At 49.7% G+C, this 70455-nt stretch overlaps 4 long non-coding RNA genes across 4 annotated transcripts; all 4 read left to right on the forward strand.

The window, feature by feature from the left end:
* The first annotated feature begins 1586 nt into the window (after nt 1-1586).
* Nucleotides 1587-23681, forward strand: LOC140410181 (uncharacterized). The gene is made up of 4 exons (XR_011940531.1): nt 1587-1767; nt 7221-9898; nt 15035-15109; nt 23590-23681. It is a non-coding gene; the product is annotated as an uncharacterized lncRNA (long non-coding RNA).
* A 2967-nt stretch (nt 23682-26648) lies between these two features.
* LOC140410182 (uncharacterized) lies at nt 26649-30100 on the forward strand. Its single transcript, XR_011940532.1, has 2 exons — nt 26649-26837; nt 29964-30100. It is a non-coding gene; the product is annotated as an uncharacterized lncRNA (long non-coding RNA).
* Nucleotides 30101-31399: 1299 nt separating this feature from the next.
* On the forward strand, nt 31400-38076 carry LOC140411582 (uncharacterized). Its single transcript, XR_011940875.1, has 2 exons — nt 31400-32072; nt 37940-38076. It is a non-coding gene; the product is annotated as an uncharacterized lncRNA (long non-coding RNA).
* Nucleotides 38077-47312: 9236 nt separating this feature from the next.
* On the forward strand, nt 47313-56329 carry LOC140410183 (uncharacterized). The gene is made up of 2 exons (XR_011940533.1): nt 47313-47464; nt 56193-56329. It is a non-coding gene; the product is annotated as an uncharacterized lncRNA (long non-coding RNA).
* Nucleotides 56330-70455: the final 14126 nt, after the last annotated feature.

Consider the following 70455-nt stretch of genomic DNA (forward strand, 5'->3'; position numbering starts at 1 on the left):
CTTTACACTGTATCTAACCCCGTGCTGTACCTGTCCTGGGAGTGTTTGATGGGGACAGTGTAGAGGGAGCTTTACTCTGTATCTAACCCCGTGCTGTACCTGTCCTGTGTGTGTTTGATGGGGACAGTGTAGAGGGAGCTTTACTCTGTATCTAACCCCGTGCTGTACCTGTCCTGGGAGTGTTTGATGGGGACAGCGTCGAGGAAGCTTTACTCTGTATACATCATCGTAATGTAGCTGCCCTTGGAGTGTTTGATGGGGACGGTTTAGAGGGATGTGTAATATGTATGTAACCCCATGATGGACTTTTGCTAACAGTGTTTGATGGAGATTCTGAATCTTGAATTGATGTATTCTGTTAGTCTCCCCATCTTATCTGTCTCTGCATCTCTCTATCTCTCTCTGAGAATCTGTCTAAACAAATCCATGATCAGCAGTCAGCCATTTTAAGTTACTTAACGGTGGCCATTTTATGTGAGCACAACACTGAGACAATTCGGACAGTTGTCCAAGTTAGTGTCAAACAAAAACTGAAGGAAAGAGTTGTATTTAAACATGATATGTTGGGCAATGTGGATGTACAAATGGAGCTTGTACACCAGTCACTGAAAGAGGAGAGGGGGGTGCAGCAAGCAGTTAAGAAGGCCAATGACACGTTGGCCTTCATTGCAAGAGGGATTTGAATTCAGAAGTGGAGATGTCTTCCTGCAGTTACACGAGGCCTTGGTGAAACCACACCTGGAGTATTGCGTATAGTTTCGGTCTCCCTAACTGAGAAAGGATATAGTTGTCAAAGAGAGAGTGCAGCGGAGGGTCAATCGTCTGATAGGGAGGTTGCCGGACTGTCCTAGGAGGAGAGATTGGTTCAATAGGGCCTGAATGAGCCCTGTTTCTCCAACCTAACCCTGGAGATCAAATCCCACATTCCTGGTGATTTCTCCACTCTCAAAGATGGAAAGATATTGACTAAGTTTATAGCAGAAATTGACTGATTTCTAAATCGCATTGACATAAAGGGATATGGGGATAGTGTTGGGGAAAAGACATTGAAGTGAAGATATTTCACAGCTGGATTCACAGAATACAGACAGCAAAGTACCTTAAATTTTGGAAGTGCCACAAATGTTGTCAAACATTTGGGAAATGATTGGAAACAGTTTGGACTGAGATCTCCTCAGTGACCTGTGTGCAGACCCCACCCCCGACTTTCTGTCAGCAATGTCCCCCTCGGTGTGGTTCCTGTGTCTGCTAAGGAAGACACTTGTCCTGTCGATGGTTATGTTAATTCAGCAGTCAACAACAGATTCTGTCCTGTCCTTATTTCTGTCTTTGGTTTAACATTTGTTTCCCTCTGAATTTCTGACGTGTTTGGAATGACTATTCGTCTGTCGCCTTTGGAAGGCTTTCCATAGAATGAGTAAAAACCAGCAAGAAATCACAGAATGTGAGTTAAACACAACTTCATTTCTGCCTCCATTTTAAGAGAAGATTCCTGGCCAGACAAACAAAGCTCATTGCAAAGTTTCACTTCATATTTTACCTGTTGTTCACAGACAGATTTCTTCAATGAGCTGCTCTATAAATATAGATTCAATTTGACTTTTTCTCACTGAGATGTTAAGCTTATTCCTGAATCAATACAGGGTCATCGGCAACAACATCATTTTATTAGACAAGGAGGTTCAATGGGATTTTTCACTGAAATCCACTGATGTCAATTCCTGAGATTGGAATTTATAATGAAACAATTTGGATTCAATGAAAACGGTCAGTTTAATAACCCCAATGTCCTGACTGCCTCACGTCCTGGCACCCTCACACCATCACATCCTCATGTCCCCTAACCCTCACATCCTGACCCACTCACGTCCCCGAAACCTCACATCCTGACCCGCTGTGTACCTCTTTCTGTGTGTGTCCCTCGCTCTGTGTGGCCCCCTCTCTCTGTCCATCTCTGTATCCCTCTCTCCCTCTGTGTCCCTGTCTCTCTCTGTGTCCTTCTATCTCACTCTATCCCTCTCTTTTACTGAGTACCTCTTTCTCTCTGTGTCACTCTCTCTGTGTCCCTCTCCCTCTATGTATGGCCCTCTCCATGTCTCTCTCGCTGTGTACCTCTCTCTCTCTGTCCCACTCTCTCTCGCTGTGTCCCTCTCTGACCCCTCTCTCTCGCTGTGTCCCCCTCTCTCTCGCTGTGTCCCCCTCTCTCTCGCTGTGTCCCCCTCTCTCTCGCTGCGTCCCCCTCTCTCTCGCTGCGCGTGCCTCGCTCTCGCTGCGTCCCTCTCCATCGCTGCGCCACTCGCTCTGCGTCCCCAGTGTCTGAGTGAGTGTGTAAGTGCGAGTGAGTGTGTATAACAGTGAATGAGTGTGTCAGAGTCAGTGTGGATGTGAGTGTGTCATACAGTGAGTGAGTGTAAGAGTGAGAATTGGTGAGAACTAGTGTGTGTGAGAGTGAGTCAGTATGAGTCTGTGTGTGTAAGTGTGTGAAGAGTGTGTTTGAATAAGAGTGACTGAGTGTATAAGAGTGAGCGTGTGAGTGAATGTGAATGTGCGAGTCTGTGGGCGTGGTTGTGAGCGGGTTGGTGTGTGAGTGATTAGTGTGTGAGTGGGTATGTGAGTGTGAGTGATTGCAAGTGTGGGTGTGTGTGTGTAAGACTGAGCGAGTTAATGTGTAAAAGTGAGTGAGTATGTGTGTGTAAGTGTGTGCGTATGTAAGAATGTGTGTGTAATAGTGTGTGAGTGAGGATGTGAGTGAGTGTGAGTATGTAAGATTGTGTGTGTGTGAGACAGTGTGTAAGAATGATAGTGTTTGTGTAAGTGTGAGTATGTAAGTGTGAGTGTAAGAGGATTGTGCAAGCGTGAGTGTGAGTGAGGAATTGTGTGTAAGTGAGTGTGAACAACTGAGTGTGTCTGTGTCTGAGTGAGAGTGATTGAGCGTGTAGGAGTGAGTGAATGTGTGAGTGTGAGTGTATGAGTGAGGATGTGAGTGTCTGAGCATGTATGAGTGAGTGAGTGTGAGTGAGTGAATGAGTAATTGTGTGTAAGTTAGTGTGAATGAGTGAGTCAGTCTGTGTGTGAGCGAGAGTGAGTGCGTGTGTAAGAGTGAGTGAGTGTGAGTGAATAATTGTGTGTGAGTGAGTCTGATCCTGAGTGAGTGTGTGTGAGTGAGTGAGCGTGTGAGTGCATGTGTGAGGATGTGTGTGCCTGAGTATGTATGACTGAGTGAGTGTGAGTGAGAGAGTGTGTCAGAGTCGGGGTGTAAGAGTGAGTGTGTGATTGGGTGAGTTAGTGTGTGTGTAAAAGTGAGTGTGGATGTAAGAGTTAGTGTGAGTGATTGTGTAAGTGTAAGTGTATAAGTGAGTGAGAGTGTAAGTGTGAATTAGTTAGCGTGTATGAGTATGTGAGTGAGTGTGTAATGGTGAGTGTATAAGAGTGAGCGAGTCTGTGTGTGTATGTCAGAGTGAGTGATTGTGTAAGTCAGTTTGAGTGTGTGAGAGAGAGTTGGCGTGTAAGAATGAGTGAGTGGATTATTGAGAGTGAAAGAGTGTATCTGTATGTAATAGTGAGCATGTGATTGACTGTGTTGGGGTGAGTGTGAGTGATTATGGAAGAGTGAGTGTGAGTTAGCATGTGGGAGTGACAGTGTGTCAGAGTGACAGTGTGTCAGAGTGACAGTGTGTGTGTGAGAGTGAGTGTGAGTGTGTTTAAGACTGAGAGATAGTGTGTGTGATTGTGTGTGAGTGGGTGGGTGTGAGTGGGTGGGTGGGTGTGAGTGGGTGGGTGGGTGTGAGTGGGTGGGTGGGTGTGAGTGGGTGGGTGGGTGTGAGTGGGTGGGTGGGTGTGAGTGGGTGGGTGGGTGTGAGTGGGTGGGTGGGTGTGGGTGGGTGGGTGTGAGTGGGTGGGTGGGTGTGAGTGGGTGGGTGGGTGTGAGTGGGTGGGTGGGTGTGAGTGGGTGGGTGGGTGTGAGTGGGTGGGTGGGTGTGAGTGGGTGGGTGGGTGTGAGTGGGTGGGTGGGTGTGAGTGGGTGAGTGGGTGGGTGTGTGTGAGTGGGTGTGAGTGGGTGAGTGGGTGGGTGTGTGTGAGTGGGTGGGTGTGTGTGAGTGGGTGGGTGTGTGTGAGTGGGTGGGTGTGTGTGAGCGGGTGGGTGTGTGTGAGCGGGTGGGTGTGTGTGAGCGGGTGGGTGTGTGTGAGCGGGTGGGTGGGTGTGAGCGGGTGGGTGGGTGTGAGCGGGTGGGTGGGTGTGAGCGGGTGGGTGGGTGTGAGCGGGTGGGTGGGTGTGAGCGGGTGGGTGGGTGTGAGCGGGTGGGTGGGTGTGAGCGGGTGGGTGGGTGTGAGCGGGTGGGTGGGTGTGAGCGGGTGGGTGGGTGTGAGCGGGTGGGTGGGTGTGGGCGGGTGGGTGGGTGTGGGCGGGTGGGTGGGTGTGGGCGGGTGGGTGGGTGTGGGCGGGTGGGTGGGTGTGGGCGGGTGGGTGGGTGTGGGCGGGTGGGTGTGAGTGGGCGGGTGGGTGTGAGTGGGCGGGTGGGTGTGAGTGGGCGGGTGGGTGTGAGTGGGCGGGTGGGTGTGAGTGGGCGGGTGGGTGTGAGTGGGCGGGTGGGTGTGAGTGGGCGGGTGGGTGTGAGTGGGCGGGTGGGTGTGAGTGGGCGGGTGTGTGTGAGTGGGCGGGTGTGTGTGAGTGGGCGGGTGTGTGTGAGTGGGCGGGTGTGTGAGTGGGCGGGTGTGTGTGAGTGGGCGGGTGTGTGTGAGTGGGCGGGTGTGTGTGAGTGGGCGGGTGTGTGTGAGTGGGCGGGTGTGTGTGAGTGGGCGGGTGTGTGTGAGTGGGCGGGTGTGTGTGAGTGGGCGGGTGTGTGTGAGTGGGCGGGTGTGTGTGAGTGGGCGGGTGTGTGTGAGTGGGCGGGTGTGTGTGAGTGGGCGGGTGTGTGTGAGTGGGCGGGTGTGTGTGAGTGGGCGGGTGTGTGTGAGTGGGCGGGTGTGTGTGAGTGGGCGGGTGTGTGTGAGTGGGCGGGTGTGTGTGAGTGGGCGGGTGTGTGTGAGTGGGTGGGTGTGTGTGAGTGGGTGGGTGTGTGTGAGTGGGTGGGTGTGTGTGGGCGTGGGTGGGTGGGCGTGGGTGGGTGGGCGTGAGTGGGTGGGCGTGAGTGGGTGGGCGTGAGTGGGTGGGCGTGAGTGGGTGGGCGTGAGTGGGTGGGCGTGAGTGGGTGGGCGTGAGTGGGTGGGCGTGAGTGGGTGGGCGTGAGTGGGTGGGCGTGAGTGGGTGGGCGTGAGTGGGTGTGCGTGAGTGGGTGTGCGTGAGTGGGTGTGCGTGAGTGGGTGTGCGTGAGTGGGTGTGCGTGAGTGGGTGTGCGAGAGTGGGTGTGCGAGAGTGGGTGTGCGAGAGTGGGTGTGCGAGAGTGGGTGTGCGAGAGTGGGTGTGCGTGAGTGGGTGTGCGTGAGTGGGTGTGCGTGAGTGGGTGTGCGAGAGTGGGTGTGCGAGAGTGGGTGTGCGAGAGTGGGTGTGCGAGAGTGGGTGTGCGAGAGTGGGTGTGCGAGAGTGGGTGTGCGAGAGTGGGTGTGCGAGAGTGGGTGTGCGAGAGTGGGTGTGCGAGAGGGGGTGTGCGAGAGGGGGTGTGCGAGAGGGGGTGTGCGAGAGGGGGTGTGCGAGAGGGGGTGTGCGAGAGGGGGTGTGCGAGAGGGGGTGTGCGGGAGGGGGTGTGCGGGAGGGGGTGTGCGGGAGGGGGTGTGCGGGAGGGGGTGTGCGGGAGGGGGTGTGCGGGAGGGGGTGTGCGGGAGGGGGTGTGCGGGAGGGGGTGTGCGGGAGGGGGTGTGCGGGAGGGGGTGTGCGGGAGTGGGTGTGCGGGAGTGGGTGTGCGGGAGTGGGTGTGCGGGAGTGGGTGTGAGGGAGTGGGTGTGCGGGAGTGGGTGTGCGGGAGTGGGTGTGCGGGAGTGGGTGTGCGGGAGTGGGTGTGCGGGAGTGGGTGTGCGGGAGTGGGTGTGAGTGAGTGGGTGTGAGAGACCGATTAAGTGTGGAATCAGCGTGCAATAATGAGTGAGTCTGTAGTAATGAGTGAGTTTCAGTGTGTAAGTGAGTGTGAGTGAGTGATTGTGTAATGGTGAGTGAGTGTGAGTCGGGGTGTGTAAGAGTGAGTTAATGAGTGAGAGTATGTTAGTGAGTGATTGTGCAAGAGTGTGTGAGTATGTGTGTGTGTGAGACTGATTGAGTGAGTGTGTGAGAGTGAGTGAGTGTGGAATCAGTGTGTAATAATAAGTGAGTCTATAGGAATGAGTGAGTTTCAGTGTGTAAGTGAGTGTGAGTGTGTAAGCGTGACTTAAATCCACTCGATTAGATTGCACACTGTATCGCACTGCAGTGTATCTGTTAACTGTGAGTGTGTGCAAGAGTGAGCGAGTCAGTGTGTGTGATTGTGTAAGTGAATTTGAGTGTGTGAGCGAGTTAGTGTGTAAGAATGAGTGAGTGTGCGAGTGTGTGCGTGTAATAGTGGGGGTGAGTGTGTGTGTAAGGGTGAATGATTAAGTGTGTGAGGGAGTGTGAGTGCGAGTTTGTAGCAGTGTGTGTGAGTGAATGTATAAGAGTGAGTGTGTGAGTGAGTGCGTAAGAGAGTGAGTGTGTGTGTGATTGAATGTGTGAAGGTGAGTGGGGGTGTGAGTGAGTGTTTAAGTGTGAGAGAGTGTGTGTGAGAGACTGAGTGAGTGTGTGAGAGTAAGTGAGTGTAATAATGAGTGAGGGTGTAGGAATAAGAGTGTGAGTGAGTGTGTAATGGTGAGCGAGTGTGAGTCAGGGTGTGTAAGAGTGAGTTAGTGAGTGTGTTAGTGAGTGATTGTGTACGACTGTGTGAGTGAGTGTAAGCGTGAGTTAAATCCACTCGATTAGATTGCACACTGTATCGCACTGCAGTGTATCTGTTAACTGTGAGTGTGTGCAAGAGTGAGCGAGTCTTGCACGACTAGAGAGCTCGATTAGATTCCAGTCTGTAACTCACTCCCGGGTATCTGTTATTCAATATATAAACCATTGTGAACCCCTCGATTAGATTCCAGTCTGTAACTCACTCCCAGGTACCTGTTATTCTTTATATAAACACCCCTGAATCCCTCAATTAGATTCCAGTCTGTAACTCACTCCCGGGTATCTGTTATTCTATATATAAACACCCCTGAATCCCTCAATTAGATCCTGCTCCTATTCCTTGTGGTCTGTTATTGCTAATTATCTCTCTGTTTATCTATTTCAGAGTATCCAGAAAAGTGGGATGGGAATGAATTCGGCATCGTTTTGGATTTGGATATTGGAGAAATCATCATTTGGGATAAGTTCTGTTACGTTGATAATTTCCTACCTTCTTTAAAAATAAAACCCTTCCTTTGGAAACATTGCCTCATTCCCTCTACTTGCTGTAAATATCCTGGCAGCTTCTGTTTTGGAAACTGTAGAGGAACATTTATTCCCTTTGTAACCCCATGCTGAACCTGTCCTGGGAGTGTTTGCTGGGGACAGTGTAGAGGGAGCTTTACTCTGTATCTAACACCGTGCTGTACCTGTCCTGGGAGTGTTTGATGGGGACAGTGTAGAGGGAGCTTTACTCTGTATCTGACCCTGTGCTGTACCTGCGCTGGGAGTGTTTGATGGGTCTTTAAGAGAAGATTCCTGGCCACAAAAACAAAGCTCATTGCAAAGTTTCACTTCATATTTTACATGTTGCTCACAGACAGATTTCTTCAATGAGCTGCTCTATAAATTTGGATTCAATTTGATTTATTCACACTGTGAGATGTCAAGCTTATTCCTCAATCAATACAGGGTCATCGGCAACAACATCATTTTATTAGACAAGGAGGTTCAATGGGATTTTTTCACTGAAATCATCTGATGTCATTTCATGAGATTAGAATTTATAATGAAACAATTTGGATTCAATGAAAACGGTTAGTTTGATAACCCCAACTGCTTTCTGTTAACTCGCCCGTCACTCTCCACTCTCACCTTGTTTTTAAGTTGGGGAATTCTGCTGGCAGCTTGTGCACAGGAAGAGCCCCAAAATGGTGGCACTTTCAAAATTAAGTTCAGAGTCTCTGAAGATGGATTTCTTTCTCTCTTTCTACTTGAACATGTACACACTGACAGCAGGCATATTGATTGCACAGCAAGATTCCCCAGTCAGAAATGTGATCATGGTGGAAAATTTCCCTACGTCCCCTGTGGAAAGGTTGAATTAACTCCCTCATTCCCACGTTTAAGTTTAAGACTTTTAACTCATGACCTTCAAACATTTTGCAGTCCGTGAGCTACTTTTTAATAAGTGTGGTCACTGTTGCTGTGTTTTTTGAAAATATTTTCATTCCGATGAGGACGGACATAACAACATACAAACAATCAGTCAGTCACAACACAAACAAAATACTATTCTCCTCATTTGACATTTATTCCTTTATTTCCAATAAACCTTTCCGCTCTTCCCTCCCCTTACCCACTGGCAACAAACAGATCTGTAAATAGAGACAAGAACAGCTTCCATCTCGTCCAGAAACCCCCATCTGAGCCACAAAGGGCTAACTTTAGTTTCTCAAGTTTAAGGAATTCCGCAATATCCCTCAACCATGTCGATATTTTTGGCGGATCTTCTGACTTCCCTTCCAATAAAATTAGCCTCCGGGCGATCAATGTGACAAAGGCCACCACATCGGCCCCGTCCCCACCTATTAGTCCCGGTACTTCCGACACCCCAGAAATTGCCTCGTGGTCCCAGTAATATTTCCACCTCCACAACTTTTGTTCGTGTTGAAATAGCGAGAGCCAGAAGCCCACAAATCGTGGACGTGACCAGAAGATGTGGACATGGTTAACTGGTCCTCCTTTACACTCTCACATTTATCTCCTTCCTCTGTGAGGAATCTGCTCATTCGTTCCTGTGTCATATGGGCCCCTGTGTACATCCTTGAATTGTATCAAGCCCATCCGAGCACATGAAGATGTCGCATTGACCCTGTGTATAATCTCACTCCATAGTCCCCATTCCAACTCCATATCCAACTCTTCCTTCCACTTTTGTTTCATCTCTTCAATCGCTGCTTTCTTTCTGTCCATCAGCCACCTGTAAATGTTAGTAATTCTCCCATCACCAACTCAGCTGGGAGGAGCAATTTCTCCAGCAGCTTGTTCTCCGGTAGGCAAACGAACGAGGACAACTCCTTTTTCACCAAGTTTCATCATTGAAGATAATTAAACTTCACCTCCCTCTGCATTTTATGTTTCTCCCTCAATTCTTCAAATCTACTTTCCAACAACAAGTCTGTAAGCTGTCTCAGCCCAGCTTTATGCCACTGTTTAAATATTGTATCCAGTCTTGCCGCTGGGGTGAATCGGTGGTTTCCATAAATAGGGGCTCGCACCGTCAAGTTTACCAAAGCAAAATGGCATCTCCGCTTGCTCCAGATGTTGAAGGAAGATGCCAGCACCGGGCTTTGTGTCAACCTCCCCGGGGGAAATGGGAGTGCAGCCGCAGCGGAAGTGTGCAAACTAGCCCCCTTACACGATTCTTCCACCACCTGTACCCATTCCGCTTCTTCCTCTCCCCACCATTGCCCAATCTTCTCCAAATTCACCGCCCAATAATAATACAAAAGATTGGGAAGCACCAACCCTCCCACCCACCCATTCTTTTTAAATATGAGCTGGTCTTTTTGAAGAGAAATCCAATTAATCACCTTCCAGTTACCGATGGAGAAGTCATCTGCCGCATTTTCTATCTGATTAGAGCAGGGTGTCTGTGTGAGGGTAAGTGTGTTACTGTGTGTGTGGACTTTTCTCTATCTGTCTATCTGCCAGTCGCCCTGGTCCAAGATTATATTTCACTCTCCATAGATGCTGCCTGACCTGCTCAGTATTTTCCCGCATTGGTACAAGAGCGCGGAGGTAAGGCTGAACTTATACAAGACACTAGTTAGACCTCAGCTGGAATATTGTGGACAGTTCTGGGTGCCACACTGTAGGAAGGATGTGAACACACTGGAGCGAGTGCAGAGGAGGTTCACAAGAATGGTTCAGGAATGAGATACTTCAGTGATGAGGTTAGATTGGAGAGGTTGGGTCTGTTCTCCACGGAGAGAAATGGCCAAGAGGAGATGAGATAGAGGTGTTCAAATTCTTGGGGGTGCCGGACAGAGTAGACAGGGAGAAACGGTTCCCACTATTAAGAAGATCAAGAACGAGATGGCAGAGAATTAAAGTGAATTGGAAAAGAAGCAAATATGATCTGAGAAAATGGAAACAGTATAGTGTAGAGAGAGCCCTGCTCGATATCTGACCCCGTGCTGTACCTGTCCTGGGAGTGTTTGATGGGGACAGTGTAGAGGGAGCTTTACTCTGTATCTAACCCCGTGCTGTACCTGTCCTGGGAGTGTTTGATGGGGACAGTGTAGAGGGTGCTTTACTCTGTATCTGACCCTGTGCTGTACTTGTCCTGGGAGTGTTTGATGGGGACAGTGTAGAGGGAGCTTTACTCTGTATCTAACCCCATGCTGTACCTGTCCTGGGAGTGTTTGATGGGGACAGTGTAGAGGGTGCTTTACTCAGTATGTAACCCCGTGCTGTACCTGCCCTGGGAGTGTTTGATGGGGACAGTGTAGAGAGAGCTTTACACTGTATCTAACCCCATGCTGTACCTGTCCTGGGAGTGTTTGATGGGGACAGTGCAGAGGGAGCTTTACTCTGTATCTAACCCCGTGCTGTACCTGTCCTGGGAGTGTTTGATGGGGACAGTGTAGAGGGAGCTTTACTCTGTATCGAAACCCATGCTGTACCTGTCCTGGGAGTGTTTGATGGGGACAGTGTAGAGGGTGCTTTACTCAGTATGTAACCCCGTGCTGTACCTGCCCTGGGAGTTTTTGATGGGGACAGTGTAGAGAGAGCTTTACACTGTATCTAACCCCGTGCTGTACCTGTCCTGGGAGTGTTTGATGGGGACAGTGTAGAGGGAGCTTTACTCTGTATCTAACCCCGTGCTGTACCTGTCCTGGGAGTGTTTGATGGGGACAGTGTAGAGGGAGCTTTACTCTGTATCGAAACCCATGCTGTACCTGTCCTGGGAGTGTTTGATGGGGACAGTGTAGAGGGAGCTTTACTCTGTATCTAACCCCATGCTGTACCTGTCCTGGGAGTGTTTGATGGGGACAGTGTAGAGGGTGCTTTACTCAGTATGTAACCCCGTGCTGTACCTGCCCTGGGAGTGTTTGATGGGGACAGTGTGGAGAGAGCTTTACACTGTATCTAACCCCATGCTGCACCTGTCCTGGGAGTGTTTGATGGGGGACAGTGTAGAGAGAGCTTTACTCTGTATCTGACCCTGTGCTGTACCTATCCTGGGAGTGTTTGATGGGGACAGTGTAGAGGGAGCGTTACTCTGTATCTAACCCCGTGCTGTACCTGTCCTGGGAGTGTTTGATGTGGACAGTGTAGAGGGTGCTTTACTCTGTATCTAACCCCGTGCTGAACCTGTCCTGGGAGTGTTTGATGGGGACAGTGTAGAGGGAGCTTTACTCTGTATCTAACCCCGTGCTGTACCTGTCCTGGGAGTGTTTGATGGGGACAGTGTAGAGGTTGCTTTACTCTGTATCTAACCCCGTGCTGTACCTGTCCTGGAAGTGTTTGATGGGGACAGTGTAGAGGGAGCTTTACTCTGTATCTAACCCCGTGCTGTTCCTGTCCTGGGAGTGTTTGCTGGGGACAGTGTAGAGGGTGCTTTACTCTGTATCTAACCCCGTGCTGTACCTGCCCTGGGAGTGTTTGATGGGGACAGTGGCGAGGGAGCTTTACTCTGTATCTAACTCTGTGCTGTACCTGTCCTGGGAGTGTTTGATGGGGACAGTGTAGAGGGTGCTTTACTCTGTATCTAACCCCGTGCTGTAGCTGCCCTGGGAGTGTTTGATGGGGACAGCATAGAGGAACCCTTACTCTGTATCTAACCCCGTGCTGTACCTGTCCTGGGAGTGTTTGATGGGGACAGCATAGAGGAACCCTTACTCTGTATCTGACCCCGTGCTGTACCTGTCCTGGGAGTGTTTGATGGGGACAGCGTGAGTGAGTGGTTGTGTCAGTGTATAAGTGAGTGAGTGTGTAAGTGTGAATGAGTTTGTGTGTGAGTATGTGAGTGAGTGACTGTGTCAAAAGTTACTGAATGTGTAATGGTGAGTTTGTGTAAGAGTGAGCAAGTCAGTGTGTGTGTGTATGTCAGTGTGAGTCATTGTGTCAGTCAGTTTGAGTTTGTGAGTGAGTGTGTGTGAGTGGTGGTGTGTAAGAATTAGTGAGTGGGTTATTGAGTGTGAAAGAGTGTGTAGGAGTGAGTGTGTGTTAGCATGTGGGTGTGATAGTGTGTCAGAGTGATAGTGAGTGTGTGAGAGTGAGTGTGTGTAAGACCGAGTGAGTGTGTGAGACTAAGTGAGTGTGTGTGAGTCAATGTGTAATAATGAGTGAGTCTGTAGGAATGAGCGAGTTTCAGTCTGTATGTGAGTGTGAGTGAGTGTAATCGTGAGCGAATGACAGTCAGGATGTGTAACAGTGAGTTAGTGAGAGTGTGTGTGAGTGAGTGTGTCAGACTGTGTGATTGAGTGTGTGCGCGTAAGAGTGAGTGACTGTATAAGTGTGAGTGTATGAGTGAGTGTGTAAGTGTGAACGAGTTAGTGTGTGTGAGTATGTGAGTGAGTGACTGTCAAGAGTGACTGAGTGTGTAATGGTGAGTGTGTGTAGGAGTGAGTGAATCAGTGTGTACGTATATCAATGTGAGTGATTGTGTAAATCAGTTTGAGTGTGTGAGTGAGTGTGAGCTAGTATGTAAGAATGAGTGAGTAGGTGATTGAGTGTGAAAGTGTGTGTCTGTGTGTAATTATGAGAGTGTGAAGAACTGTGTGAGTCAGTATGCAAGAGTGATGTGTGTTAGCATCTGGGAGTGATTGTGTCAGAGTGACAGGTGTGTAAGAATGAGTGTGTGACTGTGACAGTGAGTGTGTGACAGTGAGTGTGTGAGTGAGTGTGTGTGCGACTGAGTGAGTGTGTGAAAGTAAGTGAGGGTGTGTGGATCAGTGTATACTAATGAGTGAGTCTATAGGAATGAGAGTGAGCGTGAGTGAGTCAGTGTGTAATAGTGAGCGAGTGTGACACAGGTGTGTAAGAGTGAGTTAGTGAGTGAGTGTTAGTGCGTGATTGTGTAAGTGTGTGAGCGAGTGTGTAAGAGTGTGTGAGAGAGTGAGTGAAATCTACCCCCTCAATTAGATTGCACACTGTGTTGCACTCCAGTATATCTGTTAACAGTGAGTGTGTGTTAGGGTGACTGTGTGTAAGAGTGAGTGAGTCAGTGTGTGAGTATGTAAGTGTGAGTGATTGTGTAAGTGAGTTTGAGTGTGTGGGCGAGTTAGTGTGGAAGAATGAGTGAGTGTGCGAGTGTGTGTGTAATAGTGGGTGTGAGTGAGTGTGTATGAGTGAGTGAGTGTGTATCAGTGAGTGAGTGTGTAAGAGTGAGTGTGTGTGTGTGAAGGAATGTGTAAGAGTGAGTGAGGGAGTGTGAGTGAGTGTGCAAGTGAGTGCTTACGTATGAGAGAATGAGTGTGTGTAAGACTGAGTGAGTGGTGTGAATGTGTAAGTGAGAGTGTGAGAGTAAGTCAGTGTGTAATAATGAGTGAGTGTGTAGGAATAATTGAGTTTCAGTGTGTGAGCGAGTGTGTAATAGTGAGCAAGTGTGCGTCAGGGTGTGTAAGCGTGATTTAGTTATTAAGTGCGTGATAGTGTGTGTTAGTGAGCGATTGTGTCAGGGTGTGAGTGAGTGTGTAAGAGTGAGTTAAATCTAACCCCTCAATTTGGTTTCACTCTGTAACGCACTCCTGGGTATCTGTTATTCTCCATATAAACTATCCTGAACTCCTCGATTAGATTCCCGTCTGTAACGCACTTCTGGGTATCTGTTATTCTCCATTTAAACTATCCTGAACTCCTCGATTAGATTCCAGTCTGTAACGCACTTCTGGGTATCTGTTATTCTCCATTTAAACTATCCTGAACCCCTCGATTAGATTCCCGTCTGTAACTCACTCCCGGGTATCTGTTATTCTCTACATATGATGTGGAGATGCCGGCGTTGGACTGGGGTGAGCACAGTACGAAGTCTTACAACACCAGGTTAAAGTCCAACAGGTTTGTTTCGATGTCACTAGCTTTCGGAGCGCTGCTCCTTCCTCAGGTGGCAGGATTCAACTGAGGAAGGAGCAGCGCTCCGAAAGCAAGTGACATCGAAACAAACCTGTTGGACTTTAACCTGGTGTTGTAAGACTTTGTACTATTCTCTATATAAACTATCCTGAACCCCTCGATTAGATTCCAGTCTGTAACTCACTCCTGGGTATCTGTTATTCTATATATAAACTATCCTGAACCCCTCGATTAGATTCCAGTCTGTAACTCACTCCTGGGTATCTGTTGTTCTATATATAAACTATCCTGAACCCCTCGATTAGATTCCAGTCTGTAACTCACTCCTGGGTATCTGTTGTTCTATTATAAACTATCCTGAACCCCTCGATTAGATTCCTGTCTGTCACTCACTCCCGGGTATCTGTTATTCTATATATAAACTATCCCGAAGCCCTCGATTAGTTTCCAGTCTGTAACTCACTCCTGGGTATCTGTTATTCTGTATATCATCTATCCCGAAGCCCTCCATGAGATTGCAGTCAGTAATTCATTCCCAGATATAATCTATTCTGTGTATTAACCAACGATATGCCGGACTGAGATGTGGAGGAATTTTGTCACTCAGATGGTGGTGAATCCTGGGAATTCTCTATCCCAGAGGGATGTGGAGACTCAGTCATTGAGCCGGTTCTAGACTGCGATTGATTGATCAACAAGAGGCACGGGGATAGGGCAGGAAGACGGTGTTGAAATGGAAGAATCTCCATGATCATATTGATTGGTGGAGTGAGTTCGAAGGGCTGAATGGACCAGTCCTGCTCCTATTCCTTGTGGTCTGTCATTGCTAATTATTTCTATGTTTATCTATTTAAGATTATCCGTAAAAATGGGATGGAAATGAATTCGGCATCGTTTTGGATTTGGATATTGGAGTAATCATCATTTGGGGTCAGTTCTGTTATGTTGATAATTTGCGATCTCTTTTCAAAATAAAACCCTTCCTTTGAAAACATTGCTTCATTCCCTCTACTTGCTGTAAATATCCTGGCAGCGTCTGTTGTGGAAATTGGAGAGGAACATTTATTCCGTTTGTAACCCCGTGGTGCACCTGTCCTGGTAGTGTTTGATGGGACAGTGTAGAGGGAGCTTTACTCTGTATCTAACCCCGTGCTGTACCTGTCCTGGGAGTGTTTGATGGGGCAGTGTAGAGGGAGCTTTACTCTCTTTCTAACCCCGTGCTGTACCTGTCCTGCGAGTGTTTGATGGGGCAGTGTAGAGGGAGCTTTACTCTGTATCTAACACCATGCTGCACCTGTCCTGGAAGTGTTTGATGGGGTCAGTGCAGAGGGAGCTTTACTCTATATCTAACCCCGTGCTGTACCTGTCCTGGGAGTGTTTGATGGGGAGAGTGTAGAGGGAGCTTTACTCTGTATCTAACCCCGTGCTGTACCTGTACTGGGAGTGTTTGATGGGGACAGTGTAGAGGGAGCTTTACTCTGTATCTAACCCTGTGCTGTACCTGTACTGGGAGTGTTTGATGGGGACAGCATAGAGGAACCCCTACTCTGTATCTAACCCCGTGCTGTACCTGTCCTGGGAGTGTTTGATGGGGACAGTGTAGAGGGAGCTGTACTCTATATCTGACCCTGTGCTGTACCTGTCCTGGGAGTGTTTGATGGGGACAGTGTAGAGGGTGCTTTACTCTGTATCTAAGCTCGTGCTGTACCTGTCCTGGGAGTGTTTGATGTGGACAGTGTAGAGGGAGCTTTACTCTGTATCTAACCCCACGCTGTACCTGTCCTGGGAGTGTTTGATGGGGACAGTGTAGAGGGAGCTTACACTGTATCTAACCCCGTGCTGTACCTGTCCTGTGAGTGCTTGATGGGGACAGTGTAGAGGGAGCTTTACTCTGTGTCTAACCCTGTGCTGTACCTGTCCTGGGAGTGTTTGATGGGGACAGTGTAGAGGGAGCTTTACTCTGTATCTGACCCTGTGCTGTACCTGTCCTGGGAGTGTTTGATGTGAGCAGTGTAGAGGAAACCTTACTCTGTATCTAACCCCGTGCTGTACCTGTCCTGGGAGTGTTTGATGGGGACAGTGTAGAGGGAGCTGTACTCTGTATCTGACCCTGTGCTGTACCTGTCCTGGGAGTGTTTGATGGGGACAGTTTAGAGGCAGCTTTACTCTGTATCTGACCCCGTGCTGTACCTGCCCTGGGAGTGTTTGATGTGGGGACAGTGTAGAGGGAGCTTTACTCTGTATCTAACCCCGTGCTGTCCCTGTCCTGGGAGTGTTTGCTGGGGACAGTGTAGAGGGAGCTTTACTCTGTATCTAACCCCGTGCTGTACCTGTCCTGGGAGTGTTTGATGTGGACAGTGTAGAGGAAACCTTACTCTGTATCTAACTCCTTATTCATGGGTCACTAAACGCTAGCGTGCGGGTACATTAAGCAATCAGGAGGTCCAATGGTACGTTAACTTTCATCGCTCGGGGTTATTAGTACAGGGGTTAAGATGACTTGCTGCAATTTTTCAGAGCCTTGGTCACAACACACCTGGACCATTGTGTAGAGTTTTGTTCTCCATATATAAGGAAGGATATACTTGCTGTAGAAGGAGTGTAACGGAGATTCACCAGACGAATCCCTGGGATGGTGAAGTTGTCTGATGAGGAGAGATTGAGGAAAATGTACCCGTGTTCCCGAGAGTGCCGAAAAATGAGAGGTGATCTTGAAACATACACAATTCATACGGGGCACCACAAGATAGATGTAGGTTGGATGATCATTCTGACTGGTGAGATTAGAACCAGGGGGAGGGGGGCACAGTCTCAAACCATAAGACATAGATGCAGAATTAGGACACTCGGCCCATCGAGTCTGCTCCGCCATTCAATCATGGGTAATATTTTTCTAATTCCCATTCTCCTGCCTTCTCTCCATAAACCCTGATCCCCTTATTGATCAAGAACCTATCTATCTCTGTCTTAGAGATACTCAGTGATTTGGCCTCCACACCCTTCTGCGGCAAAGAGTTCTACAGATTCACCACCCTCAGGCTGAAGAAATTCCTCCTCATCTCTGTTTAAAAGGATCGTCCCTTTAGTCTGAGATGGTGTCCTCTGCTTCTAATTGTTCCTACAAGTGGAAACATCCTCTCCACGTCCACTCTATCCAGGCCTCGCAGTATCCTGTAAGTTTCAATAAGATCCCCCCTCATCCTTCTGACCGCCAACGAGTACAGACCCAGTGTCCTCAACCATTCCTCATACGACAGGTTCTTCATTCCAGGGACCATTCTTGTGAACCTCCTCTGGACCCTTTCCAAGGCCTGCACATCCTTCCTTAGATACCGGGCCCAAAACTGCTCACAATACTCCAAATGGGATCTGACCAGAGCCTTTTCCAGCCTCAGAAGTAGATCCCTGGTCTTGTCTTCTCGCCCTCTTGACATGAATGCTCAGAATCAGGGGTAGACCATTGCAGACTGAGATGAGGAGGAATTTCTTCATTAAGAGGGTGGAGAATCCAGAGGGTTGTGGAAGCTCAATCATTGAGCATGTTCCAGACACAAATCGAGTGTGTATAATGCAATAGGAATGTGTGTGTGAGTGTGCGTGCGTCTGTGCGTGCCAGGATCTGTTTGAATGGTGGAGCAGACTCGATGGGCCAAATCGCCTACACCTGCTCATATTTTCCTTTGAGACTTAAATGCGTATACACACACAGGTTCACAGATACACACACACATGCGCGTGCACACACTGACTGATACATACACGGGTCCAGATACATGCATACATACACACACATGCGTGCATAGACACATGCGTGTACACACACATTGCCGCACACACACACATATATATTAGCCATTTAAGACCATTTGATAGAATGCTACACATCCCAGTTTGCCAATGACACCAAACATTAGACAGCGTTGTAAGCAACATAGCTGGAAATATCAAATTGCAGGGAGATATTATCGTTTTGGCAGTAGACTGAACTGGTGGACGTGTTTCAGTGTTGGGAAAGGTTTAGATGATGTGCTTTAGACTTAAAAAGGATAGAACCGTGATCTTTTTAAATGATGAGAAGACAGAAACATTGGAAGTTTAAACTGTACAGATATTTCACAGCTAGATTCACACAATACAGACAGCAATGTATCGTAGATTTTGGAAGTGCCACAAATGTTGTCAAGTGCAGTGCGAGGCGTACCTCAATGTTTCAGTCTTACTGAGAAACTGTCAGCCCACAGGGACAACCTTTCTGTATAATAGGATTGAAGCACAAGTTCAAATAGTTTTGTTTCAAAGTTTAAAATAACCAGTCATTTTTCTGTGCAGCTTTCGGAATCTGTCAGTGGAATTTAGGTTATACAGGCAAGTGTTAACAAGAGTATTGGGAAATGATTAGAAGTTTTGATGGAGATATGCCTGCATTATGGAAATGTGTGAGATCTATTTAGGGTTGGGGAATGGATTGATCAAAGGATGTAGTTTTTTGTTATCTTTCTCAGACTGACAGCCTTGAAGATTCACAACTTCCATGTGCTGAGATAAAGGATTGATCAACCAAGGCCTATTATTCAAATACTTCAGACAAGTGACAAAACAACAATAACAGAGAATATACAAACAGAGACAAGCAGACACCTGGAATCGGAGCTTAAACTTCATGTTTAAATGTGAAGGGCTGAAATAAGCAAGAGTCCACCCTGGGATTCGGTGCAATTTGAGTTCTGCTTTTCCATAAAATAAAAATAACTATCTGCAATGAAAAATTCTTTGGACAGGACAGAGGGATTTTGACTCTGTATTTAAGCCCAGACAGTATTTGGGTTGTGAGTGTTTGATGGACAGTGCAGAGAAAGCTTTACTCTGAAACACTGGAATTTAGTTTAAGGGTGATTTAATCACATGCTTCAGAATAATAATTGATATTGTACATCTCGTGTGTGTCTCAGTGTCAGCTGTGAAACATGTACAGCACAATCTCATCCTGTTTCTGTGTGTCTCTCTGAAATTAGCTGGTCCATTTCCTAAATTACCACTGACTCGATTTCAAAAGGGCTCCATTGCCTGTGAAGCAGTTTGTGATACCCAAAGGTTATGAAAAGTGCTTTCGAAAAGTCTGTCCCCAAGCTGTTGTGAGGATGTTCAGAGTCAGTGTGTAACTTGGGTCACACACAGGCCAGATACACCTCTCCAAGTTAAAGGTGGAGAATGGATCTCGCTCCATTTGAAAGATGTAATGACGCAGCCTGTCTGAGTTTGTGTCTGTGTGTGAGTTTGTGTTTGTCTGTACACGTGTTTGTGTGTCTTGGGTGGGGTGGGAGGTTGTGTGTGTGACTCATTACGCGGCACGGTAGCACAGAGGGTAGCACTGTGGCTTCACAGCTCCAGGGTCCCGCGTTCGATTCCTGGCATGTTCTCCGTGTCTGCGTGGGTTTCCTCCGGGAGCTCCGGTTTCCTCCCACAAGTCTGAAAGACGAGCTGTTAGGTAATTTGGACATTCTGAATTCTCCCTCTGTATACCCGAACAGGCGCCGGAATGTGGCGACTCGGGGATTTTCACAGTAACTTCATTGCAGTGTTAATGTCAGCCTACGTGTGACAATAAAGATTATTATACATGGTAGTCCCACAGGCTCTTACCCTGGGTACATGGTAGTCAGCACTCCAAAACTGTTAATTGTAGTGTCCACAGCAGTGTGGTGTAATGTAGTATTAACTGGGACAAGAGCTTATAGTATAAACAGTGACGGGGTCAACTGCAGTGATCACTGGGAAAGGAGCTAATGTGTTCTCAATAGAGATGTGGATGAGAAAGGTTATATATTACAAGGTAATATTCACAATGACATTCTCTAATGCAGTAATATTTCTCACACCGTGGAGAGCAGGATTTACAGCTACTGATGCTGCTGGGAAATAAATTCATCCAGGGCTTTGTATCGGATTATTAAAATAGGTTATTGATTAAGGTGGTCTAGTCGCTAAGGCAGTTCAGCTGAATGGCCCATTCCTGTTCCTATGTACCTGCCTGGGAGTATTTGGTGAGGACAGATGTAGAGGGAGCTACATCTGGACAATTTTGGACACTAAGGGCAATTTTGCATGGCCAATCCACCTAACTTGCACATCTTTGGACTGTGGGAGGAAACCGGAGCACCCAGAGGAAACCCACGCACACACGGGGAGCATGTGCAGACTCCGCACAGACAGTGACCCAAGAAGGAATCGAACCTGGGACCCTGGAGCTGTGAAGCAATTGTGCGATCCACAATGCTACCATGCTGCCCCAGAGCTTTACTCTGTATCTCACCGCGTGCTGTACCTGTCTTGGGAGTGTTTGATGGGGACAGTCTAGAGGGAGCTTTACTCTGTATCTCACCCCGTGCAGTACCTGTCCGAGAAGTATTTGATGGGGACAGTGCAGAGGGAGCTTTACTCTTTATCTAACCTTATGCTGTACCTGTCCTGTTAATGTTTAATGGGGACAGTGTAGAGGGAGCTTTACTCTGTATCTAACCCCGTGTTGTACCTGTCCTGGAACTGTTTGATGGCGACGACGTGGAGGGAGCTTTACTCTGTATCTAACCCCGTGCTGTACCTGTGTGGGAGTGTTTGATGGGGACAGTGTAGAGGGAGCTTTACTCTGTATCTAACCCCGTGCTGTACCTATCTTGGGACTGTTTGATGGTGATAGTGTAGAGGGAGCTTTTTACTGTATTTCACCCAGTGCTGTACCTGTCCTGGAAGTGTTTGATGGGGACAGTGTAGAGGGTGCTTTACTCTGTATCTAACCCCGTGCTCTACCTGTCCTGGGTGTGTTTGCTGGGGACAATGTAGAGGGAGCTTTACCCCACGCTCTCTGTGCGTCCCACGCTCTCTGTGCGTCCCACGCTCTCTGTGCGTCCCACGCTCTCTGTGCGTCCCACGCTCTCTGTGCGTCCCACGCTCTCTGTGCGTCCCACGCTCTCTGTGCGTCCCACGCTCTCTGTGCGTCCCACGCTCTCTGTGCGTCCCACGCTCTCTGTGCGTCCCTCGCATTCTGTGCGTCCCTCGCATTCTGTGCGTCCCTCGCTCTCGGTGCGTCCCTCGCTCTCGGTGCGCCCCTCGCTCTCGGTGCGCCCCTCGCTCTCGGTGCGCCCCTCGCTCTCGGTGCGCCCCTCGCTCTCGGTGCGCCCCTCGCTCTCGGTGCGCCCCTCGCTCTCGGTGCGCCCCTCGCTCTCGGTGCGCCCCTCGCTCTCGGTGCGCCCCTCGCTCTCGGTGCGCCCCTCGCTCTCGGTGCGCCCCTCGCTCTCGGTGCGTCCCTCGCTCGTACACATGCACACGCACTCATTCACACTCTCACGCACTGCCTCACTTACACACACACACACACAAAATGACTTGCGCGCACGCATTCGTGTACACGTGCTCACTCGCACGCGCTCACACTGATGCTTACACACACACACTCACTGTTACACACTCACTCGCTCACTCACACAGATGCTTACACTCATTCTTATGCACACACATTTATTCTTACACACACACATTCGTACTCACTCACACTCACGTACACATTCCCACTTACACACTAACGCACTCTTTCTATTTGCGTCTCTCTCTCCCTGTCCCCCTCTCTCTCCCTGTCCCCCTCTCTCTCCCTGTCCCCCTCTCTCTCTCTCTCTCCCTGTTCCCCTCTCTCTCTCTCTCTCCCTGTCCCCCTCTCTCTCTCTCTCTCTCTCTCCCTGTCCCCCTCTCTCTCTCTCTCTCCCTGTCCCCCTCTCTCTCTCTCTCTCCCTGGCCCCCTCTCTCTCTCTCTCTCCCTGTCCCTCTCTCGCGCTGCGTCCCCCTCTCTCGCTGCGTCCCCCTCTCTCGCTGCGTCCCTCTCTCTCGCTGCGTCCCCCTCTCTCGCTGCGTCCCCCTCTCTCGCTGCGTCCCCCTCTCTCGCTGCGTCCCCCTCTCTCGCTGCGTCCCCCTCTCTCGCTGCGTCCCCCTCTCTCGCTGCGTCCCCCTCTCTCGCTGCGTCCCCCTCTCTCGCTGCGTCCCCCTCTCTCGCTGCGTCCCCCTCTCTCGCTGCGTCCCCCTCTCTCGCTGCGTCCCCCTCTCTCGCTGCGTCACCCTCTCTCGCTGCGTCCCCCTCTCTCGCTGCGTCCCCCTCTCTCGCTGCGTCCCCCTCTCTCGCTGCGTCCCCCTCTCTCGCTGCGTCCCCCTCTCTCGCTGCGTCCCCCTCTCTCGCTGCGTTCCCCTCTCTCGCTGCGTCCCCCTCTCTCGCTGCGTCCCCCTCTCTCGCTGCGTCCCCCTCTCTCGCTGCGTCCCCCTCTCTCGCTGCGTCCCCCACTCTCGCTGCGTCCCCCACTCTCTCTCTCTCTCTCTCTCTCTCTCTCTCGCTGTGTCTCTCTCTCTCTCTCTCGCTGTGTCCCTCACTCTCTCTCGCTGTGTCCCTCACTCTCTCTCGCTGTGTCCCTCACTCTCTCTCGCTGTGTCCCTCACTCTCTCTCGCTGTGTCCCTCACTCTCTCTCTCGCAGTGTCCCTCACTCTCTCTCTCGCAGTGTCCCTCACTCTCTCTCTCGCAGTGTCCCTCAGTCTCACTCTCGCTGTGTCCCTCAGTCTCTCTCTCGCAGTGTCACTCTCTCTCGCTGTGTCACTCTCTCTCGCTGTGTCACTCACTCTCTCTCTCGTTGTGTCACTCACTCTCTCTCTCTCAGCGTCCCTCACTCTCTCTCGCTGCGTCCCTCACTCTCTCTCGCTGCGTCCCTCACTCTCTCTCGCTGCGTCCCTCACTCTCTCTCGCTGCCTCCCTCACTCTCTCTCGCTGCGTCCCTCACTCTCTCTCGCTGCTACCCTCACTCTCTCTCGCTGCGTCCCTCACTCTCTCTCGCTGCGTCCCTCACTCTCTCTCGCTGCGTCCCTCACTCTCTCTCGCTGCGTCCCTCACTCTCTCTCGCTGCGTCCCTCACTCTCTCTCGCTGCGTCCCTCACTCTCTCTCGCTGCGTCCCTCACTCTCTCTCGCTGCGTCCCTCACTCTCTCTCGCTGCGTCCCTCACTCTCTCTCGCTGCGTCCCTCACTCTCTCTCGCTGCGTCCCTCACTCTCTCTCGCTGCGACCCTCACTCTCTCTCGCTGCGTCCCTCACTCTCTCTCGCTGCGTCCCTCACTCTCTCTCGCTGCGTCCCTCACTCTCTCTCGCTGCGTCCCTCACTCTCTCTCGCTGCGTCCCTCACTCTCTCTCGCTGCGTCCCTCACTCTCTCTCGCTGCGTCCCTCACTCTCTCTCGCTGCGTCCCTCACTCTCTCTCGCTGCGTCCCTCACTCTCTCTCGCTGCGTCCCTCACTCTCTCTCGCTGAGCTCGAACGGCTGAATGGCCCAGTCCTGCTCCTATTCCTTGTGGTCTGTTATTGCTAATTATCTCTCTGTTTATCTATTTAAGATTATCCGGAAAAGTGGGATGGGAATGAATTCGGCATCGTTTTGGATTTGGATACTGGAGAAATCATCATTTGGGGTAAGTTCTGTTCTGTTGAGAATTCACTATCTTCTTTGAAAATAAAACCCTTCCTTTGAAAACATTGCCTCATTCCCACTACTTGCTGTAAATACCCTGGCAGCTTCTGTTGTGCAAATTGGAGAGGAACATTTATTCCGTTTGTAACACCGTGCTGTACCTGTCCTGGGAGTGTTTGATAGGGACAGTGCAGAGGGAGCTTTACTCTGTATCTAACCCCGTGCTGTACCTGTCCTGGGAGTGTTTGATGGGGACAGTGTAGAGGGAGCTTTACTCTGTATCGAACCCCGTGCTGTACCTATCTTGGGACTGTTTGATGGTGATAGTGTAGAGGGAGCTTTTTACTGTATTTCACCCAGTGCTGTACCTGTCCTGGAAGTGTTTGATGGGGACAGTGTAGAGGGTGCTTTACTCTGTATCTAACCCCGTGCTCTACCTGTCCTGGGTGTGTTTGCTGGGGACAATGTAGAGGGAGCTTTACCCCACGCTCTCTGTGCGTCCCACGCTCTCTGTGCGTCCCACGCTCTCTGTGCGTCCCACGCTCTCTGTGCGTCCCACGCTCTCTGTGCGTCCCACGCTCTCTGTGCGTCCCACGCTCTCTGTGCGTCCCACGCTCTCTGTGCGTCCCTCGCATTCTGTGCGTCCCTCGCTCTCGGTGCGCCCCTCGCTCTCGGTGCGCCCCTCGCTCTCGGTGCGCCCCTCGCTCTCGGTGCGCCCCTCGCTCTCGGTGCGCCCCTCGCTCTCGGTGCGCCCCTCGCTCTCGGTGCGCCCCTCGCTCTCGGTGCGCCCCTCGGTCTCGGTGCGCCCCTCGCTCTCGGTGCGCCCCTCGCTCTCGGTGCGCCCCTCGCTCTCGGTGCGCCCCTCGCTCTCGGTGCGCCCCTCGCTCTCGGTGCGCCCCTCGCTCTCGGTGCGCCCCTCGCTCTCGGTGCGCCCCTCGCTCTCGGTGCGCCCCTCGCTCTCGGTGCGCCCCTCGCTCTCTGTGCGTCCCTCGCTCGTACACATGCACACGCACTCATTCACACTCTCACGCACTGCCTCACTTACACACACACACACACACAAAATGACTTGCGCGCACGCATTCGTGTACACGTGCTCACTCGCACGCGCTCACACTGATGCTTACACACACACTCACTGTTACACACTCACTCGCTCACTCACACAGATGCTTACACTCATTCTTATGCACACACATTTATTCTTACACACACACATTCGTACTCACTCACACTCACGTACACATTCCCACTTACACACTAACGCACTCTTTCTATTTGCGTCTCTCTCTCCCTGTCCCCCTCTCTCTCCCTGTCCCCCTCTCTCTCTCTCTCTCCCTGTCCCCCTCTCTCTCTCTCTCTCTCTCTCCCTGTCCCCCTCTCTTTCTCTCTCTCCCTGTCCCCCTCTCTCTCTCTCTCTCCCTGTCCCCCTCTCTCTCTCTCTCTCCCTGTCCCCCTCTCTCTCTCTCTCTCCCTGTCCCTCTCTCGCGCTGCGTCCCCCTCTCTCGCTGCGTCCCCCTCTCTCGCTGCGTCCCCCTCTCTCGCTGCGTCCCCCTCTCTCGCTGCGTCCCCCTCTCTCGCTGCGTCCCCCTCTCTCGCTGCGTCCCCCTCTCTCGCTGCGTCCCCCTCTCTCGCTGCGTCCCCCTCTCTCGCTGCGTCCCCCTCTCTCGCTGCGTCCCCCTCTCTCGCTGCGTCCCCCTCTCTCGCTGCGTCCCCCTCTCTCGCTGCGTCCCCCTCTCTCGCTGCGTCCCCCTCTCTCGCTGCGTCCCCCTCTCTCGCTGCGTCCCCCTCTCTCGCTGCGTCCCCCTCTCTCGCTGCGTCCCCCTCTCTCGCTGCGTCCCCCTCTCTCGCTGCGTCCCCCTCTCTCGCTGCGTCCCCCTCTCTCGCTGCGTCCCCCTCTCTCGCTGCGTCCCCCTCTCTCGCTGCGTCCCCCTCTCTCGCTGCGTCCCCCTCTCTCGCTGCGTCCCCCACTCTCGCTGCGTCCCCCTCTCTCGCTGCGTCCCCCACTCTCGCTGCGTCCCCCACTCTCTCTCTCTCTCTCTCTCTCTCTCTCTCTCGCTGTGTCTCTCTCTCTCTCTCTCGCTGTGTCCCTCACTCTCTCTCGCTGTGTCCCTCACTCTCTCTCGCTGTGTCCCTCACTCTCTCTCGCTGTGTCCCTCACTCTCTCTCTCGCAGTGTCCCTCACTCTCTCTCTCGCAGTGTCCCTCACTCTCTCTCTCGCAGTGTCCCTCAGTCTCACTCTCGCTGTGTCCCTCAGTCTCTCTCTCGCTGTGTCACTCTCTCTCGCTGTGTCACTCTCTCTCGCTGTGTCACTCACTCTCTCTCTCGTTGTGTCACTCACTCTCTCTCTCTCAGCGTCCCTCACTCTCTCTCGCTGCGTCCCTCACTCTCTCTCGCTGCGTCCCTCACTCTCTCTCGCTGCGTCCCTCACTCTCTCTCGCTGCCTCCCTCACTCTCTCTCGCTGCGTCCCTCACTCTCTCTCGCTGCGTCCCTCACTCTCTCTCGCTGCGTCCCTCACTCTCTCTCGCTGCGTCCCTCACCCTCTCTCGCTGCGTCCCTCACTCTCTCTCGCTGCGTCCCTCACTCTCTCTCGCTGCGTCCCTCACTCTCTCTCGCTGCGTCCCTCACTCTCTCTCGCTGCGTCCCTCACTCTCTCTCGCTGCGTCCCTCACTCTCTCTCGCTGCGTCCCTCACTCTCTCTCGCTGCGTCCCTCACTCTCTCTCGCTGCGTCCCTCACTCTCTCTCGCTGCGTCCCTCACTCTCTCTCGCTGCGACCCTCACTCTCTCTCGCTGCGTCCCTCACTCTCTCTCGCTGCGTCCCTCACTCTCTCTCGCTGCGTCCCTCACTCTCTCTCGCTGCGTCCCTCACTCTCTCTCGCTGCGTCCCTCACTCTCTCTCGCTGCGTCCCTCACTCTCTCTCGCTGCGTCCCTCACTCTCTCTCGCTGCGTCCCTCACTCTCTCTCGCTGCGTCCCTCACTCTCTCTCGCTGCGTCCCTCACTCTCTCTCGCTGAGCTCGAACGGCTGAATGGCCCAGTCCTGCTCCTATTCCTTGTGGTCTGTTATTGCTAATTATCTCTCTGTTTATCTATTTAAGATTATCCGGAAAAGTGGGATGGGAATGAATTCGGCATCGTTTTGGATTTGGATACTGGAGAAATCATCATTTGGGGTAAGTTCTGTTCTGTTGAGAATTCACTATCTTCTTTGAAAATAAAACCCTTCCTTTGAAAACATTGCCTCATTCCCACTACTTGCTGTAAATACCCTGGCAGCTTCTGTTGTGCAAATTGGAGAGGAACATTTATTCCGTTTGTAACACCGTGGTGCACCTGTCCTGGTAGTGTTTGATGGGGACAGTATAGAGGGAGCTTTACTCTGTATCTAACCCCGTGCTGTACCTGTCCTGGGAGTGTTTGATGGGGACAGTGTAGAGGGAGCTTTACTCTGTATCTAACCCCGTGCTGTACCTGTCCTGGGAGTGTTTGATGGGGACAGTGTAGAGGGAGCTTTACTCTGTATCTAACGCCGTGCTGAACCTGTCCTGGGAGTGTTTGATGGGGACAGTGTAGAGGGAGCTTTACTCTGTATCTAACCCCGTGCTGTACCTGTCCTGGGAGCGTTTGCTGGGGACAGTGTAGAGGGAGCTTTACTCTGTATCTAACCCTGTGCTGTACCTGTCCTGGGAGTGTTTGATCGGGACAGTGTAGAGGGAGCTTTACTCTGTATCTAACCCCGTGCTGTACCTGTCCTGGGAGTGTTTGCTGGGGACAGTGTAGAGGGAGCTTTACTCTGTATCTAACCCCGTGCCGTACCTGTCCTGGGAGTGTTTGATGGGGACAGTGTAGAGGGAGCTTTACTCTGTTTCTAACACCCGTGCTGTACCTGCCCTGGGAGTGTTTGCTGGGGACAGTGTAGAGGGTGCTTTACTCTGTATCTAACCCCGTGCTGTACCTGCCCCGGGAGTTTTTGCTGGGAACAGTGTAGAGGGAGATTTACTCTGTATAAAACTCCGTGGTGTACCTGTCCTGGGAGTGTTTGATGGGGACAGTGTAGAGGTTGCTTTACTCTGTATCTAACCCCATGCTGTACCTGTCCTGGGAGTGTTTGATGGGGACAGTGTAGATCGAGTTTTACTCTGTCTAACCCCGTGCTGTACCTGTCCTGGGAGTGTTTGCTGGGGACAGTGTAGATGGAGCTTTACTCTGTATCTAACTCCGTGCTCTACCTGTCCTGGGAGTGTTTGCTGGGGACAGTGTAGAGGGAGCTTTACTCTGTATCTAACCCTGTGTTGTACCTGTCCTGGGAGTGTTTGATGGGGACAGTGTAGAGGGAGCTATACTCTGTATCTAACTCTGTGCTGTACCTGTTCTGGGAGTGTTTGATGGGGACAGTGTAGAGGGTGCTTTACTCTGTATCTAACCCCGTGCTGTAGCTGCCATGGGAGTTTTTGATGGGGACAGCATAGAGGAACCCTTACTCTGTATCTAACCCTTTGCTGTACCTGTCCTGGGAGTGTTTGATGGGGACAGCGTGAGTGAGTGGTTGTGTCAGTGTATAAGTGAGTGAGTGTGTAAGTGTGAATTAGTTAGTGTGTGAGTATGTGAGTGAGTGACTGTGTCAAGAGTTACTGAATGTGTAATGGTGAGTTTGTGTAAAAGTGAGCAAGTCAGTGTGTGTGTGTATGTCAGTGTGAGTGATTGTGTAAGTGAGTTTGAGTGTGTGGGCGAGTTAGTGTGGAACAATGAGTGAGTAGGTGAGTGAGTGTGCGAGTGTGTGTGTAATAGTGGGTGTGAGTGAGTGAGAGTGAGTGAGTGTAACAGCGAGTGTGTGTGTGTGTGAAGGAATGTGTAAGAGTGAGTGAGGGAGTGTGAGTGAGTGTGCAAGTGAGTGCTTACGTATGAGAGAATGAGTGTGTGTAAGACTGAGTGAGTGGTGTGAATGTGTAAGTGAGAGTGTGAGAGTAAGTCAGTGTGTAATAATGAGTGAGTGTGTCGGAATAATTGAGTTTCAGTGTGTGAGTGAGTGTGTAATAGTGAGCAAGTGTGCATCAGGGTGTGGAAGCGTGATTTCGTTATTAAGTGCGTGATAGTGTGTGTTAGTGAGCGATTGTGTCAGGGTGTGAGTGAGTGTGTAAGAGTGAGTTAAATCTAACCCCTCAATTTGGTTTCACTCTGTAACACACTCCTGGGTATCTGTTATTCTCTATATATGATGTGGAGATGCCGGCGTTGGACTGGGGTGAGCACAGTACGAAGTCTTACAACACCAGGTTAAAGTCCAACAGGTTTGTTTCGATGTCACTAGCTTTCGGAGCGCTGCTCCTTCCTCAGGTGGCAGGATTCACCTGAGGACGGAGCAGCGCTCCGAAAGCTTGTGACATCGAAACAAACCAGTTGGACTTTAACCTGGTGTTGTAAGACTTCGTCCTATTCTCTATATAAACTATCCTGAACCCCTCGATTAGATTCCAGCCTGTCACTCACTCCCGGGTATCTGTTATTCTATATGTAAACTATCCTGAACCCCTCGATTAGATTCCAGTCTGTAACTCATTCCTGGGTATCTGTTATTCTGTATATAAACCATCCAGAACCCCTCGATTAGATTCCAGTCTGTAACGCACTCCTGGGTATCTGTTATTCTTTATATAAACTATCCTGAACCCCTCGATTAGATTCCAGTCTGTAACTCACTCCTGGGTATCTGTTATTCTATATATAAACTATCCTGAACCCCTCAATTAGATTCCTGTCTGTCACTCACTCCCGGGTATCAGTTATTCTATATATAAACTATCCCGAAGCCCTCGATTAGATTCCAGTCTGTAACTCACTCCCGGGTATCTGTTATTCTATATATAAACTATCCTGATCCCCTCGATTAGTTTCCAGTCTGTAACTCACTCCCGGGTATCTGTTATTCTGTATATAATCTATCCCGAAGCCCTCCATTAGATTGCAGTCTGTAATTCATTCCCAGATATAATCTATTCTGTGTATTAACCAACGATATGCCGGACTGAGATGAGGAGGAATTTTGTCACTCAGATGGTGGTGAATCCTGGGAATTCTCTATCCCAAAGGAATGTGGAGACTCAGTCATTGAGCCGGTTCTGGACTGCGATTGATGGATCAACAAGAGGCACGTGGATAGGGCAGGAAGACGGTGTTGAAATGGAAGAATCTCCATGATCATATTGACTGGTGGAGTGAGTTCGAAGGGCTGAATGGACCAGTCCTGCTCCTATTCCTTGTGGTCTGTCATTGCTAATTATTTCTATGTTTATCTATTTAAGATTATCCGGAAAAGTGGGATGGGAATGAATTCTGCATCGTTTTGGATTTGGATATTGGAGTAATCATCATTTGGGGTCAGTTCTGTTATGTTGATAATTTGCGATCTCTTTTCAAAATAAAACCCTTCCTTTGAAAACATTGCTTCATTCCCTCTACTTGCTGTAAATATCCTGGCAGCTTCTGTTGTGGAAATTGGAGAGGAACATTTATTCCGTTTGTAACCCCGTGGTGCACCTGTCCTGGTAGTGTTTGATGGGACAGTGTAGAGGGAGCTTTACTCTGTATCTAACCCCGTGCTTTAGCTGCCCTGGGAGTGTTTGATAGGGACAGTGCAGAGGGAGCTTTACTCTGTATCCAACCTCGTACTGTACCTGTCCTGGGAGTGTTTGATGGGGACAGTGTAGAGGGAGCGTTACTCTGTATCTAACCCCGTGCTGTACCTGTCCTGGGTGTGTTTGATGGGGAGAATGTAGAGGGAGCTTTACACTGTATCTAACCCCGTGCTGTACCTGTCCTGGGAGTGTTTGATGGGGACAGCGTCGAGGAAGCTTTACTCTGTATACATCATCGTAATGTAGCTGCCCTTGGAGTGTTTGATGGGGACGGTTTAGAGGGATGTGTAATCTGTATGTAACCCCATGATGGACTTTTGCTAACAGTGTTTGATGGAGATTCTGAATCTTGAATTGATGTATTCTGTTAGTCTCCCCATCTTATCTGTCTCTGCATCTCTCTATCTCTCTCTGAGAATCTGTCTAAACAAATCCACGATCAGCAGTCAGCCATTTTAAGTTACTTAACGGTGGCCATTTTATGTGAGCACAACACTGAGACAATTCGGACAGTTGTCCAAGTTAGTGTCAAGCAAAAACTGAAGGAAAGAGTTGTATTTAAACATGATATGTTGGGCAATGTGGATGTACAAATGGAGCTTGTACACCAGTCACTGAAAGAGGAGAGGGGGGTGCAGCAAGCAGTTAAGAAGGCCAATGACACGTTGGCCTTCATTGCAAGAGGGATTTGAATTCAGAAGTGGAGATGTCTTCCTGCAGTTACACAAGGCCTTGGTGAGACCACACCTGGAGTATTGCGTATAGTTTCGGTCTCCCTAACTGAGAAAGGATATAGTTGTCAAAGAGAGAGTGCAGCGGAGGGTCAATCGTCTGATAGGGAGGTTGCCGGACTGTCCTAGGAGGAGAGATTGGTTCAATAGGGCCTGAATGAGCCCTGTTTCTCCAACCTAACCCTGGAGATCAAATCCCACATTCCTGGCGATTTCTCCACTCTCAAAGATGGAAAGATATTGACTAAGTTTATAGCAGAAATTGACTGATTTCTAAATCGCATTGACATAAAGGGATATGGGGATAGTGTTGGGGAAAAGACATTGAAGTGAAGATATTTCACAGCTGGATTCACAGAATACAGACAGCAAAGTACCTTAAATCTTGGAAGTGCCACAAATGTTGTCAAACATTTGGGAAATGATTGGAAACAGTTTGGACTGAGATCTCCTCAGTGACCTGTGTGCAGACCCCACCCCCGACTTTCTGTCAGCAATGTCCCCCTCGGTGTGGTTCCTGTGTCTGCTAAGGAAGACACTTGTCCTGTCTATGGTTATGTTAATTCAGCAGTCAACAACAGATTCTGTCCTGTCCTTATTTCTGTCTTTGGTTTAACATTTGTTTCCCTCTGAATTTCTGACGTGTTTGGAATGACTATTCGTCTGTCGCCTTAGAAAGGCTTTCCATAGAATGAGTAAAAACCAGCAAGAAATCACAGAATGTGAGTTAAACACAACTTCATTTCTGCCTCCATTTTAAGAGAAGATTCCTGGCCAGACAAACAAAGCTCATTGCAAAGTTTCACTTCATATTTTACCTGTTGTTCACAGACAGATTTCTTCAATGAGCTGCTCTATAAATATGGATTCAATTTGACTTTTTCTCACTGAGATGTTAAGCTTATTCCTGAATCAATACAGGGTCATCGGCAACAACATCATTTTATTAGACAAGGAGGTTCAATGGGATTTTTCACTGAAATCCACTGATGTCAATTCCTGAGATTGGAATTTATAATGAAACAATTTGGATTCAATGAAAACGGTCAGTTTAATAACCCCAATGTCCTGACTGCCTCACGTCCTGGCACCCTCACACCATCACATCCTCATGTCCCCAAACCCTCACATCCTGACCCACTCACGTCCATGAAACCTCACATCCTGACCCGCTGTGTACCTCTTTCTGTGTGTGGCCCCCTCGCTCTGTCCATCTCTGTATCCCTCTCTCCCTCTGTGTCCCTGTCTCTCTCTGTGTCCTTCTATCTCACTCTATCCCTCTCTTTTACTGAGTACCTCTTTCTCTCTGTGTCACTCTTTCTGTGTCCCTCTCCCTCTATGTATGGCCCTCTCCATGTCTCTCTCGCTGTGTACCTCTCTCTCTCTGTCCCACTCTCTCTCGCTGTGTCCCTCTCTGACCCCTCTCTCTCGCTGTGTCCCCCTCTCTCTCGCTGTGTCCCCCTCTCTCTCGCTGTGTCCCCCTCTCTCTCGCTGTGTCCCCCTCTCTCTCGCTGTGTCCCCCTCTCTCTCGCTGTGTCCCCCTCTCTCTCGCTGTGTCCCCCTCTCTCTCGCTGTGTCCCCCTCTCTCTCGCTGTGTTCCCCTCTCTCTCGCTGTGTCCCCCTCTCTCTCGCTGTGTCCCCCTCTCTCTCGCTGTGTCCCCCTCTCTCTCGCTGTGTCCCCCTCTCTCTCGCTGTGTCCCCCTCTCTCTCGCTGTGTCCCCCTCTCTCTCGCTGTGTCCCCCTCTCTCTCGCTGTGTCCCCCTCTCTCTCGCTGTGTCCCCCTCTCTCTCGCTGTGTCCCCCTCTCTCTCGCTGTGTCCCCCTCTCTCTCGCTGTGTCCCCCTCTCTCTCGCTGTGTCCCCCTCTCTCTCGCTGTGTCCCCCTCTCTCTCGCTGTGTCCCCCTCTCTCTCGCTGTGTCCCCCTCTCTCTCGCTGTGTCCCCCTCTCTCTCGCTGTGTCCCCCTCTCTCTCGCTGTGTCCCCCTCTCTCTCGCTGTGTCCCCCTCTCTCTCGCTGTGTCCCCCTCTCTCTCGCTGTGTCCCCCTCTCTCTCGCTGTGTCCCCCTCTCTCTCGCTGTGTCCCCCTCTCTCTCGCTGTGTCCCCCTCTCTCCCGCTGTGTCCCCCTCTCTCTCGCTGTGTCCCCCTCTCTCTCGCTGTGTCCCCCTCTCTCTCGCTGTGTCCCCCTCTCTCTCGCTGTGTCCCCCTCTCTCTCGCTGTGTCCCCCTCTCTCTCGCTGTGTCCCCCTCTCTCTCGCTGTGTCCCCCTCTCTCTCGCTGTGTCCCCCTCTCTCTCGCTGTGTCCCCCTCTCTCTCGCTGTGTCCCCCTCTCTCTCGCTGTGTCCCCCTCTCTCTCGCTGTGTCCCCCTCTCTCTCGCTGTGTCCCCCTCTCTCTCGCTGTGTCCCCCTCTCTCTCGCTGTGTCCCCCTCTCTCTCGCTGTGTCCCCCTCTCTCTCGCTGTGTCCCCCACTCTCTCGCTGTGTCCCCCTCTCTCTCGCTGTGTCCCCCTCTCTCTCGCTGCGTCCCCCTCTCTCTCGCTGCGTCCCTCTCTCTCTCGCCGCGTCCCCCTGTCTCTCGCCGCGTCCCCCCCTCTCTCGCCGCGTCCCCCTCTCTCTCGCCGCGTCCCCCCCTCTCTCGCTGCGTGCCTCTCTCTCTCGCTGCGTCCCCCTCTCTCTCGCTGCGTCCCCCTCTCTCTCGCTGCGTCCCCCCCCCTCACTCGCTGCGTGCCTCGCTCTCGCTGTGTCCCCCTCTCTCTCGCTGGGTCCCCCTCTCTCTCGCTGCGTCCCTCTCTCTCTCGCTGCGTCCCCCCCTCTCTCGCTGCGTGCCTCGCTCTCGCTGCGTGCCTCTCCCTTGCTGCGTCCCTCTCCCTCGCTGCGCCACTCGCTCTGCGCCCCCAGTGTCTGAGTGAGTGTGTATAACAGTGAATGAGTGTGTCAGAGTCGGTGTGGATGTGAGTGTGTCATACAGTGAGTGAGTGTAAGAGTGAGAATTGGTGAGAACTAGTGTGTGTGAGAGTGAGTCAGTACGAGTGTGTGTGTGTAAGTGTGTGAAGAGTGTGTTTGAATAAGAGTGACTGAGTGTATAAGAGTGAGCGTGTGAGTGAATGTGAATGTGCGAGTCTGTGGGCGTGGTTGTGAGCGGGTTGGTGTGTGAGTGGGTATGTGAGTGTGAGTGATTGCAAGTGTGGGTGTGTGTGTAAGACTGAGCGAGTTAATGTGTAAAAGTGAGTGAGTATGTGTGTGTAAGTGTGTGCGTATGTAAGAATGTGTGTGTAATAGTGTGTGAGTGAGGATGTGAGTGAGTGTGAGTATGTAAGATTGTGTGTGTGTGAGACAGTGTGTAAGAATGATAGTGTTTGTGTAAGTGTGAGTGTGTAAGTGTGAGTGTAAGAGGATTGTGCAAGCGTGAGTGTGAGTGAGGAATTGTGTGTAAGTGAGTGTGAACAACTGAGTGTGTCTGTGTCTGAGTGAGAGTGATTGAGCGTGTAGGAGTGAGTGAATGTGTGAGTGTGAGTGTATGAGTGAGGATGTGAGTGTCTGAGTATGTATGAGTGAGTGAGTGTGAGTGAGTGAATGAGTAATTGTGTGTAAGTTAGTGTGAATGAGTGAGTCAGTCTGTGTGTGAGCGAGAGTGAGTGCGTGTGTAAGAGTGAGTGAGTGTGAGTGAATAATTGTGTGTGAGTGAGTCTGATCCTGAGTGAGTGTGTGTGAGTGAGTGAGCGTGTGAGTGCATGTGTGAGGATGTGTGTGCCTGAGTATGTATGACTGAGTGAGTGTGAGTGAGAGAGTGTGTCAGAGTCGGGGTGTAAGAGTGAGTGTGTGATTGGGTGAGTTAGTGTGTGTGTAAAAGTGAGTGTGGATGTAAGAGTTAGTGTGAGTGATTGTGTAAGTGTAAGTGTATAAGTGAGTGAGAGTGTAAGTGTGAATTAGCGTGTATGAGTATGTGAGTGAGTGTGTAAGAGTGAGTGAGTCTGTGTGTATGTCAGAGTGAGTGATTGTGTAAGTCAGTTTGAGTGTGTGCGAGTGTGTGAGAGAGTTGGCGTGTAAGAATGAGTGAGTGGATTATTGAGAGTGAAAGAGTGTATCTGTATGTAATAGTGAGCATGTGATTGACTGTGTTGGGGTGAGTGTGAGTGATTATGTAAGAGTGAGTGTGAGTTAGCATGTGGGAGTAACAGTGTGTCAGAGTGACAGTGTGTCAGAGTGACAGTGTGTGTGTGAGAGTGAGTGTGAGTGTGTTTAAGACTGAGTGATAGTGTGTGTGAGTGGGTGTGTGTGAGTGGGTGTGTGTGAGTGGGTGTGTGTGAGTGGGTGTGTGTGAGTGGGTGTGTGTGAGTGGGTGTGTGTGAGTGGGTGCGTGTGAGTGGGTGCGTGTGAGTGGGTGCGTGTGAGTGGGTGCGTGTGAGTGGGTGCGTGTGAGTGGGTGCGTGTGAGTGGGTGCGTGTGAGTGGGTGCGTGTGAGTGGGTGCGTGTGAGTGGGTGCGTGTGAGTGGGTGCGTGTGAGTGGGTGCGTGTGAGTGGGTGCGTGTGAGTGGGTGTGTGAGTGGGTGTGTGTGAGTGGGTGTGTGTGAGTGGGTGTGTGTGAGTGGGTGTGTGTGAGTGGGTGTGTGTGAGTGGGTGTGGGTGTGGGTGAGTGGGTGTGGGTGAGTGGGTGAGTGGGTGTGGGTGGGTGAGTGGGTGTGGGTGGGTGAGTGGGTGTGGGTGGGTGAGTGGGTGTGGGTGGGTGAGTGGGTGTGGGTGGGTGAGTGTGGGTGGGTGAGTGGGTGTGGGTGGGGGTGTGGGTGAGTGGGTGTGGGTGAGTGGGAGTGGGTGTGGGTGAGTGGGTGTGGGTGAGTGGGAGTGGGTGTGGGTGAGTGAGTGGGTGTGGGTGAGTGGGTGAGTGGGTGTGGGTGAGTGGGTGAGTGGGTGTGGGTGAGTGGGTGAGTGGGTGTGGGTGAGTGGGTGTGGGTGAGTGGGTGTGGGTGAGTGGGTGTGGGTGAGTGGGTGTGGGTGAGTGGGTGTGGGTGAGTGGGTGTGGGTGAGTGGGTGTGGGTGAGTGGGTGTGGGTGAGTGGGTGTGGGTGAGTGGGTGTGGGTGAGTGGGTGTGGGTGAGTGGGTGTGGGTGAGTGGGTGTGGGTGAGTGGGTGTGGGCGAGTGGGTGTGGGCGAGTGGGTGTGGGCGAGTGGGTGTGGGTGAGTGGGTGTGGGTGAGTGGGTGTGGGTGAGTGGGTGTGGGTGAGTGGGTGTGGGTGAGTGGGTGTGGGTGAGTGGGTGTGGGTGAGTGGGTGAGTGGGTGTGGGTGAGTGGGTGTGGGTGAGTGGGTGTGGGTGAGTGGGTGTGGGTGAGTGGGTGTGGGTGAGTGGGTGTGGGTGAGTGGGTGTGGGTGAGTGGGTGTGGGTGAGTGGGTGTGGGTGAGTGGGTGTGAGAGAGTGAGTGTGGAATCAGCGTGCAATAATGAGTGAGTCTGTAGTAATGAGTGAGTTTCAGTGTGTAAGTGAGTGTGAGTGAGTGATTGTGTAATGGTGAGTGAGTGTGAGTCGGGGTGTGTAAGAGTGAGTTAATGAGTGAGAGTATGTTAGTGAGTGATTGTGCAAGAGTGTGTGAGTATGTGTGTGTGTGAGACTGATTGAGTGAGTGTGTGAGAGTGAGTGAGTGTGGAATCAGTGTGTAATAATGAGTGAGTCTATAGGAATGAGTGAGTTTCAGTGTGTAAGTGAGTGTGAGTGAGTGTGTAAGCGTGAGTTAAATCCACTCGATTAGATTGCACACTGTATCGCACTGCAGTGTATCGTTTAACTGTGAGTGTGTGAAAGAGTGCGCGAGTCAGTGTGTGTGATTGTGTAAGTGAATTTGAGTGTGTGAGCGAGTTAGTGTGTAAGAATGAGTGAGTGTGCGAGTGTGTGCGTGTAATAGTGGGGGTGAGTGTGTGTGTAAGAGTGAATGATTAAGTGTGTGAGGGAGTGTGAGTGCGAGTTTGTAGCAGTGTGTGTGAGTGAATGTATAAGAGTGAGTGTGTGAGTGAGTGTGTAAGAGAGTGAGTGTGTGTGTGATTGAATGTGTAAAGGTGAGTGGGGGGTGTGAGTGAATGTTTAAGTGTGAGAGAGTGTGTGTGAGAGACTGAGTGAGTAAGTGAGTGTGTAATAATGAGTGAGGGTGTAGGAATAAGAGTGTGAGTGAGTGTGTAATGGTGAGCGAGTGTGAGTCAGGGTGTGTAAGAGTGAGTTAGTGAGTGTGTTAGTGAGTGATTGTGTACGACTGTGTGAGTGAGTGTGTAAGCGTGAGTTAAATCCACTCGATTAGATTGCACACTGTATCGCACTGCAGTGTATCTGTTAACTGTGAGTGTGTGCAAGAGTGAGCGAGTCTTGCACGACTAGAGAGCTCGATTAGATTCCAGTCTGTAACTCACTCCCGGGTATCTGTTATTCAATATATAAACCATTGTGAACCCCTCGATTAGATTCCAGTCTGTAACTCACTCCCAGGTACCTGTTGTTCTATATATAAACACCCCTGAATCCCTCAATTAAATTCCAGTCTGTAACTCACTCCCGGGTATCTGTTATTCTATATATAAACACCCCTGAATCCCTCAATTAGATTCCAGTCTGTAACTCACTCCCGGGTATCTGTTATTCTATATATAAACACCCCTGAATCCCTCAATTAGATTCCAGTCTGTAACTCACTCCCGGGTATCTGTTATTCAATATATAAACCATTGTGAACCCCTCGATTAGATTCCAGTCTGTAACTCACTCCCAGGTACCTGTTATTCTATATATAAACACCCCTGAATCCCTCAATTAGATTCCAGTCTGTAACTCACTCCCGGGTATCTGTTATTCTATATATAAACACCCCTGAATCCCTCAATTAGATCCTGCTCCTATTCCTCGTGGTCTGTTATTGCTAATTATCTCTCTGTTTATCTATTTCAGAGTATCCAGAAAAGTGGGATGGGAATGAATTCGGCATCGTTTTGGATTTGGATATTGGAGAAATCATCATTTGGGATAAGTTCTGTTACGTTGATAATTTCCTACCTTCTTTAAAAATAAAACCCTTCCTTTGGAAACATTGCCTCATTCCCTCTACTTGCTGTAAATATCCTGGCAGCTTCTGTTTTGGAAACTGTAGAGGAACATTTATTCCCTTTGTAACCCCATGCTGAACCTGTCCTGGGAGTGTTTGCTGGGGACAGTGTAGAGGGAGCTTTACTCTGTATCTAACACCGTGCTGTACCTGTCCTGGGAGTGTTTGATGGGGACAGTGTAGAGGGAGCTTTACTCTGTATCTGACCCTGTGCTGTACCTGCCCTGGGAGTGTTTGATGGTGACAGTGTCGAGGGAGCATTACTCTTTATCTAACCCCGTGCAGTACCTGTCCTGGGAATGTTTGATGGGTCTTTAAGAGAAGATTCCTGGCCACAAAAACAAAGCTCATTGCAAAGTTTCAATTCATATTTTACATGTTGCTCACAGACAGATTTCTTCAATGAGCTGCTCTATAAATTTGGATTCAATTTGATTTATTCACACTGTGAGATGTTAAGCTTATTCCTCAATCAGTACAGGGTCATCGGCAACAACATCATTTTATTAGACAAGGAGGTTCAATGGGATTTTTTCACTGAAATCATCTGATGTCATTTCATGAGACTAGAATTTATAATGAAACAATTTGGATTCAATGAAAACGGTTAGTTTGATAACCCCAACTGCTTTCTGTTAACTCGCCCGTCACTCTCCACTCTCACCTTGTTTTTAAGTTGGGGAATTCTGCTGGCAGCTTGTGCACAGGAAGAGCCCCAAAATGGTGGCACTTTCAAAATTAAGTTCAGAGTCTCTGAAGATGGATTTCTTTCTCTCTTTCTACTTGAACATGTACACACTGACAGCAGGCATATTGATTGCACAGCAAGATTCCCCAGTCAGAAATGTGATCATGGTGGAAAATTCCCCTACGTCCCCTGTGGAAAGGTTGAATTAACTCCCTCATTCCCACGTTTAAGTTTAAGACTTTTAACTCATGACCTTCAAACATTTTGCAGTCCGTGAGCTACTTTTTAATAAGTGTGGTCACTGTTGCTGTGTTTTTTGAAAATATTTTCATTCCGATGAGGACGGACATAACAACATACAAACAATCAGTCAGTTACAACACAAACAAAATACTATTCTCCTCATTTGACATTTATTCCTTTATTTCCATTAAACCTTTCCGCTCTTCCCTCCCCTAACCCACTGGCAACAAACAGATCTGTAAATAGAGACAAGAACAGCTTCCATCTCGTCCAGAAACCCCCATCTGAGCCACAAAGGGCTAACTTTAGTTTCTCAAGTTTAAGGAATTCCGCAATATCCCTCAACCATGTCGATATTTTTGGCGGATCTTCTGACTTCCCTTCCAATAAAATTAGCCTCCGGGCGATCAATGTGACAAAGGCCACCACATCGGCCCCGTCCCCACCTATTAGTCCCGGTACTTCCGACACCCCAGAAATTGCCTCGTGGTCCCAGTAATATTTCCACCTCCACAACTTTTGTTCGTGTTGAAATAGCGAGAGCCAGAAGCCCACAAATCGTGGACGTGACCAGAAGATGTGGACATGGTTAACTGGTCCTCCTTTACACTCTCACATTTATCTTCTTCCTCTGTGAGGAATCTGCTCATTCGTTCCTGTGTCATATGGGCCCCTGTGTACATCCTTGAATTGTATCAAGCCCATCCGAGCACATGAAGATGTCGCATTGACCCTGTGTATAATCTCACTCCATAGTCCCCATTCCAACTCCATATCCAACTCTTCCTTCCACTTTTGTTTCATCTCTTCAATCGCTGCTTTCTTTCTGTCCATCAGCCACCTGTAAATGTTAGTAATTCTCCCATCACCAACTCAGCTGGGAGGAGCAATTTCTCCAGCAGCTTGTTCTCCGGTAGGCAAACGAACGAGGGCAACTCCTTTTTCACCAAGTTTCATCATTGAAGATAATTAAACTTCACGTCCCTCTGCATTTTATGTTTCTCCCTCAATTCTTCAAATCTACTTTCCAACAACAAGTCTGTAACCTGTCTCAGCCCAGCTTTATGCCACTGTTTAAATATTGTATCCAGTCTTGCCGCTGGGGTGAATCGGTGGTTTCCATAAATAGGGGCTCGCACCGTCAAGTTTACCAAAGCAAAATGGCGTCTCCGCTTGCTCCAGATGTTGAAGGAAGATGCCAGCACCGGGCTTTGTGTCAACCTCCCCGGGGGAAATGGGAGTGCAGCCGCAGCGGAAGTGTGCAAACTAGCCCCCTTACACGATTCTTCCACCACCTGTACCCATTCCGCTTCTTCCTCTCCCCACCATTGCCCAATCTTCTCCAAATTCACCGCCCAATAATAATACAAAAGATTGGGAAGCACCAACCCTCCCACCCACCCATTCTTTTTAAATATGAGCTGGTCTTTTTGAAGAGAAATCCAATTAATCACCTTCCAGTTACCGATGGAGAAGTCATCTGCCGCATTTCCTATCTGATTAGAGTGTTGATGTTGATCTCCTATTTTCTTTCTCTGTCAGTCTGGCCTCAATAAAAGTTGAGACGGATTCGCACGTAAACAGAAGTTATTTATTTAGCTTGCAAGCTTTATCATCTTACAGAATGTAACAGGACGTCCTGCCTCTTACACTCCAGAAAACGACTGAACTAACAGACAAAGGAATCTCTGCAAAATCAGTTCAAATGGTATCAAGTTTCACATACTCGACGGACATAGGTCAGCCTATGTCCCGCCTGACCTGTTTAATCCATTCTGATTGGCTCACTTCCAATCCCTTTCTCTGGCCCCTATCAATGCATCCTCACTCTTATAGACACACCTCTTCCTGCTTTTTCCATGCGGTCCCAAATTCCTTTGTCCCTAACTGCAAAAATCAAAGTGGCTTATTTCTACATTACATTAACTAGTATCTCTAAAGTAACTATTTTATATCACATTCGTCATTCCCTCCTTTTATCATTCCATGATAACCGAACTATCCAATCTATAGCTACGGTTCCTCATCTAAAAAGATTCGTCGCTGCATTTCCAATTCCTGTCTTAGCCCCCCTTCATCTGCTTCACCCTCATGGATTTTAACAGTTAAATTTTTTTGGCCGGTGATTGGGGTGGTGATCTGATCCAGTGCACCCCGCATTCTACCCATCACACATTTAAGGATGGCCAGGCCCACAAAGATGCAGCCGATAGCTACCACTAGATACATGGCCATATTTATCAACCAGTCCTTCCATCCCCCAAATCCCCAGTTACCCCAAGAGCCAGGATCCTGCATCCCGTCCAAGTGATCCCGTATGCGATCCATAAATTTAGTGATGTTAGCGGTCAAGTCTTGAACACCCATAATACACTTGCCCTGTACTATGGCGCATACCCCACCCTCACGGGCCAGAAGATAGTCAAGAGCATACCGGTTCTGCATTGCAAACAACCGTAGCTGAGACAACTCCTTAGTTATTGCCCCGAGGGCTCCCAAGGTTTACTACCCGTGTTTTCCTCAGTTTGGCCTTTAACTAACTTAAGTGTATCTCCCGGTAACCTACGTTCTAGCTGTACTTCCCTTCTCATACGCCCCATCCTCTCTCTAGTCCCTTTCACTTCCTCATAGCCTCTTCCTACGCTCTTCTGACAGCCTGATATTACCTTTCTTGCACCACTCTTAACACATCCAAAATCGAATTTACATGTATTCCAAAAACAAGGCAATGTCCATATAATGTTCCCTTCCCATCGCCGGGACCGGTGCAGCTGCTTCATGACTCCCGCATTCTCCTTAACTTTGATGACCTTCCATGAGTCGATACCATGTCCTCGTATATGGGGGCAGTGAAGAACATCACCTGTGCACAGGTGATGTATCCTTGTAGATTGGTTGGGGCTACACAGATACATAATATTCCCCTTTTCCATGTCCATCGCCAATAACACGCCAAGCGAAGTGAGGCCAAATATCAGACAGACGATGCGTAGCCACTCCATCGTGCTCCACACCTGTAAAATAGCACTGGAGAAGGGAGGCAGGTTAGTATCCGACCTTTTACAGTAGTGGAGATGGACTCAATGTACAGTGATGTAGGTGCACCCAAGCACTTCGCCCCTCCACTTTAACTGCTGTGGGGGTGGCAAGGAGAACTTGGAAGGGCCCGTCCCATCGCGGCTCCGACCCCTTCCTAGTCCAATTTTTGACCATTACATAACTACCGGGCTGGACTGAAAGTGAGCTAGGTACTGGGGGCGATGGCTGGTGAGCCGCGCGGACCTGGCCATGGAGTTCCTTGAGCACTTGCGTAAGGGCCAGAACATAGGTGGTCATTTCCTCAGTCATCTGATGAAACTGAACCCGTCTGGGAACCTGCAGGCTCCAAGGAGTTCTAAGAGGCCTGCCATAAAGAATCTCGGCGGGAGAAAGCCGGACCGGTCCCGCAGGTGTAACCCGCAGCTGGAAGAGGGCAACGGGGAGCAACTTAAGCCATGTCAGTCCCGTGTCTGCTCTTAATTTAGCCAATTTAGTTTTGAGGGTCTGATTGTGTCTTTCAACCAACCCGGCCGCCTGCGGTCTGTAAGCACAGTGTAACTGCTGGCGTATGCCCAACTGGGAGCAGAACTCCTTGTTAATTTGTCCAATAAAATGAGGCCCATTATCAGAACTTAACTGAGCTGGTATACCGTACCGGGGAATGATTTCCCTCATCAAGACTTTAACCACAGTAGCAGCTTTACTATAGATAGTCGGATACGCCTCAACCCATCTGCTGAACACATCCACAATGACCAAAACATATTTATAACATTGACACCTTTCCAACTCAATGTAATCCATTTGGAGCGTCTCAAAGGGACCACTGGGCAACGGGGTTTGCCCCTTCCCACAAGGGATACCTTTTCCGGTGTTATATTGCTGACAAATCAAACACCGATTACTGATACTTTGGGCCAACCCCTGCATTTTAGGGTGCCACCAAGTGTCCAGCAACAAATCACTAGTCCCCCGAGCCCCACAATGAGTTGCAAAGTGTACACATTCGATGACCCATAAAGCCAGTACATCAGACATACAAGTCTGATGTGCTGGCGTGGTCCATAAAGAGGAAACAGAATCATATGTACAACCTAACCGTTTCCACATTTGTTTATCACTCTCAGGAGCGTCCTCCTGTAACCTTATGACGTCTTGGATGGTTGGCATTCGCTTGTCAGAAGCAGACACATTCATAGTAGATCGTTTAGTCTGACTTAACATTTTAGGCACCATCACTTGCTGAATTTGCGCGGCTGTGCGCGCTGCACGATCTGCTCGTTCATTACCAACGTCAACTGGGGTTGTACCATTCGTGTGGGCAGCGCATTTAATAACGGAAATCTGCGCTGGCAGAAGGAGGGCCTGCAGTAGGTCATTAACTAAACCCCGGTGGGATATTTGACCACACATAATCATGTCAGGTTGTTCTGACGAAATGTCACTCAAATCGCCCCTTATTGTGGTAGTTTCCTGAATCAAGGCTAACCAGTCGTGGCCAGGTGCGTCTTCATGGATAGGGGGACCACTAAGAAAACAGGCTGGATTGATAGTGGTACAGTATTTAAATGTCAGACGTGGATTGTTCAAAAGGTATATCTCATACCTATTCTGACGAGCTGCGGTAAGATGCTGACCATTCGCCCCATATCCCTGGCATGGTACCGGTCATGGACCTGACGTGTAATATGAGGGCTTACCGAAGCTGACTGTGGCCATAAATGTGGTGATATTGTAACAAAATCGGCTGTACCTTCTTTTCCCGTGACTGTGGCTGTAACCTTGACTGGCCATTCGGTCTCAAGTAATGGCCAGTATTTGTCCTCCAACTCCCTGTTTCGTCCAGTTCTGTCATAGGCCAGGGTAACGTGATGCAGTGATAGTGGCTGTTCAATGTCTAACGTCCACCACTGGGGGGTGATAGAAATATAGCACTGTTGTCTCATCCTCCATGATGTAACCGTTACCCCCTCATCTCCGCATTCTAGCTGTAGCTGGAAGATACACAGTAAATCTCGGGCCAACAAATTACAGTCCAATCCAGTAGTCACTACAACCTGATGCTCTGCAGACTTATTCTCGTAAGTGACTGTCACAGGTTCAGAAATAGGATACTCACACACCTGTCCTTGGAACCCTGACAATTGCTGCGTGTGGTCGGATAATGGTAATTTAAGTGCTGATTGCACAGAAGACATGGCTGCCCCGTCCTCTTCTTCCAGTAGACCAATGGCCCCTCAGAGGGGGCTGCGGTTGTAGAGCTGTTGATTCGTTCGGTGGGCCATAAAAAAGGGGGTGAGGGTCCCTTTGGGTGGGTTTGGTATCCTCCTCTTCGCTGATCCACCCACCCAAAGTCACTATATTGGGGCTCCTGCTGGTAAACTACCATTTCTGCCGCTTGTTGGGGTCGTAGATCATCCTTTTTCATTACATACTCAGTCTTAACCTTTGTAACTGAGCCTCCTTCTGGGCCTACACCCTCCTTCCAGTAAAATCTGACTGCCCTTGCCATCTGGGAAGGGTCGTTCTCCGTCCAATTCATGTTATTACATTTCACAGCAGTAACCACAGAAGGTGGTAGGCAATGCATTAACATAGCACAGTATTGAGGGGAATTCTGACCATTTTGATACAACAAATCGCCTGACTGCCCCCGGTAGATTTCATTAAAACGCCCCAGAAATTCCTCTGGGTCTTCATTCTTCTTAGGTTTTAGGTCTAAGATAACAGAAAGATTTATGGGCCTTTGAAATGTGCTATTCAATGCATTTAAGATCTGTGTCCTTCTATCGTCGTCTAACGCATAGGCCTGCTGGAGTGCGGCATGACTAGCATAATTCAGGTGGTTAAGACAAGTGCGGTACTCTGCTGGGGTTAAAATCTGCTGAACTAGGGCCCAGAGGTCCCTTGAATCAGCTTGATAAATTGAGATAGTAGTTCTCAATGAATCCACAAAGGCAGCAGGAGATTTTTTTCTATCTGGGATTGTAGTCATAATAGCCATCATCTCACTGGGTGTCCATGGGAAGTAAACGTCTATTGTGGGGTTTGCAGCCGCCGTCCCTGGATCGGGGTTTCTCATCTTCCTAATCGGTAACTGTCTCTGAATGTCACCAGGGGGCACTCTAGGTATTTCCCCTGGTTGTTCCAAGACTTCAACGTCTCTCCCTGTCACTAGGGGGAGTTCTTTCTCTTCAACCGAAGTTGTTTCAGCTTTCTTTGTTCCCAACTCTTGTGATTTCTCCTTAGTTTGGGGAGACTGAGGTGATATGCTTAATTGTTTCTGGTGAGCTTCAAGCCCCTCTCTTGCTGTCCGAGATCTTGTCCTAGAGCTAACTGGGCTTGTGGGACAAAGTTCCTTTTGCTCTTTCGGTTGTGAAGTTGGTAAAACAGGACCCACACTATCACCCAAAAGGGCTTGAGTTTCTGGCATATTTGAAATCTGGGGAGCAATGACTGGGTATATTATTGTACTCTGGTGGTTCTGGAATGAGCGCAGACCATGCTATGGGTGCAGACGGAACTTTTACTGACTTTTCCAAATTATTGAATTTTTCTTCTTCTGTCAATTCAAGGCCAGCCATTAAACTACGTAGCTCATCTCTTGTGTGACCCGTGTCCTTCCTCTACTTGCGCTTTTTTTAAAAACTTAAAAATGTTTGAAAATTCAAATTGGATTACTGCAACTTGCAAGCTCAGCTCTGATCTCAACTCAGAACTAAATTTACAATTTGCTTAACACAAACTTGTACAACATTTACAACTTAATTATTTCTTTATCTTAACAATTTTTCTTTTAACAAGTTTTTTTCTTTTACATACACATAAGTATGAGCAAAATCAACTATAATTTCCAGATTTACACTTTTTAAAATGGTGTCCATGATCTTCTTTAAGTTTCTATTAATCTCCAGATAAAGTGAGATAAACCTTATTTCAAGTAAGTAAAACTTAAGATTCTGGCAATTTCAATCAATTGCTTTCGAAAATAATAACTTTTATCAAAGAGGTGGAGAAACCCACTGGTTTCCTTTAATTAATTCAAAACGTAACTTTGCTGGAGTTCACTGACTCAAAGGAAAGGTATCCGATTACACTACAGGCTGCTGCTGTTATCTCAAGGCCTGAGTGAGAAGCACTGTCTGTTTTCAACTCCGCCTGCTGCTGTTAACCCTTTGAGAGACTTCTGCTTCAACCTCACAATCTCAACTAGACCTCGGAACTTTACAGTCCAAGGAGACAATTTTAGCTTAATCAACTATATATTTAAAACACTCACACATAGAGTTGAACCATCTTCAGATTTAAAAACAGTTATACTGGACTGAACCCCCATTTATTTAAGTCACATCAGCCTCTGAACCCCGATAATAGACTGAACCTTTATTATTTAAAGTCACATCAGCCTCTGAACCCCAATAATAGACTGAACCTTTATTATTTAAAGTCACATCAGCCTCTGAACCCCAATAATAGACTGAACCTTTATTATTTAAAGTCACATCAGCCCAAAACCCTAACCCAAGCCGAAACAACAATATGAAATCCCATCAATTAAAGTGCTAATCCCCAGACTGACCTGTGATTTCGTCGAGGCGGTATTTCTGTGCCAACCGCGAGTGACCAGACTAATCAGACGATGAGAAGAGGGGAACAATCAATGCTGGTCGTTTTCCATTTCTACATTGAGGGCCCTTTGTTCCCGTCCTCCTGTTCATAATCAGTCTAATTCTGATTTCGCAGTTGGAACAGGATCGCCCAGAGAAATCCCGGTTTTCGGCACCAAATGTTGATCTCCTATTTTCTTTCTCTGTCAGTCTGGCCTCAATAAAAGTTGAGACGGATTCGCACGTAAACAGAAGTTATTTATTTAGCTTGCAAGCTTTATCATCTTACAGAATGTAACAGGACGTCCTGCCTCTTACACTCCAGAAAACGACTGAACTAACAGACAAAGGAATCTCTGCAAAATCAGTTCAAATGGTATCAAGTTTCACATACTCGACGGACATAGGTCAGCCTATGTCCCGCCTGACCTGTTTAATCCATTCTGATTGGCTCACTTCCAATCCCTTTCTCTGGCCCCTATCAATGCATCCTCACTCTTATAGACACACCTCTTCCTGCTTTTTCCATGCGGTCCCAAATTCCTTTGTCCCTAACTGCAAAAATCAAAGTGGCTTATTTCTACATTACATTAACTAGTATCTCTAAAGTAACTATTTTATATCACATTCGTCAAGAGCAGGGTGTCTGTGTGAGGGTAAGTGTGTTACTGTGTGTGTGGACTTTTCTCTATCTGTCTATCTGCCAGTCGCCCTGGTCCAAGATTATATTTCACTCTCCATAGATGCTGCCTGACCTGCTCAGTATTTTCCCGCATTGGTACAAGAGCGCGGAGGTAAGGCTGAACTTATACAAGACACTAGTTAGACCTCAGCTGGAATATTGTGGACAGTTCTGGGTGCCACACTGTAGGAAGGATGTGAACACACTGGAGCGAGTGCAGAGGAGGTTCACAAGAATGGTTCAGGAATGAGATACTTCAGTGATGAGGTTAGATTGGAGAGGTTGGGTCTGTTCTCCACGGAGAGAAATGGCCAAGAGGAGATGAGATAGAGGTGTTCAAATTCTTGGGGGTGCCGGACAGAGTAGACAGGGAGAAACGGTTCCCACTATTAAGAAGATCAAGAACGAGATGGCAGAGAATTAAAGTGAATTGGAAAAGAAGCAAATATGATCTGAGAAAATGGAAACAGTATAGTGTAGAGAGAGCCCTGCTCGATATCTGACCCCGTGCTGTACCTGTCCTGGGAGTGTTTGATGGGGACAGTGTAGAGGGAGCTTTACTCTGTATCTAACCTCATGCTGTACCTGCCCTGGGAGTGTTTGATGGGGACAGTGTAGAGGGAGCTTTACTCTGTATCTAACCCCGTGCTGTACCTGTCCTGGGAGTGTTTGATGGGGACAGTGTAGAGGGAGCTTCACACTGTATCTAAGCCCATGCTGTACCTGTCCTGGGAGTGTTTGATGGGGACAGTGTAGAGGGTGCTTTACTCTGTATCTAACCTCATGCTGTACCTGCCCTGGGAGTGTTTGATGGGGACAGTGTAGAGAGAGCTTTACTCTGTATCTGACCCTGTGCTGTACCTGTCCTGGGAGTGTTTGATGGGGACAGTGTAGAGAGAGCTTTACACTGTATCTAACCCCATGCTGTACCTGTCCTGGGAGTGTTTGATGGGGACAGTGTGAGGGAGCTTCACACTGCATCTAACCCCATGCTGTACCTGTCCTGGGAGAGTTTGATGGGGACGGTGTAGAGGGAGCTTTACTCTGTATCTAACCTCATGCTGTACCTGTCCTGGGAGTGTTTGATGGGGGACAGTGTAGAGAGAGCTTTACTCTGTATCTGACCCTGTGCTGTTCCTGTCCTGGGAGTGTTTGATGGGGACAGTGTAGAGGGAGCTTTACTCTGTATCTAACCCCGTGCTGTACCTGTCCTGGGAGTGTTTGATGGGGACAGTGTAGAGGGTGCTTTACTCTGTATCTAACCCCGTGCTGAACCTGTCCTGGGAGTGTTTGATGGGGACAGTGTAGAGGGAGCTTTACTCTGTATCTAACCCCGTACTGTATCTGTCCTGGGAGTGTTTGATGGGGACAGTGTAGAGGGAGCTTTACTCTGTATCTAACCCCGTGCTGTACCTGTCCTGGGAGTGTTTGATGGGGACAGTGTAGAGGGAGCTTTACTCTGTATCGAAACCCATGCTGTACCTGTCCTGGGAGTGTTTGATGGGGACAGTGTAGAGGGTGCTTTACTCAGTATGTAACCCCGTGCTGTACCTGCGCTGGGAGTGTTTGATGGGGACAGTGTAGAGGGAGCTTTACTCTGTATCTAACCCCGTGCTGTACCTGTCCTGGGAGTGTTTGATGGGGACAGTGTAGAGGGAGCTTTACTCTGTATCGAAACCCATGCTGTACCTGTCCTGGGAGTGTTTGATGGGGACAGTGTAGAGGGAGCTTTACTCTGTATCTAACCCCATGCTGTACCTGTCCTGGGAGTGTTTGATGGGGACAGTGTCGAGGGTGCTTTACTCAGTATGTAACACCGTGCTGTACCTGCCCTGGGAGTGTTTGATGGGGACAGTGTAGTGAGAGCTTTACACTGTATCTAACCCCATGCTGTACCTGTCCTGGGAGTGTTTGATGGGGACGGTGTAGAGGGGGCTTTACTCTGTATCTAACCTCATGCTGTACCTGTCCTGGGAGTGTTTGATGGGGGACAGTGTAGAGAGAGCTTTACTCTGTATCTGACCCTGTGCTGTACCTGTCCTGGGAGTGTTTGATGGGGACAGTGTAGAGGGAGCTTTGCTCTGTATCGAAACCCATGCTGTACCTGTCCTGGGAGTGTTTGATGGGGACAGTGTAGAGGGTGCTTTACTCAGTATCTAACCCCGTGCTGTACCTGTCCTGGGAGTGTTTGATGGGGACAGTGTAGAGGGAGCTTTACTCTGTATCTAACCCCGTGCTGTACCTGTCCTGGGAGTGTTTGATGGGGACAGTGTAGAGGGAGCTTTACTCTGTATCGAAACCCATGCTGTACCTGTCCTGGGAGTGTTTGATGGGGACAGTGTAGAGGGAGCTTTACTCTGTATCTAACCCCATGCTGTACCTGTCCTGGGAGTGTTTGATGGGGATAGTGTAGAGGGTGCTTTACTCAGTATGTAACCCCGTGCTGTACCTGCCCTGGGAGTGTTTGATGGGGACAGTGTGGAGAGAGCTTTACACTGTATCTAACCCCATGCTGCACCTGTCCTGGGAGTGTTTGATGGGGGACAGTGTAGAGAGAGCTTTACTCTGTATCTGACCCTGTGCTGTACCTATCCTGGGAGTGTTTGATGGGGACAGTGTAGAGGGAGCGTTACTCTGTATCTAACCCCGTGCTGTACCTGTCCTGGGAGTGTTTGATGGGGACAGTGTAGAGGGTGCTTTACTCTGTATCTAACTCCGTGCTGAACCTGTCCTGGGAGTGTTTGATGGGGACAGTGTAGAGGGAGCTTTACTCTGTATCTAACCCCGTGCTGTACCTGTCCTGGGAGTGTTTGCTGGGGACAGTGTAGAGGGAGCTTTACTCTGTATCTAACCCTGTGCTGTACCTGTCCTGGGAGTGTTTGATGGGGACAGTGGAGAGGGAGCTTTACTCTGTATCTAACCCCGTGCTGTACCTGTCCTGGGAGTGTTTGCAGGGGACAGTGTAGCGGGAGCTTTACTCTGTACCTAACCCCGTGCTGTACCTGTCCTGGGAGTGTTTGATGGGGACAGTGTAGAGGTTGCTTTACTCTGTATCTAACCCCGTGCTGTACCTGTCCTGGAAGTGTTTGATGGGGACAGTGTAGAGGGAGCTTTACTCTGTATCTAACCCCGTGCTGTTCCTGTCCTGGGAGTGTTTGCTGGGGACAGTGTAGAGGGTGCTTTATTCTGTATCTAACCCCATGCTGTACCTGTCCTGGGAGTGTTTGATGGGGACAGTGTGAGGGAGCTTCACACTGCATCTAACCCCATGCTGTACCTGTCCTGGGAGAGTTTGATGGGGACGGTGTAGAGGGAGCTTTACTCTGTATCTAACCTCATGCTGTACCTGTCCTGGGAGTGTTTGATGGGGGACAGTGTCGAGAGAGCTTTACTCTGTATCTGACCCTGTGCTGTTCCTGTCCTGGGAGTGTTTGATGGGGACAGTGTAGAGGGAGCTTTACTCTGTATCTAACCCCGTGCTGTACCTGTCCTGGGAGTGTTTGATGGGGACAGTGTAGAGGGTGCTTTACTCTGTATCTAACCCCGTGCTGAACCTGTCCTGGGAGTGTTTGATGGGGACAGTGTAGAGGGAGCTTTACTCTGTATCTAACCCCGTACTGTACCTGTCCTGGGAGTGTTTGATGGGGACAGTGTAGAGGGAGCTTTACTCTGTATCTAACCCCGTGCTGTACCTGTCCTGGGAGTGTTTGATGGGGACAGTGTAGAGGGAGCTTTACTCTGTATCGAAACCCATGCTGTACCTGTCCTGGGAGTGTTTGATGGGGACAGTGTAGAGGGTGCTTTACTCAGTATGAAACCCCGTGCTGTACCTGCGCTGGGAGTGTTTGATGGGGACAGTGTAGAGGGAGCTTTACTCTGTATCTAACCCCGTGCTGTACCTGTCCTGGGAGTGTTTGATGGGGACAGTGTAGAGGGAGCTTTACTCTGTATCGAAACCCATGCTGTACCTGTCCTGGGAGTGTTTGATGGGGACAGTGTAGAGGGAGCTTTACTCTGTATCTAACCCCATGCTGTACCTGTCCTGGGAGTGTTTGATGGGGACAGTGTCGAGGGTGCTTTACTCAGTATGTAACACCGTGCTGTACCTGCCCTGGGAGTGTTTGATGGGGACAGTGTAGTGAGAGCTTTACACTGTATCTAACCCCATGCTGTACCTGTCCTGGGAGTGTTTGATGGGGACGGTGTAGAGGGGGCTTTACTCTGTATCTAACCTCATGCTGTACCTGTCCTGGGAGTGTTTGATGGGGGACAGTGTAGAGAGAGCTTTACTCTGTATCTGACCCTGTGCTGTACCTGTCCTGGGAGTGTTTGATGGGGACAGTGTAGAGGGAGCTTTGCTCTGTATCGAAACCCATGCTGTACCTGTCCTGGGAGTGTTTGATGGGGACAGTGTAGAGGGTGCTTTACTCAGTATCTAACCCCGTGCTGTACCTGTCCTGGGAGTGTTTGATGGGGACAGTGTAGAGGGAGCTTTACTCTGTATCTAACCCCGTGCTGTACCTGTCCTGGGAGTGTTTGATGGGGACAGTGTAGAGGGAGCTTTACTCTGTATCGAAACCCATGCTGTACCTGTCCTGGGAGTGTTTGATGGGGACAGTGTAGAGGGAGCTTTACTCTGTATCTAACCCCATGCTGTACCTGTCCTGGGAGTGTTTGATGGGGATAGTGTAGAGGGTGCTTTACTCAGTATGTAACCCCGTGCTGTACCTGCCCTGGGAGTGTTTGATGGGGACAGTGTGGAGAGAGCTTTACACTGTATCTAACCCCATGCTGCACCTGTCCTGGGAGTGTTTGATGGGGGACAGTGTAGAGAGAGCTTTACTCTGTATCTGACCCTGTGCTGTACCTATCCTGGGAGTGTTTGATGGGGACAGTGTAGAGGGAGCGTTACTCTGTATCTAACCCCGTGCTGTACCTGTCCTGGGAGTGTTTGATGGGGACAGTGTAGAGGGTGCTTTACTCTGTATCTAACTCCGTGCTGAACCTGTCCTGGGAGTGTTTGATGGGGACAGTGTAGAGGGAGCTTTACTCTGTATCTAACCCCGTGCTGTACCTGTCCTGGGAGTGTTTGCTGGGGACAGTGTAGAGGGAGCTTTACTCTGTATCTAACCCTGTGCTGTACCTGTCCTGGGAGTGTTTGATGGGGACAGTGGAGAGGGAGCTTTACTCTGTATCTAACCCCGTGCTGTACCTGTCCTGCGAGTGTTTGCAGGGGACAGTGTAGCGGGAGCTTTACTCTGTACCTAACCCCGTGCTGTACCTGTCCTGGGAGTGTTTGATGGGGACAGTGTAGAGGTTGCTTTACTCTGTATCTAACCCCGTGCTGTACCTGTCCTGGAAGTGTTTGATGGGGACAGTGTAGAGGGAGCTTTACTCTGTATCTAACCCCGTGCTGTTCCTGTCCTGGGAGTGTTTGCTGGGGACAGTGTAGAGGGTGCTTTACTCTGTATCTAACCCCGTGCTGTACCTGCCCTGGGAGTGTTTGATGGGGACAGTGGCGAGGGAGCTTTACTCTGTATCTAACTCTGTGCTGTACCTGCCCTGGGAGTGTTTGATGGGGACAGTGGCGAGGGAGCTTTACTCTGTATCTAACTCTGTGCTGTACCTGTCCTGGGAGTGTTTGATGGGGACAGTGTAGAGGGTGCTTTACTCTGTATCTAACCCCGTGCTGTAGCTGCCCTGTGAGTGTTTGATGGGGACAGCATAGAGGAACCCTTACTCTGTATCTAACCCCGTGCTGTACCTGTCCTGGGAGTGTTTGATGGGGACAGCATAGAGGAACCCTTACTCTGTATCTGACCCCGTGCTGTACCTGTCCTGGGAGTGTTTGATGGGGACAGCGTGAGTGAGTGGTTGTGTCAGTGTATAAGTGAGTGAGTGTGTAAGTGTGAATGAGTTTGTGTGTGAGTATGTGAGTGAGTGACTGTGTCAAAAGTTACTGAATGTGTAATGGTGAGTTTGTGTAAGAGTGAGCAAGTCAGTGTGTGTGTGTATGTCAGTGTGAGTCATTGTGTCAGTCAGTTTGAGTTTGTGAGTGAGTGTGTGTGAGTGGTGGTGTGTAAGAATTAGTGAGTGGGTTATTGAGTGTGAAAGAGTGTGTAGGAGTGAGTGTGTGTTAGCATGTGGGTGTGATAGTCTGTCAGAGTGATAGTGAGTGTGTGAGAGTGAGTGTGTGTAAGACCGAGTGAGTGTGTGAGACTAAGTGAGTGTGTGTGAGTCAATGTGTAATAATGAGTGAGTCTGTAGGAATGAGTGAGTTTCAGGCTGTATGTGAGTGTGAGTGAGTGTAATCGTGAGCGAATGTGAGTCAGGATGTGTAACAGTGAGTTAGTGAGAGTGTGTGTTAGTGAGTGATTGTGTAAGAGTGTGAGTGAGTGTGTCAGACTGTGTGATTGAGTGTGTGCGCGTAAGAGTGAGTGACTATAAGTGTGAGTGTATGAGTGAGTGTGTAAGTGTGAACGAGTTAGTGTGTGTGAGTATGTGAGTGAGTGACTGTCAAGAGTGACTGAGTGTGTAATGGTGAGTGTGTGTAGGAGTGAGTGAATCAGTGTGTACGTATATCAATGTGAGTGATTGTGTAAATCAGTTTGAGTGTGTGAGTGAGTGTGAGCTAGTATGTAAGAATGAGTGAGTAGGTGATTGAGTGTGAAAGTGTGTGTCTGTGTGTAATTGTGAGAGTGTGAAGAACTGTGAGTCACTATGCAAGAGTGATGTGTGTTAGCATCTGGGAGTGATTGTGTCAGAGTGACAGGTGTGTAAGAATGAGTGTGTGACTGTGACAGTGAGTGTGTGACAGTGAGTGTGTGAGTGAGTGTGTGTGCGACTGAGTGAGTGTGTGAAAGTAAGTGAGGGTGTGTGGATCAGTGTATACTAATGAGTGAGTCTATAGGAATGAGAGTGAGCGTGAGTGAGTCAGTGTGTAATAGTGAGCGAGTGTGACACAGGTGTGTAAGAGTGAGTTAGTGAGTGAGTGTTAGTGCGTGATTGTGTAAGTGTGTGAGCGAGTGTGTAAGTGTGTGTGAGAGTGTGAGTGAAATCTACCCCCTCAATTAGATTGCACACTGTGTTGCACTCCAGTATATCTGTTAACAGTGAGTGTGTGTTAGGGTGACTGTGTGTAAGAGTGAGTGAGTCAGTGTGTGAGTATGTAAGTGTGAGTGATTGTGTAAGTGAGTTTGAGTGTGTGGGCGAGTTAGTGTGGAAGAATGAGTGGGTGTGAGTGAGTGTGTATGAGCGAGTGAGTGAGTGTGTATCAGTGAGTGAGTGTGTAAGAGCGAGTGTGTGTGTGTGTGAAGGAATGTGTAAGAGTGAGTGAGGGAGTGTGAGTGAGTGTGCAAGTGAGTGCTTACGTATGAGAGAATGAGTGTGTGTAAGACTGAGTGAGTGGTGTGAATGTGTAAGTGAGAGTGTGAGAGTAAGTCAGTGTGTAATAATGAGTGAGGGTGTAGGAATAATTGAGTTTCAGTGTGTGAGCGAGTGTGTAATAGTGAGCAAGTGTGCGTCAGGGTGTGTAAGCGTGATTTAGTTATTAAGTGCGTGATAGTGTGTGTTAGTGAGCGATTGTGTCAGGGTGTGAGTGAGTGTGTAAGAGTGAGTTAAATCTAAGCCCTCAATTTGGTTTCACTCTGTAACGCACTTCTGGGTATCTGTTATTCTCCATATAAACTATCCTGAACCCCTCGATTAGATTCCAGTCTGTAACTCACTCCCGGGTATCTGTTATTCTATATATAAACTATCCTGAACCCCTCGATTAGATTCCAGTCTGTAACGCACTCCCGGGTATCTGTTATTCTCCATATAAACTATCCTGAACCCCTCGATTAGATTCCAGTCTGTAACTCACTCCCGGGTATCTGTTATTCTCCATATAAACTATCCTGAACCCATCGATTAGATTCCCGTCTGTAACTCACTCCCGGGTATCTGTTATTCTCTACATATGATGTGGAGATGCCGGCGTTGGACTGGGGTGAGCACAGTACGAAGTCTTACAACACCAGGTTAAAGTCCAACAGGTTTGTTTCGATGTCACTAGCTTTCGGAGCGCTGCTCCTTCCTCAGGTGGCAGGATTCACCTGAGGAAGGAGCAGTGCTCCGAAAGCTAGTGACATCGAAACAAACCTGTTGGACTTTAACCTGGTGTTGTAAGACTTTGTACTATTCTCTATATAAACTATCCTGAACCCCTCGATTAGATTCCAGTCTGTAACTCACTCCTGGGTATCTGTTATTCTATATATAAACTATCCTGATCCCCTCGATTAGATTCCAGTCTGTAACTCACTCCTGGGTATCTGTTATTCTATATATAAACTATCCTGAACCCCTCGATTAGATTCCTGTCTGTCACTCACTCCCGGGTATCTGTTATTCTATATATAAACTATCCCGAAGCCCTCGATTAGATTCCAGTCTGTAACTCACTCCTGGGTATCTGTTATTCTGTATATCATCTATCCCGAAGCCCTCCATTAGATTGCAGTCAGTAATTCATTCCCAGATATAATCTATTCTGTGTATTAACCAACGATATGCCGGACTGAGATGTGGAGGAATTTTGTCACTCAGATGGTGGTGAATCCTGGGAATTCTCTATCCCAGAGGGATGTGGAGACTCAGTCATTGAGCCGGTTCTAGACTGCGATTGATTGATCAACAAGAGGCACGGGGATAGGGCAGGAAGACGGTGTTGAAATGGAAGAATCTCCATGATCATATTGATTGGTGGAGTGAGTTCGAAGGGCTGAATGGACCAGTCCTGCTCCTATTCCTTGTGGTCTGTCATTGCTAATTATTTCTATGTTTATCTATTTAAGATTATCCGGAAAAGTGGGATGGAAATGAATTCGGCATCGTTTTGGATTTGGATATTGGAGTAATCATCATTTGGGGTCAGTTCTGTTATGTTGATAATTTGCGATCTCTTTTCAAAATAAAACCCTTCCTTTGAAAACATTGCTTCATTCCCTCTACTTGCTGTAAATATCCTGGCAGCGTCTGTTGTGGAAATTGGAGAGGAACATTTATTCCGTTTGTAACCCCGTGGTGCACCTGTCCTGGTAGTGTTTGATGGGACAGTGTAGTGGGAGCTTTACTCTGTATCTAACCCCGTGCTGTACCTGTCCTGGGAGTGTTTGATGGGGCAGTGTAGAGGGAGCTTTACTCTCTTTCTAACCCCGTGCTGTACCTGTCCTGCGAGTGTTTGATGGGGCAGTGTAGAGGGAGCTTTACTCTGTATCTAACACCATGCTGCACCTGTCCTGGAAGTGTTTGATGGGGTCAGTGCAGAGGGAGCTTTACTCTATATCTAACCCCGTGCTGTACCTGTCCTGGGAGTGTTTGATGGGGAGAGTGTAGAGGGAGCTTTACTCTGTATCTAACCCCGTGCTGTACCTGTACTGGGAGTGTTTGATGGGGACAGTGTAGAGGGAGCTTTACTCTGTATCTAACCCTGTGCTGTACCTGTACTGGGAGTGTTTGATGGGGACAACATAGAGGAACCCCTACTCTGTATCTAACCCCGTGCTGTACCTGTCCTGGGAGTGTTTGATGGGGACAGTGTAGAGGGAGCTGTACTCTATATCTGACCCCGTGCTGTCCCTGCCCTGGGAGTGTTTGATGTGGGGACAGTGTAGAGGGAGCTTAACTCTGTATCTAACCCCGTGCTGTCCCTGTCCTGGGAGTGTTTGATGTGGACAGTGTAGAGGAAACCTTACTCTGTATCTAACTCCTTATTCATGGGTCACTAAACGCTAGCGTGCGGGTACATTAAGCAATCAGGAGGTCCAATGGTACGTTAACTTTTATCGCTCGGGTTATTAGTACAGGGGTTAAGATGACTTGCTGCAATTTTTCAGAGCCTTGGTCACAACACACCTGGACCATTGTGTAGAGTTTTGTTCTCCATATATAAGGAAGGATATACTTGCTGTAGAAGGAGTGTAACGGAGATTCACCAGACGAATCCCTGGGATGGTGAAGTTGTCTGATGAGGAGAGATTGAGGAAAATGTACCCGTGTTCCCGAGAGTGCCGAAAAATGAGAGGTGATCTTGAAACATACACAATTCATACGGGGCATCACAAGATAGATGTAGGTTGGATGATCATTCTGACTGGTGAGATTAGAACCAGGGGGAGGGGGGCACAGTCTCAAACCATAAGACATAGATGCAGAATTAGGACACTCGGCCCATCGAGTCTGCTCCGCCATTCAATCATGGGTAATATTTTTCTAATTCCCATTCTCCTGCCTTCTCTCCATAACCCCTGACCCCCTTATTGATCAAGAACCTATCTATCTCTGTCTTAGAGATACTCAGTGATTTGGCCTCCACACCCTTCTGCGGCAAAGAGTTCTACAGATTCACCACCCTCAGGCTGAAGAAATTCCTCCTCATCTCTGTTTAAAAGGATCGTCCCTTTAGTCTGAGATGGTGTCCTCTGCTTCTAATTGTTCCTACAAGTGGAAACATCCTCTCCACGTCCACTCTATCCAGGCCTCGCAGTATCCTGTAAGTTTCAATAAGATCCCCCCTCATCCTTCTGACCGCCAACGAATACAGACCCAGTGTCCTCAACCATTCCTCATACGACAGGTTCTTCATTCCAGGGACCATTCTTGTGAACCTCCTCTGGACCCTTTCCAAGGCCAGCACATCCTTCCTTAGATACCGGGCCCAAAACTGCTCACAATACTCCAAATGGGATCTGACCAGAGCCTTTTCCAGCCTCAGAAGTAGATCCCTGGTCTTGTCTTCTCGCCCTCTTGACATGAATGCTCAGAATCAGGGGTAGACCATTGCAGACTGAGATGAGGATGAATTTCTTCATTAAGAGGGTGGAGAATCCAGAGGGTTGTGGAAGCTCAATCATTGAGCATGTTCCAGACACAAATCGTGTGTGTATAATGCAATAGGAATGTGTGTGTGAGTGTGCGTGCGTCTGTGCGTGCCAGGATCTGTTTGAATGGTGGAGCAGACTCGATGGGCCAAATCGCCTACACCTGCTCATATTTTCCTTTGAGACTTAAATGCGTATACACACACAGGTTCACAGATACACACATGCGCGTGCACACACTGACTGATACATACACGGGTCCAGATACATGCATACATACACACACATGCGTGCATAGACACATGCGTGTACACACACATTGGCGCACACACACACATATATATTAGCCATTTAAGACCATTTGATAGAATGCTACACATCCCAGTTTGCCAATGACACCAAACATTAGACAGCGTTGTAAGCAACATAGCTGGAAATATCAAATTGCAGGGAGATATTATCGTTTTGGCAGTAGACTGAACTGGTGGACGTGTTTCAGTGTTGGGAAAGGTTTAGATGATGTGCTTTAGACTTAAAAAGGATAGAACCGTGATCTTTTTAAATGATGAGAAGACAGAAACATTGGAAGTTTAAACTGTACAGATATTTCACAGCTAGATTCACACAATACAGACAGCAATGTATCGTAGATTTTGGAAGTGCCACAAATGTTGTCAAGTGCAGTGCGAGGCGTACCTCAATGTTTCAGTCTTACTGAGAAACTGTCAGCCCACAGGGACAACCTTTCTGTATAATAGGATTGAAGCACAAGTTCAAATAGTTTTGTTTCAAAGTTTAAAATAACCAGTCATTTTTCTGTGCAGCTTTCGGAATCTGTCAGTGGAATTTAGGTTATACAGGCAAGTGTTAACAAGAGTATTGGGAAATGATTAGAAGTTTTGATGGAGATATTCCTGCATTATGGAAATGTGTGAGATCTATTTAGGGTTGGGGAATGGATTGATCAAAGGATGTAGTTTTTTGTTATCTTTCTCAGACTGACAGCCTTGAAGATTCACAACTTCCATGTGCTGAGATAAAGGATTGATCAACCAAGGCCTATTATTCAAATACTTCAGACAAGTGACAAAACAACAATAACAGAGAATATACAAACAGAGACAAGCAGACACCTGAAATCGGAGCTTAAACTTCATGTTTAAATGTGAAGGGCTGAAATAAGCAAGAGTCCACCCTGGGATTCGGTGCAATTTGAGTTCTGCTTTTCCATAAAATAAAAATAACTATCTGCAATGAAAAATTCTTTGGACAGGACAGAGGGATTTTGACTCTGTATTTCAGCCCAGACAGTATTTTGGTTGTGAGTGTTTGATGGACAGTGCAGAGAAAGCTTTACTCTGAAACACTGGAATTTAGTTTAAGGGTGATTTAATCACATGCTTCAGAATAATAATTGATATTGTACATCTCGTGTGTGTCTCAGTGTCAGCTGTGAAACATGTACAGCACAATCTCATCCTGTTTCTGTGTGTCTCTCTGAAATTAGCTGGTCCATTTCCTAAATTACCACTGACTCGATTTCAAAAGGGCTCCATTGCCTGTGAAGCAGTTTGTGATACCCAAAGGTTATGAAAAGTGCTTTCGAAAAGTCTGTCCCCAAGCTGTTGTGAGGATGTTCAGAGTCAGTGTGTAACTTGGGTCACACACAGGCCAGATACACCACTCCAAGTTAAAGGTGGAGAATGGATCTCGCTCCATTTGAAAGATGTAATGACGCAGCCTGTCTGAGTTTGTGTCTGTGTGTGAGTTTGTGTTTGTCTGTACACGTGTTTGTGTGTCTTGGGTGGGGTGGGAGGTTGTGTGTGTGTGACTCATTACGCGGCACGGTAGCACAGAGGGTAGCACTGTGGCTTCACAGCTCCAGGGTCCCGGGTTCGATTCTTGGCATGTTCTCCCTGTGTCTGTGTGGGTTTCCTCCGGGAGCTCCGGTTTCCTCCCACAAGTCTGAAAGACGTGCTGTTAGGTAATTTGGACATTCTGAATTCTCCCTCTGTATACCCGAACAGGCGCCGGAATGTGGCGACTCGGGGATTTTCACAGTAACTTCATTGCAGTCTTAATGTCAGCCTACGTGTGACAATAAAGATTATTATACATGGTAGTCCCACAGGCTCTTACCCTGGGTACATGGTAGTCAGCACTCCAAAACTGTTAATTGTAGTGTCCACAGCAGTGTGGTGTAATGTAGTATTAACTGGGACAAGAGCTTATAGTATAAACAGTGACGGGGTCAACTGCAGTGATCACTGGGAAAGGAGCTAATGTGTTCTCAATAGAGATGTGGATGAGAAAGGTTATATGTTACAAGGTAATATTCACAATGACATTCTCTAATGCAGTAATATTTCTCACACCGTGTAGAGCAGGATTTACAGCTACTGATGCTGCTGGGAAATAAATTCATCCAGGGCTTTGTATCGGATTATTAAAATAGGTTATTGATTACGGTGGTCTAGTCGCTAAGGCAGATCAGCTGAATGGCCCATTCCTGTTCCTATGTACCTCTCCTGGGAGTATTTGGTGAGGACAGATGTAGAGGGAGCTACATCTGGACAAGTTAGGACACTAAGGGCAATTTAGCATGGCCAATCCACCTAACTTGCACATCTTTGGACTGTGGGAGGAAACCGGAGCACCCAGAGGAAACCCACGCACACACGGGGAGCATGTGCAGACTCCGCACAGACAGTGACCCAAGACGGAATCGAACCTGGGACCCTGGAGCTGTGAAGCAATTGTGCGATCCACAATGCTACCATGCTGCCCCAGAGCTTTACTCTGTATCTCACCGCGTGCTGTACCTGTCTTGGGAGTGTTTGATGGGGACAGTCTGGAGGGAGCTTTACTCTGTATCTCACCCCGTGCTGTACCTGTCCGAGAAGTATTTGATGGGGACAGTGCAGAGGGAGCTTTACTCTTTATCTAACCTTATGCTGTACCTGTCCTGTTAATGTTTAATGGGGACAGTGTAGAGGGAGCTTTACTCTGTATCTAACCCCGTGTTGTACCTGTCCTGGAACTGTTTGATGGGGACGACGTGGAGGGAGCTTTACTCTGTATCTAACCCCGTGCTGTACCTGTGTGGGAGTGTTTGATGGGGACAGTGTAGAGGGAGCTTTACTCTGTATCTAACCCCGTGCTGTGCCTGTCCTGGGAGTGTTTGATGGGGACGACGTGGAGGGTGCTTTACTCTGTATCTAACCCCGTGCTGTACCTATCTTGGGACTGTTTGATGGTGATAGTGTAGAGGGAGCTTTTTACTGTATCTAACCCCGTGCTCTACCTGTCCTGGGTGTGTTTGCTGGGGACAGTGTAGAGGGAGCTTTACCCCACGCTCTCTGTGCGTCCCACGCTCTCTGTGCGCCCGTCGCTCTCGGTGCGCCCCTCGCTCTCGGTGCGCCCCTCGCTCTCGGTGCGCCCCTCGCTCTCGGTGCGCCCCTCGATCTCGGTGCGCCCCTCGCTCTCGGTGCGCCCCTCGCTCTCGGTGCGCCCCTCGCTCTCGGTGCGCCCCTCGATCTCGGTGCGCCCCTCGCTCTCGGTGCGTCCCTCGCTCTCGGTGCGCCCCTCGCTCGTACACATGCACATGCACTCATTCACACTCTCACGCACTGCCTCACTTACACACACACACACAAAATCACTTGCGCGCACGCATTCGTGTACACGTGCTCACTCGTACGCGCTCACACTGATGCTTACACACACACACTCACTGTTACACACTCACTCGCTCACTCACACAGATGCTTACACTCATTCTTATGCACACACATTTATTCTTACACACACACTCATTCGTACTCACTCACGCGCACTCACTCACACTCACGTACACACTGCCACTTACACACTAACGCACTCTTTCTATTTGCGTCTCTCTCTCCCTGTCCCCCTCTCTCTCCCTGTCCCCCTCTCTCTCCCTGTCCCCCTCTCTCTCCCTGTCCCCCTCTCTCTCCCTGTCCCCCTCTCTCTCCCTGACCCCCTCTCTCCCTGTCCCCCTCTCTCTCGCTGTCCCCCTCTCTCTCGCTGTCCCCCTCTCTCTCCCTGTCCCCCTCTCTCTCCCTGTCCCCCTCTCTCCCTGTCCCCCTCTCTCCCTGTCCCCCTCTCTCCCTGTCCCCCTCTCTCCCTGTCCCCCTCTCTCCCTGTCCCCCTCTCTCCCTGTCCCCCTCTCTCCCTGTCTCTCTCTCTCCCTACCTGTCCCCCTCACTCTCCCTGTCCCTCTCTCTCCCTGTCCCTCTCTCTCCCTGTCCCTCTCTCTCCCTGTCCCTCTCTCTCCCTGTCCCTCTCTCTCCCTGTCCCTCTCTCTCCCTGTCCCTCTCTCTCCCTGTCCCCCTCTCTCCCTGTCCCCCTCTCTCCCTGTCCCCCTCTCTCCCTGTCCCTCTCTCTCCCTGTCCCTCTCTCTCTCGCTGCCTGTCCCCCTCTCTCTCCCTGTCCCTCTCTCTCCCTGTCCCCCTCTCTCTCCCTGCCTGTCCCTCTCTCTCCCTGTCCCCCTCTCTCTCCCTGTCCCCCTCTCTCTCCCTGTCCCCCTCTCTCTCCCTGTCCCCCTCTCTCTCCCTGTCCCCCTCTCTCTCCCTGTCCCCCTCTCTCTCCCTGTCCCCCTCTCTCTCCCTGTCCCCCTCTCTCTCCCTGTCCCCCTCTCTCTCCCTGTCCCCCTCTCTCTCCCTGTCCCCCTCTCTCTCCCTGTCCCCCTCTCTCTCCCTGTCCCCCTCTCTCTCCCTGTCCCCCTCTCTCTCCCTGTCCCCCTCTCTCTCCCTGTCCCCCTCTCTCTCCCTGTCCCCCTCTCTCTCCCTGTCCCCCTCTCTCTCCCTGCGTCCCCCGCTCCCTCGCTGCGTCCCCCGCTCCCTCGCTGTGTCCCCCGCTCCCTCGCTGTGTCCCCCGCTCCCTCGCTGTGTCCCCCGCTCCCTCGCTGAGTCCCCCGCTCCCTCGCTGAGTCCCCCGCTCCCTCGCTGCGTCCCCCGCTCCCTCGCTGCGTCCCCCGCTCCCTCGCTGCGTCCCCCGCTCCCTCGCTGCGTCCCCCGCTCCCTCGCTGCGTCCCCCGCTCCCTCGCTGCGTCCCCCGCTCCCTCGCTGCGTCCCCCGCTCCCTCGCTGCGTCCCCCGCTCCCTCGCTGCGTCCCCCGCTCCCTCGCTGCGTCCCCCGCTCCCTCGCTGCGTCCCCCGCTCCCTCGCTGCGTCCCCCGCTCCCTCGCTGCGTCCCCCGCTCCCTCGCTGCGTCCCCCGCTCCCTCGCTGCGTCCCCCGCTCCCTCGCTGCGTCCCCCGCTCCCTCGCTGCGTCCCCCGCTCCCTCGCTGCGTCCCCCGCTCCCTCGCTGCGTCCCCCGCTCCCTCGCTGCGTCCCCCGCTCTCTCGCTGCGTCCCCCGCTCTCTCGCTGCGTCCCCCGCTCTCTCGCTGCGTCCCCCGCTCTCTCGCTGCGTCCCCCGCTCTCTCGCTGCGTCCCCCGCTCTCTCGCTGCGTCCCCCCCTCTCTCGCTGCGTCCCCCCCTCTCTCGCTGCGTCCCCCCCCCTCTCTCGCTGCTTCCCCCCCTCTCTCGCTGCGTCCCCCCCTCTCTCGCTGCGTCCCCTCCTCTCTCGCTGCGTCCCCCCCTCTCTCGCTGCGTCCCCCTCTCTCTCGCTGCGTCCCCCTCTCTCTCGCTGCGTCCCCCTCTCTCTCGCTGCGTCCCCCTCTCTCTCGCTGCGTCCCCCTCTCTCTCGCTGCGTCCCCCTCTCTCTCGCTGCGTCCCCCTCTCTCTCGCTGCGTCCCCCTCTCTCTCGCTGCGTCCCCCTCTCTCTCGCTGCGTCCCCCTCTCTCTCGCTGCGTCCCCCTCTCTCTCGCTGCGTCCCCCTCTCTCTCGCTGCGTCCCCCCCTCTCTCGCTGCGTCCCCCTCTCTCTCGCTGCGTCCCCCTCTCTCTCGCTGCGTCCCCCTCTCTCTCGCTGCGTCCCCCTCTCTCTCGCTGCGTCCCCCTCTCTCTCGCTGCGTCCCCCTCTCTCTCGCTGCGTCCCCCTCTCTCTCGCTGCGTCCCCCTCTCTCTCGCTGCGTCCCCCTCTCTCTCGCTGCGTCCCCCTCTCTCTCGCTGCGTCCCCCTCTCTCTCGCTGCGTCCCCCTCTCTCTCGCTGCGTCCCCCTCTCTCTCGCTGCGTCCCCCTCTCTCTCGCTGCGTCCCCCTCTCTCTCGCTGCGTGCCTCACTCACTTTTGCTTTACTCTGTATCTAACCCCGTGCTGTACCTGTCCTGCGAGTGTTTGCTGGGGACAGTGTAGAGGGAGCTGTACTCTGTATCTGACCCTGTGCTGTACCCGTCCCGGGAGTGTTTGATGGGGATAGTGTAGAGGGAGCTTTACTCTGTATCTAACCCTGTGCTGGACCTGTCCTGGGAGTGTTTGATGGGGACAGTGTAGAGGGGGCTTTACTCTGTATCGAACCCCGTGCTGTACCTGTACTGGGAGTGTTTGGTGGTGACAGTGTAGAGGGAGCTTTACTCTGTCTCGAACCCCGTGCTGTACCTGCCCTAGGAGTGTTTGCTGGGGACAGTGTAGAGGGATCTTTACTCTGTATCTAACCCCGTGCTGTACCTGTCCTGGGAGTGTTTGATGGGGACAGTGTAGAGGGAGCTGTACCATTTATCTGCCCTGTGCTGTACCTGTCCTGGGAGTGTTTGATGGGGATAGTGTAGAGGGAGCTTTACTCTGTATCTAACCCTGTGCTGGACCTGTCCTGGGAGTGTTTGATGGGGACAGTGTAGAGGGGGCTTTACTCTGTATCGAACCCCGTGCTGTACCTGTACTGGGAGTGTTTGGTGGTGACAGTGTAGAGGGAGCTTTACTCTGTCTCGAACCCCGTGCTGTACCTGCCCTAGGAGTGTTTGCTGGGGACAGTGTAGAGGGATCTTTACTCTGTATCTAACCCCGTGCTGTACCTGTCCTGGGAGTGTTTGATGGGGACAGTGTAGAGGGAGCTGTACCATGTATCTGCCCTGTGCTGTACCTGTCCTGGGAGTGTTTGATGGGGACAGTGTAGAGGGAGCTTTACTCTGTATCTAACCCCGTGCTGTACCTGTCCTGGGAGTGTTTGCTGGGGACAGTGTAGAGGGAGCTTTACTCTGTATCTAACCCCGTGCTGTACCTGTCCTGGGAGTGTTTGATGTGGGCAGTGTAGAGGAAACCTTACTCTGTATCTAACCCCGTGCTGTACCTGTCCTGGGAGTGTTTGATGGGGACAGTGTAGAGGGAGCTTTACTCTGTATCTAACCCCGTGCTGTACCTGTCCTGGGAGTGTTTGATGGGGACAGTGTAGAGGGAGCTTTACTCTGTATCTGACCCTGTGCTGTACCTGTCCTGGGAGTGTTTGATGTGGACAGTGTAGAGTAAACCTTACTCTGTATCTAACTCCTTATTCATGGGTCACTAAACGCTAGCGTGCGGGTACATTAAGCAACCAGGAGGGCCAATGGTACGTTAACTTTCATCGCTCGGGGTTATTATTACAGGGGTTAAGATGACTTGCTGCAATTTTACAGAGCCTTGGTCACAACACACCTGGACCATTGTGTAGAGTTTTGTTCTCCATATCTAAGGAAGGATATACTTGCTGTAGAAGGAGTGTAACGGACATTCACCAGACGAATCCCTGGGATGGTGAAGTTGTCTGATGAGGAGAGATTGAGGAAAATGTACCCGTGTTCCCGAGAGTGCCGAAAAATGAGAGGTGATCTTGAAACATACACAATTCATACGGGGCATCACAAGATAGATGTAGGTTGGATGATCACTCTGACTGGTGAGATTAGAACCAGGGGGAGGGGGCACAGTCTCAAACCACCAGACATAGAAGCAGAATTAGGCCACTCGGCCCATCGAGTCTGCTCCACCATTCAATCATGGGTAATATTTTTCTAATTCCCATTCTCCTGCCTTCTCTCCATAACCCCTGATCCCCTTATTGATCAAGAACCTATCTATCCCTGTCTTAGAGATACTCAGTGATTTGGCCTCGACACCCTTCTGCGGCAAAGGGTTCCACAGATTCACCACCCTCTGGCTGAAGAAATTCCTCCTCATCTCTGTTTTAAAGGATCGTCCCTTTAGTCTGAGATGGTGTCCTCTGCTTCTAATTGTTCCTACAAGTGGAAACATCCTCTCCACGTCCACTCTATCCAGGCCTCGCAGTATCCTGTAAGTTTCAATAAGATCCCCCCTCATCCTTCTGACCGCCAACGAGTACAGACCCAGTGTCCTCAACCATTCCTCATATGACAGGTTCTTCATTCCAGGGACCATTCTTGTGAACCTCCTCTGGACCCTTTCCAAGGCCAGCACATCCTTCCTTAGATACCGGGCCCAAAACTGCTCACAATACTCCAAATGGGATCTGACCAGAGCCTTATCCAGCCTCAGAAGTAGATCCCTGGTCTTGTCTTCTCGCCCTCTTGACATGAATGCTCAGAATCAGGGGTAGACCATTGCAGACTGAGATGAGGATGAATTTCTTCATTAAGAGGGTGGAGAATCCAGAGGGTTGTGGAAGCTCAATCATTCAGCATGTTCCAGACACACATCGAGTGTGTATAATGCAATAGGAATGTGTGTGTGAGTGTGCGTGCGTCTGTGCGTGCCAGGATCTGTTTGAATGGTGGAGCAGACTCGATGGGCCAAATCGCCTACACCTGCTCATATTTTCCTTTGAGACTTAAATGCGTATACACACACAGGTTCACAGATACACACACACATGCGCGTGCACACACTGACTGATACATACACGGGTCCAGATACATGCATACATACACACACATGCGTGCATAGACACATGCGTGTACACACACATTGGCGCACACACACACATATATATTAGCCATTTAAGACCATTTGATAGAATGCTACACATCCCAGTTTGCCAATGACACCAAACATTAGACAGCGTTGTAAGCAACATAGCTGGAAATATCAAATTGCAGGGAGATATTATCGTTTTGGCAGTAGACTGAACTGGTGGACGTGTTTCAGTGTTGGGAAAGGTTTAGATGATGTGCTTTAGACTTAAAAAGGATAGAACCGTGATCTTTTTAAATGATGAGAAGACAGAAACATTGGAAGTTTAAACTGTACAGATATTTCACAGCTAGATTCACACAATACAGACAGCAATGTATCGTAGATTTTGGAAGTGCCACAAATGTTGTCAAGTGCAGTGCGAGGCGTACCTCAATGTTTCAGTCTTACTGAGAAACTGTCAGCCCACAGGGACAACCTTTCTGTATAATAGGATTGAAGCACAAGTTCAAATAGTTTTGTTTCAAAGTTTAAAATAACCAGTCATTTTTCTGTGCAGCTTTCGGAATCTGTCAGTGGAATTTAGGTTATACAGGCAAGTGTTAACAAGAGTATTGGGAAATGATTAGAAGTTTTGATGGAGATATTCCTGCATTATGGAAATGTGTGAGATCTATTTAGGGTTGGGGAATGGATTGATCAAAGGATGTAGTTTTTTGTTATCTTTCTCAGACTGACAGCCTTGAAGATTCACAACTTCCATGTGCTGAGATAAAGGATTGATCAACCAAGGCCTATTATTCAAATACTTCAGACAAGTGACAAAACAACAATAACAGAGAATATACAAACAGAGACAAGCAGACACCTGGAATCGGAGCTTAAACTTCATGTTTAAATGTGAAGGGCTGAAATAAGCAAGAGTCCACCCTGGGATTCGGTGCAATTTGAGTTCTGCTTTTCCATAAAATAAAAATAACTATCTGCAATGAAAAATTCTTTGGACAGGACAGAGGGATTTTGACTCTGTATTTCAGCCCAGACAGTATTTTGGTTGTGAGTGTTTGATGGACAGTGCAGATAAAGCTTTACTCTGAAACACTGGAATTTAGTTTAAGGGTGATTTAATCACATGCTTCAGAATAATAATTGATATTGTACATCTCGTGTGTGTCTCAGTGTCAGCTGTGAAACATGTACAGCACAATCTCATCCTGTTTCTGTGTGTCTCTCTGAAATTAGCTGGTCCATTTCCTAAATTACCACTGACTCGATTTCAAAAGGGCTCCATTGCCTGTGAAGCAGTTTGTGATACCCAAAGGTTATGAAAAGTGCTTTCGAAAAGTCTGTCCCCAAGCTGTTGTGAGGATGTTCAGAGTCAGTGTGTAACTTGGGTCACACACAGGCCAGATACACCACTCCAAGTTAAAGGTGGAGAATGGATCTCGCTCCATTTGAAAGATGTAATGACGCAGCCTGTCTGAGTTTGTGTCTGTGTGTGAGTTTGTGTTTGTCTGTACACGTGTTTGTGTGTCTTGGGTGGGGTGGGAGGTTGTGTGTGTGTGACTCATTACGCGGCACGGTAGCACAGAGGGTAGCACTGTGGCTTCACAGCTCCAGGGTCCCGGGTTCGATTCTTGGCATGTTCTCCCTGTGTCTGTGTGGGTTTCCTCCGGGAGCTCCGGTTTCCTCCCACAAGTCTGAAAGACGTGCTGTTAGGTAATTTGGACATTCTGAATTCTCCCTCTGTATACCCGAACAGGCGCCGGAATGTGGCGACTCGGGGATTTTCACAGTAACTTCATTGCAGTCTTAATGTCAGCCTACGTGTGACAATAAAGATTATTATACATGGTAGTCCCACAGGCTCTTACCCTGGGTACATGGTAGTCAGCACTCCAAAACTGTTAATTGTAGTGTCCACAGCAGTGTGGTGTAATGTAGTATTAACTGGGACAAGAGCTTATAGTATAAACAGTGACGGGGTCAACTGCAGTGATCACTGGGAAAGGAGCTAATGTGTTCTCAATAGAGATGTGGATGAGAAAGGTTATATATTACAAGGTAATATTCACAATGACATTCTCTAATGCAGTAATATTTCTCACACCGTGTAGAGCAGGATTTACAGCTACTGATGCTGCTGGGAAATAAATTCATCCAGGGCTTTGTATCGGATTATTAAAATAGGTTATTGATTACGGTGGTCTAGTCGCTAAGGCAGATCAGCTGAATGGCCAATTCCTGTTCCTATGTACCTCTCCTGGGAGTATTTGGTGAGGACAGATGTAGAGGGAGCTACATCTGGACAATTTTGGACACTAAGGGCAATTTAGCATGGCCAATCCACCTAACTTGCACATCTTTGGACTGTGGGAGGAAACCGGAGCACCCAGAGGAAACCCACGCACACACGGGGAGCATGTGCAGACTCCGCACAGACAGTGACCCAAGACGGAATCGAACCTGGGACCCTGGAGCTGTGAAGCAATTGTGCGATCCACAATGCTACCATGCTGCCCCAGAGCTTTACTCTGTATCTCACCGCGTGCTGTACCTGTCTTGGGAGTGTTTGATGGGGACAGTCTAGAGGGAGCTTTACTCTGTATCTCACCCCGTGCTGTACCTGTCCGAGAAGTATTTGATGGGGACAGTGCAGAGGGAGCTTTACTCTTTATCTAACCTTATGCTGTACCTGTCCTGTTAATGTTTAATGGGGACAGTGTAGAGGGAGCTTTACTCTGTATCTAACCCCGTGTTGTACCTGTCCTGGAACTGTTTGATGGGGACGACGTGGAGGGAGCTTTACTCTGTATCTAACCCCGTGCTGTACCTGTGTGGGAGTGTTTGATGGGGACAGTGTAGAGGGAGCTTTACTCTGTATCTAACCCCGTGCTGTGCCTGTCCTGGGAGTGTTTGATGGGGACGACGTGGAGGGAGCTTTACTCTGTATCTAACCCCGTGCTGTACCTATCTTGGGACTGTTTGATGGTGATAGTGTAGAGGGAGCTTTTTACTGTATCTCACCCAGTGCTGTACCTGTCCTGGAAGTGTTTGATGGGGACAGTGTAGAGTGAGCTTTACTCTGTATCTAACCTCGTGCTCTACCTGTCCTGGGTGTGTTTGCTGGGGACAGTGTAGAGGGAGCTTTACCCCACGCTCTCTGTGCGTCCCACGCTCTCTGTGCGCCCGTCGCTCTCGGTGCGCCCCTCGCTCTCGGTGCGCCCCTCGCTCTCGGTGCGCCCCTCGCTCTCGGTGCGCCCCTCGCTCTCGGTGCGCCCCTCGCTCTCGGTGCGCCCCTCGATCTCGGTGCGCCCCTCGCTCTCGGTGCGTCCCTCGCTCTCGGTGCGCCCCTCGCTCGTACACATGCACATGCACTCATTCACACTCTCACGCACTGCCTCACTTACACACACACACACAAAATCACTTGCGCGCACGCATTCGTGTACACGTGCTCACTCGTACGCGCTCAC

This window comes from Scyliorhinus torazame, chromosome 4 (genome assembly GCF_047496885.1).
Source record: "Scyliorhinus torazame isolate Kashiwa2021f chromosome 4, sScyTor2.1, whole genome shotgun sequence".
Taxonomy (NCBI): Eukaryota; Metazoa; Chordata; class Chondrichthyes; order Carcharhiniformes; family Scyliorhinidae; genus Scyliorhinus; species Scyliorhinus torazame.